Raw genomic sequence first — 72,089 nt, forward strand, 5'->3', positions numbered from 1 at the left:
AGCTGATGAAATATTTCAATAAAAAATGTCATCCTCATGGTCGCAGCAGAGGAAAGGTGAGGGGAGAAGTCAATACAATACATCTTCTGGAACAATGAATGTCTGTACTAAATTTATGGCAATCCATCCCATAATTATTAATTTTACGTGTTACTCTGAGCCAAAAATTTTTACCGCTGGTGGCCCTATAAGAAAAGTCAGGAGATCACCAAAGTTACAGTATGAGGATACATTGTTTGCGATCCGTAAATGTCTTTTCAAAATTTTGTGCCAATCCATCAGGCATCTGTTCAGATATTTCACTAAATAAGTGAACATTTTGATCTGATGGTGGTGCTAGAGAGAAGTCAGGGGCTCAACAAAGTAAATACAATTTTTCCTCTATGAATCTTGAATATCCATAGCAAATTTCATGGCACTCCATCTTGTAGCTGTCAACATATTTAAGTTTGGACCACCACTGTCATTCTTATGGTGGAGCTAGAAGACAAGTCAGATGGTCATTGAGATTAGTAAGATTCATCCTCTGGGGGCCATGAATGTCTGTACAAAATTTCATTCAATCCATCAAAAGGATGTCAAGCTACTTCAGTCTGGACCAAAGTGGTGGCCCGACAGGCAGGACAGGACTGACAGGCAGACTAACACTGCTTTCCCTAGAGCCATGCCGAGGAGTTACATCTTGGAGCTATTTCTTGACAACCGACAGTTAATCCTCCCACCCACTTCCTCTGTAGTCATCTCCAGCCATAGGGCTGATTGCCAGAGATGCCAACAGCACCATAGGTTTTGGTACAGGCATAATGGAATTAAACCTGGCAAACTCACTGGGAACACAAGACTTCAAATTTTGCACATAGTCACTGCATCTGGCGGTTGTTCATCTAGACATAGTTGCACCACATGCCTTCCCCTGAAACCACAAATTGTTGCTTTTACAGTTCTGTTCATGTACCTTATGTTAATTAATCAACTTTAAAGATGTTGGTAGGACTAGCTCTTATTCCATGTTTCGACTCTTTATGCTAAGCTAGGCTAACCATGGCCTGACTGCAGCTCTGTACTTAACATAAAGACATGAGATTGTCATTGTTTTCAGCTGCCTCTATGGCTAATGGATGATGCTGTAAATTTTACTTGTGTTTAAGATGCTTACAAGAGTATAAGGCATGGCTTCTCAGAAAGCCACAAGGGCAGAAGGGCATCTGTGTTGTCAGCAGTTTGTGTGCGTGTGTGTGTGTGTGTGTGGTTGTCATAACAGATACAGCTCATTCCTGTCATTCTGGTGATACAGTCTTTTTTACTTTTCTTCTGTAGAGCAGTAGCACAGTTGAAATAAGTTTCTGGCTCGTCTGTGGGTTTTTTTTGTCCTTGAGGTTGCATATCAGGGGTTTCAACCTGTGCAGCAACTACTTGATATTTTAACTTCCAGATCAATCAAATTTAATAAAATTTAATCTAATCTAACCTAATTTACATGACCACTATCTGTGAGCCCTGTGTCTGTCTCTCAGTGTGCATCAGACAAGGTCATTCAGTCCCTGAACTCTATCTGCCTCCATCATTTACTTTCTACTTCTCTTTCTTTTCCTCTCTATCATTTTAACTTTACTTTCTATTGCTCTTTCTGTTTCTCCCTCAAAAAATATGAATCTTAACATGTTCATTGGTCATTATAGTGATTCTGTATCTAACTAGTTATTCGAACAACTGCTGGATTTGTGAAAATAAAGACAAATCACATTTAAGTAGCAGTGTGGATTAGAGAACACTCTTTTAATGCTTCTTGAATTGTTCAATGCATCCATAAAGGGCTCCTTGTGGGACCATAAAGAGCTCTGCTACAGAAAAGAACCATTATTTCATATTTTATACCAGAGTGCACACACAAACATGCAAACATTTGTGTTACTACACTTTTGAGGACCTGTGTTGACTTTTACCTTTTTAAACCTATTTAAAAAAAAAAAAAAAAAATTCCATAAGCTTCTTACTATGAGCAGCAGGGTCTTACATAAAATAAAACATTCTGCAATTTTGATGGACTAGTTCACATAAGAAAGTGGACGGGATGGGACTTCATGGCATGGCCCTCCATGTACCAACCAGGATTTAGACCACTGTCAATCAGATCTGTTCAAACCACACCCACACAGTCCTGATATAGCAAGTTTTTAGTGTTACACTCCTAATAAATGATAACTAAGGATTTTCCCCAACTTTAGCTCTGATTGTTTTTTATGTAAATACTTTGATTTAAAAACCAAAATTTCAGGAGCTTTAAAAATATCATTGTTAGCTGACCTGACTGAGAGCAAGTGGAATGAGACCACAAACAGAACACAACAAACTCCTGGTAATGTATACTAAGTTAAAATGTACATCTATGATATGTACATTTGAAACAGTATATATTTATCTGTATTCTGTAAGTGCTATGCGAAAGCAACTGGACTTGGTTGAAGTTCTTGAAGACATTTTTCCTTCATATGAAAGGCTTCTTCAGTTCTGAAATATATATATATATATATATATATATATATATATATATATATATATATATATATATATAATAGTATTGAGGGTGGTGTATTTTATTTTCTTATGAGTTTAACTTTTTATTTGTAAGAGGAAGAGTTTTTCTTTTTCAAAAGTTACATAGGTACACTTTAAATCCAGAAAAAGAGTACTGACAAAATGTACTCACATTGTTGTACTTCTATACTTATGAGGACCCACAATGGCGTATTACGGTGCATTTCCTAGGCCTTGGCAAAAATGTCCTCAGTCTTTAACATTCAAATTTGTCCTCCCAAAGGTACAACTTAAAGAGCAAACACACTCACAGAGTAGCCAGGTCTTTCAAGGACAGAAATGTAGAGAGAGGACAGAAGAGACACACAGTTGCACATACTCAAACTCTGGTTGCCATGAGGATCGGCCACGGCCGCAGATTGCTCGGTGGGAAGATCAGGGGTCTGACTGAGATCAGAGAGCCTGACTCTCATCTTTTAGGATCAGACATGCCCACACATGATGAAACAGAAACCCAGGAGAAGTATAATGGATGGTGAACCCACGTTAAGTTTTTGTGTGCAGAAATAAAAGGGTGTCCACCCAATAAAAGCTAACATAAATCTTTCTGTTAGCTGACATCACGGTAAGTAGCTTCAAAGTGATGTTTCTCTAAGAATGTCATTGATTTACATTCGTATTGGTGCTTGCCTTATAATTCCCTCAAATGATTGCTGAGGTAATCACACAGCAGTATGTATTGCTGCAGATGGGTGGATAGATAGATAGACCACCATCTCCAACACCATTGACCAACCTGGTCAAAATGCACAATATGAACTCACAGTTTCAGTATAACTTGAAAGCTAAACAAACATTCCCCAGCTTAAAGCTGTCCACTTACACACATTTACACACAGACCCACACACATTTACACACACACACACACACACACACACACACACAGCAACACACAGACGCACACAAGTATATCAGCACACACAAAGATGTGGAGAAGGAGAATAAAAAGAAAAAAGGAAGACACCAATGAAATAATAAGAAAAGGCTGTGAGAAAAAGAGGGCTGTAATTGCAATTCATTTCAAGCCCGGGCCCCTGGGGTACCATGAGCATGTTTGATCCCAAAGGCAAGTGAGTGTGGAAATGGAGAGATGCAGTCATATGTATGCAGAGGCAGAGAGAGGGAGAGGGGAGCCAGGGAGTTGAAGAGAAGCAGAAAGCCTTTTAATATTCCAGGCCATGGGTTGAGATGAGAGACTGCTCTCATACCTTCAGGTTCATGAGCATAATGAGATTTTTATTTTGCTGAGTGCAGTGTGTGAGCATGTGTGTGCGTCTGTCTGTCACGCACAAAACACTTTCTGATCAGCTGTGTGTGCACTTTAATGTGTATGTGCTGCCCCCCCCATGGTGCTATATGTTTAAATTTCAGCATTTGTGAATATGCATTTTAAATGTTTGTGTGCTGAGACACAGATACACATGCCAATTAGTGAGTCATGGTCATTACTCTCAACACTTCCCCCTCAGCTCAGATGATATTCATTGACTACAATTGACTTAAGTCTCACAATAAATACCCATAACATTAGCACACTTCCATATTTCCCTGTTATCATCCCCAGTGGGTACTTTCCTGAAACACTATCTTCTACTATTCCCAGACTCCTGAAGGCTGAAAAATGATCAGTGGCACAGGACATGTCTCCCACAAACCTGGTCCATGTGTGTGTGATGCATCACTATGGACACACCCAAACATCTCCACCCAGTCTGTGTATGGTGTAGGTCTGTGCACCTACACTCTTGTGTCCTACTGTTTTGAATCACCTGCTACTCTCTTTGTCAACAGGGATAAAAACCAAGACAAGAGAAATATTTCTCTGTGGTGGGGTTTACACAGCACTACAGCGGATCATTTGTTCAGTGTGTGTACAGGTATACATGTATGTCACAACAGGCCTTTGCTCTGTTGTTTCGAAAAATGTGTTAGAAACAAAATGTGCGTGGGCGAAAGAGGCCTTGAAAAATCCTGTTTATGAAAGGATGATTCCGGTTTATTGCTATTTGGGTCTTATTTATGTATTTTTGGCCACCCTTTCATTCAGTAATAATAGCATTGTACTCACCAAGTAAATTGCTGCGATGTGAGAATAGTGTGCCATTGCTAAAAAGATACCTGATGGGTCAAGAAGCACAGTGTTCAGATGATCAGACAGGCTAGCCAAACATAAAAAAAAAAATGAAAGCAAAATGTCTGTTGTAAATACCCATCACAGTTTACCATGGATTCCAAAATGGTAGTCAATTCGAATGAAAGTTGCTCAAAAGGTCTTTCAGGCTTCTATGATGAAGCCCACAGAAGATGTGCATTATGCCACTTTTACACCAAACATGCAAGGATGCATAGCTTGAATGAGGTAGTGAATGAAACTGAATAAAGTGCAGCACATATTCCTACAAAGCATGATACAAACAACATCAGCATGCAAACAATCACATTATTAACATTCTCTTTTGTCTTTCTTTAGATATGGTAAGAAGCTTGAACATCCGGACTTCATACTGAAAGTAGCCAATTGAGGTGCTTTGGGCATATGAAATGGATGCCTCCTAGACACCTCCCTTTGGCGGTTTTCCTGGCATATCCAACTGGTAGGAGATGCTGGGGTAGACCAAGGACTGACTAGAGTAATTATAAACAGTTGTAAGCAAACGTTTGGCCAGCCTTGAGCAAATTCTAAGTTTTGTTGATTTTTCAAATGAGAAGAAGTAAATACAACACCAACAGTAAACATACATAAAAAATGAGCCTTTTTTCAAATGTCAATGCTTTTTAATTCATTAACTTAAAAAAAAAAAAGTAATTGTGGCATGTGCAAAAGTTTTGGCAATCTACGAAGTCAGTAGTTCGTAACCCCTCCTTTCTTTCTATTATTGAGTTACGAATTTTCAGCCACTCTTCCTGCAGATCTCTTCAAGTTCTGAGATATTTTTAGGCTGTCTTGCACGCGCAGCATGTTTTAGATCTACCCATAGATTTTCAGTAATGTTCAGGTCTGCATTGGATCATTGTCCTGTTGTAAAAGCCAGTCTCTTTTCAGTTTCACTTTCTTGACTGACTGCAGGAAATTTTCCTTCAGAATTTGCTGACATTTAGCGGAATCCATTCTTCCCTCTAACTGTGCAGTGTTTCCTGTGCCCCTGGCGACCCCAAGGAATAATATTTCCACCGCATCCCCAAACACACCTTTGGTGATTGTGGCCAAAAAGCTTAGTTTTAACTTAAAACAGCATTTGTTTCCAAAATGTCTCGTGCTAATCCACATGTTGCTTTGCAGACTTCAGATGTTGTCTTATTAATGAGGTTGTAGGTAAGGTTTCCCTGTTTTGACTATTCCATGTAGTCCCTGTGTGTATCAATGCTGCTCAGTGGAACAGTGCACCACCACTCCTGTATCAGTTAAACATTCCTGCAGGTCCTCTGCAGTCATATGGGATGCTTTGCCTTTCTGCCCAGCGGCAAATTTTCTTGGTCTTCCGGATCTTGTTTTCACTTCCACAGTTCCCTTTAAGTTCGAGCCATTTCTTAGTAACGTTTCGGACAAAAGAAATTTCAACCCTAGATCACTATAATAAAACTTTCTATACCCTTCCCTGCTTAATGATCATCAATTAGCTTTTCTAATAGCTAAGTCAGTTGCTTAGAGGAGCCCACAGTTTTTGAGTTTTACCATAAGGTTTGAAGAGTCAGAGAATTTACCAGCTCTGGAACTGTCATCCACTGATAATTCTTAATGACAATCTTTGACCTGCCAACAAGTCCAACGTAGGCCTAACGAGTTAATCTAGTTCTGAGACTTTACAAGTAGAAGGGTGAAATAAAAGAAAAAACGGTGCATTAACAATTGAAGAAAGGCTATTTTTTTAATGTCTGTTTGATGTAGGGGTTGTATTTACTTCTTTTCACTTCATAAATCAAGAAAATATTGAATTTGCACAAGGGTGCCCAAACTTTTACAAACAAGTGCACCTTGTTTGTCGTAGGAATGCCTCGTGGATCCCCCAGTAGGAGCTGGAAAGTGTTTCTGGGGAAAGGGACGTCTGGACTACCTGGCTTTGCCTGCTGCTTGTACCACCTGCCCCAGTTAAGCAGTTAGAAACAGATTGATGGATCTTTCTCCAATATTTTTTGCCATCTCAGCATGCTATCAATCTTCCGTGATGTTGAATATTTAGGCCCTGACTGCAGTATCTGTGTACTTGGAGCCCCTAATCCCCTAGAACTGTGCAAGGTAAACCATCGTCCTCCCCTCAAACCCTGTTTAACCCTCCATTTACAGCCTTTTTAACCACCACAGACACCCATGACAAACCGTATTTCGTCTGTCATCAGCCACCTCCCCTCAACATGCCTACTGACAGTCCAGTGTGAAAGAACCCAATGTCTTTATTGCCATGTACATTTTAAATTCAATTCAAGCAGTGAGAATATCATGTCACATCTCACTGGAGCTCAGAACTTTTGGCCAAAAGACTGGTTATCAAAGCTATGATATGAGAGCTATTCCCATTATCCACAGTTGTAAATCAGCTGAAAACTTTTCCATACTAAAAAGTTGTATAAATTTAAAACTTAAAAGATTCTGGAAGGTTAAGGTTTGGGAAATCAAATTTGTGCCTGCATGGGACTAAGATCAAATCTTGCCACAGTTTGCTCTCCTATATCTCACACAGTCTACTTTCTTTTCTACTTTTCTACCTTTGCTGTAACTAAATAAAAAATGCTAATAAAAATTGTACTTTTAAAAAAAAAAAATCCTTATTTTATTATTGTGTTTGACTCCCACAATCTCTTAGTCTTCTCTGTATAGAAACTTGTGTGTGGATGCAGACTTAAATAATTTTTTAGCATTCATAACTCCATCATTAATTACTTTTCCCTCCTTTTATCTTTAAAATTTCCATTTCACTCAGTTCACTTTCAACAGTCAGCCTAACTCTCCGCTCACTTCATTTTTCTGTTTCTCCCTCTATCATGCTGCCATTTGTCTTCCCCCACATCTCTTCTCTTTCACCACACCCCCCTCTTTTTTGGTTTATTTTCACATCCTGTCACTCCCAACTCCCCTCTTCCATCTCCCACCATCACACAAATGGACAGGAAAGAGGCTGGACTGAGCACGCCTGTCAATCAGAGTGTCCTCCCCAGGGCGGTGCATCAGTGCATAATGGTTACAGTAGGATGAATGTCTGTTGTTATGCGAACAGTGTGATTCCAGTAGTGCTGTGCAGAAGGTGATATGAATGGGGGCCAGAGTGGCTGCCTCTGCACAACTCGATCAATTGATGGGTTACTTGCCGACTGTTAATTCAATCAGTGGTGACAGCAACGGAGATACTCTGGTTTTCCAATCTTGTGTGTGGTTTTTTTGTCTTTTGTGAGCTCATCGAACACATTGCTGCTGAGCTCCTGACTCCTCGGCATTTTCACCAGCAGCCTTCTGTGGTTGAACCAAGCTCCAGATGAAGACTCCTGCTGCAGTGTGTTTACCCCCAAATTAGAGTAAACATGACTCTTTTAAGTCTCAGCCTACAGTGTACAGCTGAGTCACTACAAGCGGATGCTCAGCAGCTGTTTGTGTTTACCCACAGCTCAAAGATACTAGTTCTCTCCTTACATAACATTATCTGAGTAAACAGGAGGGGCACCGCACACTATTGACCTCACATGATATCTCATTAGTCATGTTTATGCAAAGGTTGGACTGCAGTAGAAAATAAGTGTTGAGCAGCCAAAATTATTTTCCACCATTCTCCTTGTAATAATCTGCCTGCAGCAGACATAAATTTAATTTAGATTACTTGCTTCTTCAGAGATCCTGAGTGGAAGAAATTTGTAATTTGTTTGTTCTGATTGCTGTGTTCCTTTGAGTCCCACTGCAATGTAAATTTGCAATCATGTAGCCTACTGTAAGTCCTCCTCTTTACATGCATGCTGTGTTTTCACAATGGCTGCCAGCACATTCCAAATTAACTCAATGCTAGAAACAGTAAAGAGTGACTTTCCATGACTTTTTAAGATGATAACAGTTGCATATCACAGTGGTGTGCAAGTCTTCGGTCTTCACCTGTCTTTGAATGTAGTTTTTCTTTGGCTTCTATGCAGTCTTTTAACATACGCTATTCATATACAGCCAATTTATACTGAACTGGTGTCTGATTAAGTGATTCCTCTACAAACTGTGGGCAGCTGCATTCACACTCTCATTTATTTGGGGACTGGTTATTATGGGTTGAAGAGTAAAGTCACAGCAGGCTGAAAAAGCAGTTTTTCATTACCCTCATAGTTGAAAGTTTCAGGTGTTGCACCTGCGACCACACCCAATGTCATTGATGGGTGTGCTCAAGTGTGCTATGTTGTACCTGCAACTACACTTAATAGTGGTGTCCCAGTGTATTCACACACCCTAGTGTACACTTCTACATCAGTGCAGCAAGGTGAGAAGTTAGGTGAGGTAAAAAAAGTACCCAAACACCTACTTACTATATTGTGCAAACCTTGGATGTTTGTTGTCTTATTGCCTCAAATGGCAATAAGACAACCTCTTAACACTTTCATTCTTTATCAAAGACCTCTTTCAGTCTGTGTTCCCCTAACTTTGTAGCAGCAGTCATGCAGGGGCTGATAATATGAGGGTAATGCAGGAGTTATTTCCATAACTGTGACACAAGATCAACTCCAAACACTGCTCTTGCCAAAGGCATTGTCAGTGGAAATTCCCCTTTTACAACCGAGCCAACTCCTCTTGAACCCTGACATTGGCACGTATCATCCTTTAGTCTCCTGCATTTACCTCTGAGACCTCGTTTCATATGTAAGGTAGCAGATTAAAGGATGATACAACCTGACAGCTTCATAAATGATAATAGATTGGAGTGTAAACAGTGGAGATAAGAAAGCAAAGACGTTCCTCAACAGACAAACACCATTATCTCCAGTGTTGATAAATATATTCATAGACAAGCACTGACGAATCGCAGAGAGGGATGCCAATTACCCATGAACCTCCACGCTTACCCTGTAGTCTTGGGTTTAGTTTAGTTTTACATTTTGCTCGTTATCATGCAAAATCAAACAAGTGCATCAGCCTCTGTCCATTTTGAATTGCTGCCAGATCCAAGTGCTGCTCAGTCTGACCCTGCTGATTTCAGAGTGTGTTCTCTGTACTGTGTGTCTACTGTATTCACACATATCACCTGAGGGGGAGGGGGCTGTTTTTTGGGGGGTTTTTTTGTGTGTGATCTGACCCTGTGCTGAGATTGAGAGCTAATTATGCACTCTGTCTGTCTGTCTGTCTGTGTGTGTGTGTGTGTGTGTGTGTGTGTGTGTGTGTGTGTGTGTGTGTGTGTGTGTGTGTGTGTGTGTGTGTGTGTGTAGGGTGCAGTTTGCTCACGGCTGGTGTTTGGAGTTGCTAATTGTATGTATGGGATCTTTGGAATACGCCTGACCTGGGCAAGCCTGCCAGTGTGAAAGGCACCAACATTTGAATGGCACCGATGCCCACACAAACACACATGTGCACATACAAACACACAGACGCACACACACATACAAAAAAGTTTCACACAGATAGGGGGAATGGAGAGTAGTCAAGGGATGAAAGATGACAGCAAATTTATTGTATAGATACAGTCCACATTATGCATGCGGTTACACAGACACACACAGAAAATACATGTGCATACAGAATCCAGAAACATCCATTTTGCACCTGAAAGAAAAAAATCTTTGGTATTTAGGAGAGTACTTAGACATATCTAAATGCACTTTGTAAATACACAGGCACACACAAAATATAGCCAAGAAAAACATGAAGGCAACTCAGTCACCATGGAAACCCACCACTCCGTATCCAGCCACAACCATTTCCTTTCTGTATTGCTCTTCTCCACTCTCTTATCTCAGCAGTAGCTACCGATTGTGCATATTTCCTGTCATTTTTGCTTTTTCTCCACTTCCCTCCCATCTCTCTTTGCTAGTTGCTATTATTTCTGTTATTCTTTTTTCCAACCATGTCCACTTTTACTATTTTTCTTTATCCCCAGTCAAATGCCAAAACTATTTGATGACTCTGATGTATAGGAATATTCTTGAAATAAGCCACACTGCATTGAAAATAAGTTGAATTACTTCAACCAAATGGTAGATTTTTGTCTTTTATGTTTTGTTTTAGTAATATTTTAAGATGAAATCATAATTTAATGATTTATTAAGATAGATACTTTCTTTACCTGTTGTTATTATTATCCTCTTTCCTGCCTCACCTGCTTCTTTTTGCACTAGAAGCCACCAATCCTCCCTACATAGTTTTTCAGAGGCATGACCAAAAGGGTCACTGAGGGTCATTAAGCTAGAGATGGCCAAATTAAGGGTTGTGAGGACAGGCAGAAAAATGAGGCTCAGCAGCACAATGCATCCCCTTAGGTTTTTGTGTATGATGGCTGCTGAGAAGTATGATAAGTTTTCTAGCCCAAAAATTACAGTGTGAAACAACTACTATACCCCTATTAAATGTATATGGAACATGGTGTTATTTCAGGCACTGCACTAAAGTTGTGCTTGTACTAACTATTTGGCACAACACCAACCCAATCCTTTTAGAATATTAAATGTTGATGTATGACTCTATTAAGGGGGGAAGTTCTCCAAGCAAAATTCTCATTGCTGCTGGGATTCTTTGAGAGCTCAAACAACAGAGCTTTTTCCGCCAAATCTAACTGCAGCCGTTCCTTGACAGAAGTAACTGCACTGAATAAAAATATATCAGTTTTGTTGTTAAAGGTTAATGTTGAAAGTTAAGTTTCAGGCTCAAATTCTCCAAACCGCAAAACTAGCTACGCTACTAAATTTATCATAGAACCACTTATTCAGTTCATTTATAGATTTAAATGTTCAGATTCCCCAAATCTAAGGGTAAGATGGTCCAGAACCTTCTGATCAGGAACAAGCCTCTAATGTTCCTGGAATCCTGCGTAAAAGAGGTGCAAAAAAATATATGCTCACTTTTCTACAGAGCTGTTGTGTATACTGATTTCTAATTGTGATTTTGGCCCTGATCCAGTTATGTTCTGTAGTCCAGATGGCACTACGGTACATACTAATGCTACATAACATATCAGGACAGGAAAGACACCAGCATGTTAGCATGTTTGAAAAAATGGAACACAGTTCTTACAAGTCTATATGAGAATCACTGAAGACTTGTGACTGGTGATTCTAAGATTAACTTTTATTCAGCTTTATCTAAATATGGTTTGAAGGAAAGCATAAAAACGAGAATGGTACAATAGATAAAGATATGTCATGAGGCACACCGCATTTAAAAAAAATGGATTGGAAAAAATGAAATAAAAAACAGTTCAAGGTCTCAAAGTGGGCAAAAGTGGGTCTCAAAGAAAACAATTCCATTGATTCAAAAATGAGACTATAGCTGCCAGCTGCTCAGGCAGGCAACATTTGACTCAATAACAGTCCTGCACAGTCCAGACAGACACATTTGCATACTTAGAAACAATGCAACACTCATTTTATTTATACAGCATATTTGCATCTTTACCCTTTGTTATAACAAACAATGGAAGGCATTCGTCCATGCTGTCAGGTGTGTGAGTAGATACCATGTGCTAGATTTTGTGTGACAATGGCCCTAATTGGTCACTGCTGTACATCTTTTATTGATTATTACCTAAAAATATTTGTAAGTTAAGAGATAGTTTGCATTTTGGGAAATACACTTATTTACATATGTGCCACGCGTTAGATGAGAAGATTCACACCAATCTCATGTCAATATGAAGCTACAGCTAGCAGCAAATTATTTTAGGTTAGTACAACATCTGGAAAAAGGGAGAAACAGCTATGGATTAAACAAAAAATATGATGTATGAATTAGTGAATTAAGGTGCTTGTAGGCCGATTTTGTTACTTGGTTTAAGAGCAAGACTAGCAGTTTCTCCCTGTTTCCAGTCTTTATGCTAAAATAAGCCAACTAGCTGCTGGCTGTAGTTTCATATTTCGCATACCCACATAAGAGTGGTATCAATCTTTTCATCTAACTCTCAGGAAGAAGGAAATAAGTGTATTTCCAAAAATGTTGAATTATTCCTTCAAGTTAAGACACATAAAAACAAAGAACTTTAAGTTAATTTTCTAGATGCAGGGTTATGGTGATTAACTAAACAGAATTTGGTCATAATTTGGAAAAGGTGCTGGTCATCGACTCAGGGTTAGGGTTGTACACCTTTCATACAGGACACACAGATATGAAAAGTCCTAGAAAATGTATATGCATCCATAACCATGAATTTCTTTACAATCACATTCATACATACCAACGCTGTAAACTGTCTGTGTAAAGTCTTACCAGCTTCAATCTTGTGATTCTTGATTTTACTGAGTCCATTGATATTTTCATCCACAAGTCAGTCATGAATCAAAGACCATATGGTGACAACTTATCAAATAATGTTCTTGTAAATTAAAAAAAAAAGACCTTAAAAATAATTTGAATAAAACTGACTGAAAATTGATCAAAGCAATAAAGGTGTTAATGACACAACACACAGTTTTTACATGATAATTATTATTTTGACATTGTATTGCCCATGGGTAATGTTGTATTTTATTTCAACCATTTATGACAGAAGGAAAGGAATAATATTGTGCAAAACACATATCAGACGAGTCAAAATTTGCAATATTATTTTGTTATACGATATCATACTGAAATATGTTTTCTTGCATTTCTGTCAATTTTGAGTTAAGTACAACATGGTTCTATAGTGCTGACATGTTGATGCATGCTTTTTACTGTGTGTGTTTTTACAGTACAGTAACACAGTGTGTTATTTCAGAGGTCCCCTTTACCCCATAATTGTGGTAATCCCATCATGCGGCATTTTGAAATTGTTTTCATAATAGGCTCTATTGACTGTCTTAAAGCATGGCTGACACACACACACACACACACACACACACACACACTCATACCACACACATGCTCTCTCTTACGTGCAAACTGACACACACCTAAACATTCTCTCTTTCTCTCTGTCACACATAAACACCAAAGTAGGGAGAGAGAATGAGATACAAAAAAAGGTTTTCCTATCTTCATCCATCACCTCGATAAAAAATAAGTGGAGAGAAATGGCTCTGCTTCCTGGTCATCACCTCCTACCTACTGTCTCACACTTTCAGTCAAGCTATATCTGTACTTATCTTGTTGCTTTGATGTATGCTTTTCTGCTAGCACGTGTATATGTGGGTGTGAGTGTATTATGAGGCAGCTCCAACTCTGCAAGTCCAGACAGGACATTAGCCCTTAAATCAAAGTGAGAAAAGATGAAAGTAGAGAAAAGCAAGGATAGAGGAGAGATGAAAGGAGAGAGGAAAAGAGAGGCAGGCCACTCGTTTGCTCTTCAGTTCTTATCCCTGGTCGAGTAATATACAACATCCGAACATTTTGTACAAAAGCCTCTCTTCGATTGCTGTTTGTTCGCTGTATTGTACTCATATTAAAGATTCACAGTTTCTTCAAGGTAATTCGTACAGGATTTTTGGAGAATGGCTCATTAATGGGAGACAGCATCACATTAATTTGTCATCATTCAACCATGCTAGTAATTATACCATACAGCACTGGCCTAAACTGAGTGATAGTCAATGCTGACATTTTAGCATATGCCTACAATTTATTATTCGTATATATAGTCGCTTCAGAAAGTATTCAGAATCCTTCAATGTTGTATATTTAACTTTAAAAGGATAAAATTACATTTTTGTCCATCAGTATACACTCAATAACCCAAAATGAAAAAGTGAAAACATTTTTTTAGATATTGTTGCAGGGAACTCTCTGTAGACCTCTGTGACAAAATTGTGGTGAGGCATAGATCAGGACAAGGGTATTAAACCATTGGTAAAGCTTTAAGTGTTCCCAGAAGCACAGTGGTCTCAATAATTTTGAAATGGAAATATGGAACCGCCAGGACTCCTGAGTTGGACGTCTGGCCAAACTGAGAAACTGGGCAAGAAGGTCCTTGGTCACGGAGGTGACCAAGAACCCAATGCTCACTCTAACAGAGCTTCAGTAATCCTCTGCAGAGATGGGAGAACCTGCTGGGAGGACGGTCATCTCAGCAGCACTTCATGAATTAGGCCTTTATGGTAAAGTGGCTAGATGGAAGTCACTTTCAGTAAAAGGCATATGACAGCTTGCTTACAGTTTGTGAAACAGCATTTAAAGGACTGAGAACATGAAGGAAAAGGGCCTCTGGTCTGATGAGACAAAATTTGAACCCTTTGGGCAGAATTCCGAACACTAAGTCTGGTGAACAATGGGCACTGCTCCTCACCTGGCTAATACCCTCCTTACGGTGAAGCATGGTGATGGCAGCGTCGTGCTATGGGGTGCTTCTCAACAGCAGGGACAGGGAGACTGGTTAGAATTGACAGAAGGATGAATGCAGCCAAATACAGAGAGGTCCTTGAAGAAAACCTTCTCCAGAGAGCACTTGACATGAAAATGCTGGAGTGGCTTTTGGACAAGTCTCCGACTGTCCTTGAGTCGCCCAGCCAAAGCCCATACTTAAAGCCCGTAGAAGATTTGGGGAGATACTTGAAGATGAAAGTCCATAGATGTTTTGCATCCCATCTGACGGAGCTTGAGAGGATTTGTGTACTAAGCTTGTAGAGAGTTCCCCAAAAAAACTCAAAGCTGTAATTGCTGCCAAAGGGGCTTCTACAAAGTACTGAATTAAGGGTCTGAATACTTTTGTAAATTAGAGATTTCAATTTTTGATTTTTAAAAAGTTTTCAAAAATTTCTAAAAACATGTTTTCACTTTGTCATTATGAGTTATTGAGAGTGGATTGATGGGCAAAAATGGCAATTTTATCCATTTAAAATTAAATCTAAAACTAAATAATGAGTGCAAAAAGAATACTTTCTGAAATGTATTCTGAAATGACTGTATATGACCTTTTATGTTTGTTTTTAATGATATATATTGTATTATAGTATATGTTCATTTTTGAGGGTAAATTATCAATACTACATGGATTTATAAGCATGTCTGATTAGGATGGATTTTGCTAAATAATATAGGGTCTGTGCTAACACGTTGGCACTGAACTATACTCTGGTGAGTGAGAGTAAACTCCATATCAACACTTCAGCATTGTCTTACACTTTAATTCATAGTAGATTGAATGCTAACACTTAGTGTTTATCATGTTGATTTAAAACAGAACGTTGAAGTGAACCCTAAAATTTTCGGTTCTGTTCCAGAAGTAAGGAAACATCAACATCAAACTGACATTTGTAATGACACAAATTATTAAAAATGCAGCCCTACCAGAAATTGCTCAAAATTATGTTGTATGGTTAACTCTAATTGTCTAGTAAAGGGATGATATATTGAATATCATAGTTTATTTAATATTTTATCATATTTTATTTAATATGTTATACTTACTTTTAACAAACACTGTGCCTAGGGTGTAGGTTTGGTTTCAGAAGTTTACAATGAATTAAAAAAGAAAAAAAGGATATGTATGATAATGTTATATTTGTATCTTTGAATCCTGTGCTTTACTGCCTTTATCCTTGGTTTATGTTCCCTTCTAGCATTTTTTTAGGAGAATATGAACTAACTAAAACTAGAATTTAACTGTAACTAAAAATACAGATTAAATGATTGCTTTTACCAAGGTACATGCAGAGAGATTAGGTACTTTTTTCAGTCCTGAGTAGGGTCTTCGTTTCACTCTCTGTCCAGCCCCAAACAGCCCACAACAAGAAGTTAGGGCATGCTATATGTAAGCTTTGAGGTGAAAGTTGGGGCAAATAAGTGTGCATTGCACTTGCTGCACTACTTGCTACTGCAATTTGACCTTGTTGCACTGAGCACACAGTAATAAATGAAGTTGATTCAATGATGAGAGAGATTTTAGTAAGAAAATCATATGTACAAAAAAACAGTGAGGAGGACAAAAATAGCATTTTGCATCCGCAGTGGAAATTAAGCCAATAGTGGTTTAACATGACTAGCTAAGGGCAGTCAAGTGGATATGAGAATGGACTCCCTAGTCCAGACGGATTATAGCTAAAACATTGGAAAGATGACCGGGATATTGTTGGACAATTTCATTGATAAGGGAGAAACAGTTATGATGACCTATAATATGTGCTCTGTTGTGCTGGTTAAACTTAATCCAGTGTTATGAATGACAATAGGTTAATTTTTGCTTAACTGTGTTAAATAACAAAGGGTTCAAACTTTAAATTCTATAGATACTAACTTATCATAGAATATGAAAAATAAACCCAGAGAACACATTTTAGTTTTTCAGAAAGACCAGTTGAAGACATCCCTGAGTGAGATTACATTGAGTTACAGAAACTAGTGGAACTGGGGTTAATCCGCAGGTTTTCTCAGGAATTAGGCTCTCCATAGGCTTCATGCTAACAATTTAGCAAAAGCTTACACTTTGCTGAGTAACTGTACGCTCCATGTTAACACCTGCATACACTAGGCCTAAAAGTTCAAAAGCTCATATCCAATATTTTTAGTGCTAAAAGGTATGTTAAATCTACGCTAGTTATCACTCAACATAGCTTAATTGTGAATATGTCTAATCTTCCAAAAAACTATCTTAGGTGGGACAGATAAGGAGCGGTACATACACACACTGCATATACAATACACTCACCAAGCACTTTATCAGGAACATAGATTGATGCTGGGTAGGGCCCCCTTTGGTCTCAAAACAGCCTAAATTCTTCGTGGCATCTGTTCCACAAGATGCCTAAAATAGCCTTTAAGATTCTGGTCTATATTGACATGTGATTTCATCTCATCATTTCTGCAGATTTGTCAGCTGCACATTCATACTGCCAATCTCCCATTCTACCACAGCCCAAAGGTGTTCTATTGGATTCAGATCTGGTGACTGAGGAGGACACTGAAGTTCACTGAACACATTGTGATTTTCAGGAAACCAGTTTGAGATGACTTTGTGAGATGGTGCATTATGCTGCTGGAAGTAGCCATGAGTAGCCTTGGTGTAGGTATGCTCTCAACTGAGTTTTATTCGTTACAATTGTTTTTTGCACAGTTGTCACCGAGATCATATTATTTTCCTCATTATGATGTTTGATGTGAACATTAACTGAAGCTCCTGATCTGTATCTGCATGATTTTATGCATTGCACTGCTGCCACGATAGGCTGATTAGTTAATTGTATGAATAAGCAGGTCCACAGGTGTTCCTAATAAAGTGCTTAGTGAATGTTAAAAACCAACAGATTCCTCAAATTTAGAAAAGAACCAGCATTACGGAGAATTTCCTCTAACACACCCATCAACCACCAGCAATGAAGCTCTTTGTTCTCTTCCCTTGCTACTGCCTGGCTGACTGACATGATAAATTCATTGTCATAGAATCTTTTGTCTGCATGTCAAGGGCTCATCATGGTGGTAAGGGGTGAAGTGGTGTAAAGAGGTAAGAGGAGATGGGATCAGGCTCAGCAGGACAAAGCGTTTCGCATGTTAATCCGCTGTGTCTCGATGGAATAGTCCGGCCAAGGCCTTGATTAAGGATTCAGAGAGTATTAGCCTACTATCATTATGGCTGTACATCATCTCTCTGCTTTATCAACGGGTTGTCTCGGTTTAAGCCAGCGAGTTAAATCCTAGGTGCGTAGATGTGTGTGCGTGTGTGTGTGTGTGTGTGTGTGTGTCTGAGAGATTATGTGTGTATGTGTGTGACAGTGTTAGATCACAGTGCATAAGTGATTAGGACAAAGCGCTAGGTATTTTTCTGAATCTGTGCATCTGTGAAATACTAGTTGAGATTCTACCAAGCAGACACATATATTTTAAACTCAAACACAGATGGTACAACTCAGATAACTACACATTTAAAATTTAACCTTTCATTATCTCTACTTTAAACTTGATCCTTAAGTGACACCAACTTTAAAAGTGGTTTTAAACTGACTACTAAACCTTCTCTGATGACCCAGTTATGTGTGTAGTTCACTGACCCTGTGGTCTGCCTCCCCAGAGCTCAGTTAAACAGTCAAAGGTCAACTGATTCGCTGTCATTTTTTTACATGATCTGTCTTTAAAAAAGATGAGGTTTCCCATATATTCCTGTTAATGAGAAGACAGGTGACACTGTTTAGGCCTTTGTTAATGTCACAGTTGTTTGGGATCAGCCCTTTATTCTGGTTCCATACTGTACAAGACAGGTTTAGAGAAAAACTGGTGAGGGATAACATCTTGGTGTTAGGAAGTTAAATTTTAACCTTTTGCATATGAGAATTTGAATTTGGATGAACATGGTTTGTTGACTATTCCCTTGGATTAAAAAACTAAAACAACAGGGAAAACAAAGGTGGTTAGGAGTTAAGGAAAGAATGCCCATCTGTTTCCAACAGGTGTGACAGTCTGGCACTGAGGTCTGTATAATGCCCTTAAATTTCCCTACAGACTGAATAGAAGGCCTTGTCCTTGAGAGGACATCCAGATGATTGAGCCATTTATTCTTGGCTGGAAGTATAATCATTTTCTTGCAAAAACATTGCCACTGTACTTGGCAGCAAAAATGATCTCCTTTTCTGAGAAACATGCCATGCCTGAAATGGTTCAAGCCATCTTTTGATCAGGTCTTATATAAAATGTCAAAAATGTGCAAAATGTTGGATTTACCTGCTCTTTCAATACAATGAACTGGCCAGGGATAAAATCCTTCCATAACTGACAATTGATGCTAAACCCCTAACCCAAACAGTGATTGTCCAATCATAGCTTGGCAACTGTTTTTAGGCAGAGAGGGCCTGTCAGCTTTGGATTTCTCCATATACTAAAGGTGTGTATGAAATTCTAAGAGCGTTACTCAGCATTTATAGAGTTTGGAGGTCTCTTTTTTAATTGCCTTACCAAAACCAAAAATACAAGAGCAAAAGGGAAGGAATGGATTTATTTGCTCAAACATCAACTTCTAAAGTTAGCACGCCTGGTTAACTAGTGTTCTACACTAGCATCCTAGCATTATTTCCAAGGCCAAGATCTAGCATATCATTAGCTGACTAAATTATTATGTGGAGTAACAGCCCCTTTTGTGTGGGAGTCAGTGTAACACAAGTCCCCCATGTGACTACCCAATAGTGGCAATACCCAATACTACATACAATAATTCAGAGTTCAAGGTAACGTTAGTGCTTTTGTCCTGCCCTTTATTGGATTCGGTGAAGTCTATTTGAGATGACTTTGCAAAACCCGTTTTGTGCTCATCCTTAAATTCTCTCGTATGAGTGAAACATACAGTTTAAAAATATGAACAATAAAGCAATAATCTAGCCTTTGTGTTGTTTGTCTAATTGATTTTGATCACTCTATGTATTTAAGCATCTGAATGACATTATGTTAGAAAGAAACAAAAGTCCAAAGGACCCTGGCTACATGGCATGGCACACAATCACAATGTCCACGGATCTGGCCAGGGACCTTTGTTGCATATCATAGCCTTCTGTCTCCCCTTCATTTCCTGTCTGCTTCTTCACTACAACTGTCCAATAAGAGCAAAATATCAAAAAAAAAAAAAAAAAAATCTTATCGTATCTTAAAAATAAATATATATATATATATAATATATATAATAAATAAATAACATTCTGGTATAATTTTTCCTTCTATTTTTTTGCTAAAGTTATATGACAAACTTGTTCTATCCTGCAGTACAAGGACAATACTACTTCCTTACCTCTGTCTTTTCTGCATCACTACATAGCACTGAGTTAACATAATATAATTTATAATTTCAAGTGTATATTTAAGAACCTCCAGCAGCGTTTGCCATTTTCATTCAAGTCAGCCAGAAACTTTAAAAAGTCACCCAAAGACAGAGTTTTTAACCAACTGTTGGAATTAATGTTAGTTACTTGTTAACTGTTGCTTCCATAATATCCGCCACTAAAATCAACATTTACTGGCTAAAAATGAGAAGCCTGCATGTGTCTGCTTCTGGCTGAAGACAGGAACCCGACAATTAAAAAATTAATACTAATTAATCAGCACTAGCATTGTAAACTATAAATGTTCACTGCTAGATTGGAAAGCTTGATAAGTTTAGGAAGAGTCACTAAGGGATCAGGGCTTCGTGAAGGGCAGTGCTGGGCAATAACCCATTATTTAATAACACATTACAGTAAAAATTACTTTTTTCTGTAATGAGTAAGGGATTACAATTTAGAGTTCAGTAATTGCAGTTGCTAATCTCAGCAACCCTCTATTACTTTGACATTTGGGAGGTGGCTTGTTCACTGTCTTACCAGGAGTAAGATGAAGGCTTGATATCAATTTTGTCTCTCTGTATTCAATGGAGAGACTGGCCCAAGGCATGCTAGCTTTGCAGTGGTGCTTGATGTTTGGAAAGCTCGTTAGCCTCTAGCAGTCAAAAGAGCTAAGATGCAAGTCCTGGTGATTCCATATATTCTTAGCTGGCTAATGTTAGCAGTGTGTACGCCTACATTCAGGACTCACCAAGTTTTGTTTAGAGCTAGACTATGTGTGAACCATACAGCTGAGTTCAGGACCTCTGGAGAGCTGTGTCCAATCATCCAGGCTATGCTAACTGCTGGATGGTCGGGATATCTCTCCAAATAATAGACCTGTCTGCTTTTTAAAATACTCAATGTCTTAATAATGAAAGTAACAAATAATTTAACTCATTACTTTTGCTGCTGAGTAATTAGTGAAGTAATGTAAATACTTTTCATTTGACTCAAACATGTACTGTCATTTCCTTACTGCCTGTGGTTCTCTTCAGAGGCCGGATTTTCCTACTGTGTTTGAGCTTTTCAGTAGACATTCTTTAATGTTTTTTCTTTTTGACACTCATACACTCCAGTAAGGTTGCACAGATTTTCGCACTCTCAGCTCACAGAATCAAAAGCTCGAATACCCAATCATCGCAGCACAGCTGGGCTCTATCACTGACATCATCTTCTTTAAGCACTTGTGTTATACTCCTTCCCTCTCTCTGTGTCTGTATGTCTTTCTCTTGATTAATACCTTGCCCCTCACAAATGAATTGAGCAATACTCATAACAAAGAGAACAATTCTCTATTGGGGCTGAATGTCTGGCTGAATGTCTGTAAGGCATTACAGTGCTGCTCAATTGGACCCTCTATAAGTGTGTGTATACTTGTAGAAAGTGGCTCTCTGATTGTATTTAAATTGTACATATGCATATGTTTTTTTATTTGGTGCACAAAATGTACAGCATGCTGTGCGCCGCAGGGTCACTTAACTTGATGTAGAGGCCTACTTTTCTCCTTTAGAGTATGTGTGGCCTGAGTCCAGGTGTATGGTGACTATAAAGGAACAATGAGGATTGTGTGCATATGTGTGCTTCACCAATGGCAAGGACAACCAGTAATCAAGTCCACTCACTATTCTTCGGTGCAAACTATTCCTGTAACTTGAGAGTGACATTAAACTAGGATAGGGGACATGGAGCACACACAAACAAGCAAACATCAAGGTGACAGTGTGTGTTTATGCTCAGGTGGTGTGATGATGTGATTAGTTATTTTTAAATGTATTTAAATGGCTGTACAGGTGAAAGTACACACACATTGAGACCTGTGCACACAAACTCCAACAGGTCTGTGTGTGATGGGACTTAGCGACAGTCTGCACAGTGTTAACTGAGTGCCACACTCAAGACTTGGAGTGTGTGAGAACCTGAGTGAACTGATGGGAGGGTGTGGGAACCTGTCATTCTGCGAGGAAGATTCAGCTCCTGTTACCAGAGAATGAGGCTTCGCTGTAACCCAAGCCACACTCTCCTTTTCTTTTACCTAAACCCACACCTTCTCAAATATACACACACTTTCTCAGACACACAGTCTTACACGGACAGATTTTTTTTTGCAGCAGTCGGTCTAGTAAGGTTAAGCACAATATTGATATGTTACATTTTCACTAAAACCTCTAACTAAGGATATGGATACATCCTATTTTTTTCTTTTTTTATCAGTTGTTGCCACTGCTTTTTCAAAGACCAGATGTCAGCCATATAACCTAACATTAACTTTCAGATGCTGTGGCCTCAATAACCTTTTATACAAGGTTTCAGTGTACAATTCAAAGCTCCACACCTTTAGAAACAAACTGTGGGCTGGGCAAAGTGTGACCACAAAAAGACACGTTTTAACTCATTACCAGTGGGATAAATACAAGGTAAAAACACCATAAACACTACGCAGTCTAAAAGGAGCAGCAGTACACACGTATTATACAGGGTTTTCCTAATATGGATACATTTCAGAAGATACTTTGAACATCTGTGACTATGAATTAGGTGAGTTTGGTTTGTATCACAGGAGTCGAAAAAGGATACATTGAAAATAAATATAAGTACAGTCCCGGTTGAAATTACTGGTACTCCTGAATTTTAAGTACAGAATTTAAAATATCCTCAGAAATTAATGCAAATTAAGTTACTTTGCAGACATTAGTCTTGCCTTTTTTGCCTTTCTCTCAATAGTGGTTTCCTCCTTGGCCTTCGCCCATAGAGCCCTACTTGGTTTACCGTACTGTGTATGGTACAAACTGACAATGGCATTTCTGGTGCTCTCCGGCAGCTCTCTTGTCTTCGAATGATTTCAACCAGGACTGTAGAGGAGAAAAGTAAACCACATTAAATAAAAATTAAAGTAAAGAAAAAACAAAAAAAACATGATTTATTGTCTACAGTAAATTAAACAATGGTAAGTACATTTACACATTTACTCACACACTCCGCTTAAGTATGATTTTATGTGTGCCACTACATTTTTGATAGTCTTACTAGTAATTTCGCAGATTCAAATTTTCAAAAACCCATGATTTATTGTTCTACAGTAAAGAATCTAAAATTTTAAAGCAGTTAAAATGAGCTCCATTTTATCTAATTAGAACATAAATGTGCCATTTTTACAGCAGATATTATATATAGTGCTATATATTATTCCTTTTGAACTTTACATTTATTTTGCTGATCATACTTATGTACTCACTTAAAACTGCAAAAAATCTATATTTTTATAATAACAATGAATCAAATGACTACGTGTAATGTGAAAGGGGTATTTCATAATGGCAAACACACAAAGAATCATAATCAGCTCTGCAGGGTATGCTTGAAACTTTTGCGCACGTAACAGATAACCTTGGTGAGATCTGCACTGACTGTTAAATGTTGCCAGACAGCATGCTTGCAAGGTTTCTGGGCTGGGGGTGCACAACAAGTAGGCTCAGCATGCAGCCTCTGGGGTGGGGGTCGGGGGACACAAATGAGTGGTCAAAAATAGACTTAAGTAGTAGACAACAGAGCTAACAATGGAGCTAACTATAGATCTTGCTACCTGCAAAAAGGACAGTAGCCTAACAGGTTATGCAAATATCTCCTCAAATAATAATAATAATGATAAATAGTAATAATAATAATTATCCAATGTCTTCCTGTTGTGTCAGCAGAGCACTAATACCCACCACACCCACAGGTATGAGGAACACCAGCTATCTGACATGTTTTTTTTTCTTCCTGTATACAAATAATTTTTAAAATATTTGCAAAAAATATATATTTGTAAAAACCCGCTATTTGTGCTTTGTTGGATACTATATCACCACCTCTACAATCCCTGTACTGAAGCCTGTCTTATGTTATGCCCATATGAACCCTGAAACAGGTTTGCAAAATCCCCTCTTTTTGTTACTTTTGTTACAGCTCAATAGGGAAACACTGTCCAAGGGAACAAAATGAGGGAATTTTACATTGAAAGATTACCTTTGGATAATCCACTTCATTTATTTAACTCAGACTGCTGAAGACACATACTGTATAAGGTTAAAATGAACTTTGGAATGCATTTTTGAACAAAACGAGGACTGTACATTTTTTCCCCCATCACTTCAAATTTAAGTTCATCAGGAAAGGGTCTTTTAATGGCTAGATTGAACAGGAGGCGTGATTACAGCAAGAAAAAGCTGTTTAAATCTACATATGAGCACCTGCCTATTGTTTTTTGACATACTTGAGAAAATGTGAACCTATCCTTTATAACTGCCTTTTCTCTTTGAAATTACATACTCATTACTAAATGCAGAACAATGTTATTATTGATGACAATGACCAACATCTCACCAACTGTCATCAGATTCTGTTTCAAATGTCACTAAATCCTGATTGGTGCACAGAAATGCATGACATCACTTAGATTCCACCACATTTCAAACTAGTGAGAAGAGAAGAGAAGTGAAGAGGCAAAACAAAAAGCACAGAAATCTGTCATGTCAAATAATATATGGACACTGTTCTAAGTTTGCCAGAAAATTGTGTTCACATAGAGCCCAGTCATTGATGGTAAGAAAGTGATTGAGAAAATCAGTTTTTTTGGGCCTTTAAGTAAGATTTTGAATGCAGCAATTTTTACACTATTTTTTACACTGTGGAATTACTACTTTTACTTATATAAGGGATGTAAAAACTTCAACCACTGGGCTTGTGGAAATTCATTATTGTATGGATCAGAAAAAGAGATTAAACTTAAAAAAAAAAAAAGTTTGCTTAAATAGTGTAGTCAACAATAAAATCAAGTATCCTTGAAGACCATTGATTCCACCCTCTAGGATCCTGCAAATACGTTTTTACAGATAACTCTTTTTTACTCCGATTTAAGCTGCAAAACCAGGCCCCCCAGTATCTGGATTCCAACCTGCCTGTACCACCATTTACAGAAACCAGAAGTTATAATCTGAAAAAGGTGCACTCAACTGTGCATAAAAAGAAACAATTTTTTATTGCAAAAAAAGCAACTTATTGAGTAGAATAACAAAAGGGATTTTGTTGTTTTGTTATTTGAAGACAAAAATGTGTCATCTGGTAGGCTAAAACACATTAGGTGTGATCTTGTTGATGTGATCTTGATCTCAGTCCATTTATCACATTGATGGATAGATTTGCATGGGCCTGGAATCAGTAATGCAAACACTGTCACTGTGACCGTAAAAGTATGACAATATGGACTCCTCAACACCTCATCAAGCTTTGAAATTAAAGACAGTTCAATCAGTTTCAGAGCAAAACATTGACTTGCAGTTATCAAAATTACTGCCCAACCATGAAAATGAAGTTATTCCCAAAAGTTGAATGAAAATATCTAAGTTGATGGATGACAGCTTTGAACTGACACGGATATCAGTCAACATGATGCCTGATGCCTAACTTTTCAAACTGAATTGGAGTGTAATGGAGCAGTAAAAGGTCATGTGTCTTTGCAATGTATATTTCATTAGAAGCTTTGTTTAAAACAGTCCAGATGAATCAGTGCAGACACAATAGAGATCAACCAGAAGGAAACAAATCAACAGCATCTGTGCTTTTGTGTAATGCTGTTTACTGTCTTGTCAGTCTCTGGGGGCATGTTATTATGCTAGTTGTGTGAGTGTAAATGAAACAGGCCTCAGATCAGTGTGAGCTTGTGTATGAGACAAAACTTTATAATGCACCTGTGTGTGGGACATTTCTCTTTCTTTGAAAGTCTACTTTTATCAGCTGTCAGCTACTTCATAGTGCAAGAAATTGAACTACAGCAAAGTTACCCTTAAAAGAAAATTGAGTTTTTTACCTTTATTTATTCAGGGAAATTTCACTGACAGCCAAGTTCTCTTTTGCAAAAACACCCTGTTCACACACACACATTTACACGCATGCACTTTTGGAGGCTGCCCATTACAACTGAAGTCTGACCTGCAAGCCACTTGGCAGTTCCTATTGAGAAGGAAAGGGTTAGGGGCTTTTGAGGGGGTTCAAAAGAAACAAACAATTCTTGTCTCATAACTGTCAGCAAACCTCTCTTTTGTAGAAAAGTTATGCTGTGACAGAGAAGTTAATCCTACAGTAACTGATTCTCTGTGGTCTCTTAGCATACAGCTTCATAACAAATGGCAAATGTAAGTCCAGAATTCACTCTCTTTCGATCTGAATTTGGTCTCTACCAACTCTGGCTCTTTGGCTACAAAATACTCCACTATGTTTATCGGCTAACTGCTAATTGTCTGTTTGATGTATGATGTATGATATATTTATATATGAGAGAGAGAGAGAGATATATAGATATGTATGTATATACCGTATATTTATAAACTATATATACACCAGTAACTGGTTTTATTGTTTCGGCTGATCGGTGTATGTAGATAAGTGCGTACAAATTACTTGCAAGCATTTATGTATTTATGTGTCTCCTTCATTTCCACAATGGATATATGGATGCAATTAGTGATTATTTTGGTTATTGATATGTCAATAATTAACTTTTCATAAATCAATTAATACTTTAGTCTCAGAAAACAGGTAAAATCCAAAGTTCCCAAAACCTAAATTGATGTCTAGAAATTGCAGTCTAAAATGCAAAAATCTGTTTAAAATTATTTTAAGACAGTGAAGCAGCAAATCATCACATTTGAAAAGGTAGAATCAGCAAATAATATTTAGCATATTTGCTTGATAAAATTACTTAAACTCAATCAATAATCAAAATGTCGATTAATTCTCTGTTGATCAGGCTGAATTACCAATCAGGCAAAAGGGGTGCCTATAGGCAGAGCTAAACTCAGGGGCCCCAAAAGCACTAGGTTTTTTTGTGTATCAAGTAGCTACTTTAACTGAATTATTTCTGGAAATACAGGATATACCACTTAAGCACAATATCTACTGACATGTTAGGACTAGTCCATGCTTATGTTACTTCTAGGCTGGATTACTGTAATTCCTTATTATCATGCTATCCCAACAAATCTTTAAATTCTCTTCAGCTGATCCAGAATGATGTTAGCTTCTCTGCATTGGCTCCCTGTAAAATTCAGAATAGAATTTAAAATCCTCATCCTCACCCTACAAAGCCCTTAATGGTCAGGCACCATCATATCTTAATGAACTCATAGTACCCTATTACCCGACTAGAACACAGCGCTCCCAGAACGCAGGCTTACTTGTGGGTCCTAGAGTCTCCGAAAGTAGAATGGGAGGCAGAGCCTTCAGTTATAAGGCTAAATATAACTATAACGATTAATGTCTAGACCTGCTCTATATAAAAAGTGCCCTGAGATAACCCCTGTCATGATTTGGCACTATATGAATAAAATAAAATTGATATTGAATTTATCATTTATACCAAATTTTACTGATTAAATATTTAATATAAAATGGATCCATACTACTTGTAGTGTGGCAAGTTGTTAACCTGAATGGGTCAAATTGTTTCATTGGATTCTTTGCAGATCTGCATAGATGTTTTAGTTTCCTGTAATGGTGTAAAGATAGTTCTGGTTTATGACAATGTGAATCTTATCTTCATAGATTTTGCAGTTGTTTCTATCAATCATGTTAACATTGTATTTGCCAAAGTAATTGTTGAGATCTGGGAACATGGCACCAGCATTCCAAAGAATTCAGATGAGGCAAAATATATAACAGTCAGAACCAGATAGGTCGTAAACACTTTAGCCAGGTTATCTAAACCAATTTATTAGTAAAACTGAAAGTGAGTGCACCTGAAAAGACGCTAATAATTCTTTCAGTGCACAGAAAACTGTACAACTACACCAGGTATGGTAGATAAAAGTTGAAGCAAGGTGAGTCTATAAACTTTGACTGATGTCAACAACAAACATTTTGATTAATGATTTTATGTTTGCTATTGTTTTCTCTTCCAAATAAGTTTAGCCTACTTGTTTACAATATGTCCGACTGTCTGACTGCTCATGTCATTTTAAAATTGTCACGTTCCCAGATTTAAGTAAATAGCGCAATGTTAATATTACCAATAGAAAGTAGTTGTTGTACAAAGTGGTATTATTCTTCAAATCATGTTAAACTAAAGATTATTTAATCCTATGAAGAATACAGCAGCACTCCAATAATATCAGCAGCGGCATGGATAGCCATAATGTTGACCCACATACCTGTCTGATACTTCTACTCATGTCTTATCTCTGCACATTTATTTATGTCCCTGAGTTGGTGTATTGCTGTATGTGACAGTCTTGCTGTGTGGGCAGATACATCTTTCATGGCATTCCCTCTGACTGAGGTTACATGTATGACTGCAGCCTGCACATACCACCTGCATGCTCACAGCTCGTAAGCAGCTCCAACCTGCTTACGAGCTCTGCCATCGTCTATCCATACTAATGCTGCTGCAAAATCATTATCCTGTAGTGCGGGGAACTCTTCCTGTAATGCCTCACTCCTCTATCTAAACAATCCATATTCATGCAGCATCTTGGATGAAAGGGAGTGAGCAGGCGAAGAAGCTAAGGCCAGCTCCATCAGCTCCGTTGGCTTTGATATTTCGAGAGATTCCATTGTAATTGATCTGTAGAAGGGGGCGGTTCCTGCATGGCATCTTTAATCCACCAGAGCAGGGCCTAATTATTCGGTTACATCTATCAATGCCTCCGGTTGTTCTGTATCATGTTGCACGACTCAGAATTGCAGTAATGAATAATTTTTTTACAGTTTTGAATGAGATAATGGGATTGGCTAGAAATAAGATTTCCTTATTGAGACTGAAATTAAGATAGTAATTGAGGTCATATGTATGACAATTGTTAATTATAGTGGTCCAGTGAACTATATAGCCAAAAGTATGTGGAGATCCTTTTCATGTAATTTGGTCTGGTGCTACTTTCTAGGTGTGAGCAAGCCTCTTTTGTTTCAATTAATGATGATCTTAACGCCTTAAGATTTGCAGAAATTCCAATAACAGTGTTCTTCCAACTTTCTGGCAACAGTGTGGGGAAGACCCATTATTTTTATATTGTATATGTGTAAATGAGTGTATTAAATTGCACCTGAATTTTATCCTGATACGAGAATTGAAATGACAAGCGCAAATGGATACGTAGTCTTCATCTGCTGTGGATAAATATCTGTGAAGAAGTTTCTGGAATCCCTGTTGTATCTCCCTTGCCTTCAAGATCACATGTACAAATAAAAATAAAGTGCAGCATGGCATAAAGACATAAACTGTTGGATAAAGTCATAGGTTTCATAGTTTTATAATGTTTGGTAACATAACACTCTTACAGTGATGACCACAAAGTGGTGAAGGTGGGTTCTTGTGAGTTGTCACTTTGAATTCCTTAAGTCTTGTGGAAAGCTTTACAAGAAGAATGGAAGAGTCCTATATACCAGCATATAAATACCCATAAATTTTGGAAGGACATCCAAACAATCACATATGGGTGTAATGGTGGTTATCCACATACTTTTGGCCATGTATTTTTATAGGGTATGCCATTACACAGACAGTGATCCTCGTTGTTGCCAAGTGCTTGCTCATGTGGGAAATGTTGGGTCTCTGTAAATATAACTATAAAGAGTACGGTCTAGACCTGCTCTACATGAAAAGTGCCCTGAGATAACCTCTGTTATGATTTGGTGCTATATAAATAAAATTGAATTGAATTGAATTGAATTTAGTACCAGGTAGAATAGAGACACCATCTACTGTATTCACTTAGTATGAGTACATTCACAGCATTAAATCTCAAACTTGACCACATTCCAAAGCTTAACATTGTTCTTCTTCCAAGTGCTAATAGCCTCCTCCTCAACTCATACTCATGCTAATCCGATGGCACAAGTCAGCACTTTTCATGCGGTCACACATCACTTACTTAACTCCGCGGAGATGCTCAGTATCTCTTGAGCACTCAGATCTCTGCCTAATGTAAAGCGTGACCAAAACATTTTGCAAAGGAGTCAACTGAGCTCTCTGCAAATAATCTCTGGCTCATATTAACCGGATTTTATAGGGAGTGATTTGCAGTAAAAACCTCTATTACTTTTCCCATTCTCCAGATACTTATCTTTGACACCATAGTGATTTTGGTAATACAGTATCTGTCAGCCTCTCTTCTCTGCTCTATGCATCTCTCACCTGATCCATCTCTTTCCCCCCTCTTCCCTTTCCAAACATCCTGCATAGGACCTTGAAGTGCTTGCAATTAGTGGTAGTCAAGCGAGCCACTGTGTGAATTACTGAGTGGCTCTTAATTATACAAGGATTTTAAAGCTGCCAGACACTCAGCTCCTTCCTAACAAGCATTTTTTCAGCTAAAAGTTTTGATAAGTTTCTCTGCTTTAAAATATAGATGGAGCTGCTGTGTTTTCTCCATCAGGGCGCGAGCAGAGAGAGATATAATCTGCTTCTTTTTGATGTATGGAGAAGGAGTCAAAGAAGATGCTTTGTTGGTGTGCCAGTATGTGTGGATGCTGTGAAGTCTGATACATTTCATAATTCTTTAGCAGAGTTTGGAGAAAATCACCATATCGCCCTCTGTATCTACTGTAAATCCACTTCTGACAATTTTATGTTGTGCTTTTGTTGAATTTAAAGAAAAAGAAACAACTTCAGCTATGGATGTTTCACTGCAGAAGGGAGGGAATCATGAGGCAATGAGCCGTTTAAATATGAATGACTGTTGTGTGAATGCCTCTGCTGTGATATTTAGACAAGAACAGATCCCTGTGTGCTGTTAGTGTGTCTGTAGCAGTAGCTCAAGGGAATGTTGCTGCTGTAAGGGTTTTTTACAGGGCGGAAATTCTCTAAAATGTCCAAGCAAGATTGCAGGGAATACTGCAGAAACGCTGTGCCGTCCTCTTTTTTTAAATTTTAGTTAGTCAGGACTTTTATCCAACATACATGGTGAACCACTGTTTCATTTTGCTGCACATTACCCTAAACGAATAGTTTGGATTAACAAAACTTGTTTAAATTTTTAGCTGTTAAAGGCTCAGCATGGTTTCCAGCCCAATCCCTGCACTTCCACCATCAATAGGTTGATCATTGTGTTTCCAAACTCTCACTCTCATCCAGGTGGGAGTTGCCATTGCATTTGAATGAAAGAGCACCAGGAATGCAATGTAAAACCAGGTATACTCTCAAATTATGCATCAAAATTCATTTCATAAATGGTCCACTTATTTAAAGACCAGGCAAAATCTTTGAAAGTTCCAGAAAGAGCTACTAAATAAACCATGAGTATGGATTGTTTGTCAAACTGCAATTTCCAAGGTCAAGTATAAATCTTCAAGCTGGTTTGGACTATTTAGGGTTTATAAGACTGGGAATCAGTGAGCACAGACGTCCAGGCCCACCCTAGATTCCAGTATTTACCGTATTGCTTCAATTGCGTATGCAGTGGCTTCAAACAGGAAGGATGCAACAGACTGCTAAGAGCATCGTCTGAAAAAGCAAACACACATGCATACACCCAACAAGAGTATGCGCAAAAAAGCAAAAAAAGACAAACATTAAATTACATGCAGACACTATTTCCATCACACAGACTCTGATGCCCATTCAGTGAACACCAGTGATTGGAGACTAAACACAAATCCTTTCATTTCTCTCTTGATGTTAGGGGAATGAGGAAATCAGAAGGAGAGACAGAGAGAGAGAAAGAGGGATGTGGGTGAAGGCCGTTAGGTTTAGTGGGGCACAAATGGGGGCACAGAAGCAGACAATTAGACTTGAATGAGGAGGGGATCCAGTGAGTGGGTGAACGGGTCAGTGAATTAGAAATCAGAGCCCGAAAAACGGATGCATGAAAGAGTGATCACTGAACTGAAGTGAAAAAAGAAAGGGACTGGAGGATTTGACAGTTACACTGAAAGAGCAAGAGAGAGTGATAGATAATGCTGGAACTGAAACTCAAAGTGGGTGCTAGAGCGAAGGAGACATCAATAAGGGCTGGGGGAGAGGAAGCGAATGAAGGGATGAGAATAAAACAGAATTATAGGCTGCTATTTACATACATTTTAATGGTTTGAATTAGATATGGAAATGACAATTTCCCTAAGTTTTAGATTAATGTTGCTAAAAAAAATGTTTAAAATACAATTTTGAATAAGTTATGTTGAAAGATGGTTTCAAGCTCATAACCCAAATTAAAAGTAAGGCTGGGTATCATTTAAAAGTTAAGGTACAAATACCAAAACAGAGCCAGCTAAGATATATAATCTCTGCAGCATGTTTTGGGTCTATCCCGGGGTGTCCTCCCAGTTGGATGTGCCTGGAAATCTCCAAAGGAACGTGCCAAGGAGGCATCCTGATCAGATGCCCAAAGCACCTCAACTGGCTCCTTACAATACAAAGGAGCAGTAGCTCTACGTTCGAGCTACCTCTTACCCTATCTCCAAGGGTGAGCCCAGCCACCCAATGAAGGACACTCATTTCAGCCACCTGTATCCGCTATCTCATTCTTTCAGTCACTACCTAAACTACCTACCTCAACATCATAGGTGAGGGTTGACATGTAGATGGACTGCAGAGAGCTTTGCCTTCTGGCTCAGCTCCCTCTGCAACAGTCCAGAACAACACCTGCATTACTGCCGATGTTGCACCAATCAACCTGTTAATCTAATGCTTTATTTTACCCTTACTCATTAACAAGACCCTGAGATACTCGAACTCCTTCACTTGGGGCAGCAGCTCACTCCCAACTCAAAGGGAGAAAATCCACAGTTTTCTGACAGAGAACCAAGGCCACAGACTCGGTGATGCTCACTCTCATGCTGACCTCTTCAAATTCGATGTGTGTGCTGAAGGTCTGATGAAGCCAACAGATCCATATCATCTACAAAGAGCAGAGAAGAATAATGCGATTAGCTTAGCATAAGCTTAGCAGGGGGAAACATCTAGCCTGGCTCTGTCCAAAGCACCCAAAGCACCTGCCAGCACCTCTAAAGTTCAATTAACACTGTCTATTTTCCTTTTTTAATCCATACATGAATAGCAAATTGAAAATTACAATTTGTGATTTTAGAGCGAGTTGTGTAGTGTAAGTATTTCTTGACCAAACAAAAGTTTGGCTATCTATTCCCTCAGCACTCCTCTTCTGTGCATTGTCTCTGTTGGTTGCCTCGCAACCCCCCAGTGATGACATGTCTCTGGGAAGTCACTGCACTGGGCTGTTTTTCTTCGACAAGTAATAGTTTCAACTAAACAAATAAGATACAATGTGTTGATTAGTGAGAATTAGATGTGTTGGACATTAGATGGACAGAGCTAGGCTAGCTGTTTCCCACTGCTTCTAATATTTATGCTAAACTAGACTGGTCATCTCCTGGATATAGCTCTGTACTTAACAAACAGACATTAGAGTGGTATCAATCTTCTCACCTCACTCTCATAAAGAAACAAAATAACCATATTTCCCAAAATGTTCAACCATTCCTTTAAATGTTTTCCATTAAAATTTTTGTCTGCTAAGTCCTATAGTATGAGGGATGTCATGAGATGTTGTCCTTGCTCCTCCTCCCAGTGCACAAAATGATCACGATTCCTTAACCTCAACCAAGTAGTTTGAGTTGCCTAAACTTAACAATCTTAACCATAGATGGGCAAATCAGAAAACAAATATATGAATCCTTTTTGCAACAGCTTTTAGAAGGCACTGACGGAAAAAGTTATCCTGCTGAAAGATGCACCAGGTCAAAAAATGCTCAAATGGGGCATTTGGTTTTTGTTGTTTGGGAACAAGTGCATTTATTTATGCTCCTCTTTACATATTATAAAGCATGGTCAGTATTACACACCAGGACAAAAGGTTGCTTAATATTAGTTAACTCTTGAAAGACTCTCAAAAACACATGTTCTGTCTCATGAAACTGTGATCTGTGTTCAGGAAGCTGAATATTTCTCTAGCCTGGATCATGTAAATGCACCTACCTCAAAAATTTATCGTCTACAACATTTCAGAAGTCTGCTAAAAAGCCCATGAGCACTGGACAGTGACAAAATTTTCATCATTTTGCCTCTTTACACCACAACAGTGGTTTTTGAAACAAAGCCATCAAGATGTGATTGAATTTTACACTTTAAGATTTAATTTGAGGGGTTTGACAAAAATATCACATTAACAGTTTAGTTACAGCCATTTTTATACATAGTCCCTCATTTTCAGAGGCTCTCAGAAAAAAAAGATTGTACATGAATGGTGAATACACAGTCAACCAAGACACACTTATTTAGTGTTTTTGGATAGCTTTTCTACACTCATGACACGCATTTTCAACAGAACACAACTCTGAGCTTTGACTGGACCACACAAGAACTTGGACACTTTTGTTTTAAGGCAATACCAGTGATCATTTCACTGAAAGCTTTGGGTCTATGGACCGTCACAACATAAATTTTCCACCAACGTAAAGGCTTGATACTTATCGTCAACAGCTAACAACTAACAGCTTATTGAAAATAAGATATTTGTAGTTCTCAATTCATTGTTCCCTCTAATCTTCAAGAGTCTTGTTTAATCTAATAATGTCTTGCCTCATAATCTCAGAGCCTTTCAAACGCCTTTTTGCAGAATCAAGGCGTGTTGTCATGTGTCTCTTTTTCAGGAATAGATTCCATCTGGTGGCTCTGCCACACAGTCCAGATCACAAATCCAACCACAGCTCTGCAGCCCTGTCAGAGTCCTTTGATTTTTGCTTGCTGACCAAGGCTCTTTTTGCCAGATTTGCACATGATGGAATCCAGTGAACTGACTTTTACTTTATATGATGTCAAACATCTGAGAAACTGAATTGAAACTGCAGATTAATCGACATCTTTGGCTTGGAATCAGTCACACATATTATTCTGCCCATGAACCTTTTACAAGAGAGGCCATAGGGACTTGCAGAAGAGCCTGAAAATGAATTAGTCCAATAACTGAGTGAAACATAGCCATCTCTCTTTTCAAATTGCCTGAAACATCCTGTTTCTCCTGAACTGACAGAGGAGGGAAGGGGAAGGTCTGATCTGAAAACACAAGCTCTCACAGACAGAACCATGGTTGTCTTACAGATTCTCAAACAAAACACACGCAAGCTCAGTTTGAAGCTGTGTGTGTGTGAGTGTATGTTGATGCCCAGTAGCTGACTCCGATCTAGAGCTAGTGGTAAGATCACATGCTCCGCTTTGACAGGCATATTTTGAAAGACTCACACGCATATATACTCACACATTTTTGCTCGCTATAACTCACAAGCACATTCCAAAAGAAATACGAGAATTTTTAAGATGAATACCAGCCATATTTTTTTACCAACCCTCTCCACCACTCACAACTCAAGATACCTTCACAGATAACAGTGAGAAAAATAAGTACAGATACCAACGTGATGCTCAACTTCACTGTCTCTGCAGTTTAATGAAATCAAAGCGGGTGCAACATTCCACTGCTGTCAACTACACCAGACAAAATTTGAAAAACATCTGCAGTTTTCAGCCTTTCATGATCTAATGCAGTGTGTTCTCTGAGAAGAATGAGGATAACAAAGCAAACAGTAATTTATAACTTCTGTCGTGAAACATACTTTCAAAGCATACTAATGATGCTTTCACCTGTTCACTTGTTGCTATTTTCTATAATATATCAACTTCCACAAGTCTGTAGATATACATATTTATCTTCTTTGCTATAGAGTTATTTGAAGGCTGACTGACACCAGGGGATGGAATTGCATTGATGGGTCAGTGGGTCAGTCCACCACTTTGGTCAAAATTGAAATATCTTAAAACTTTGGATGGATAATCATGAAATTTTGTACAGCCATTTGTGTAGGGATGAATGACTTTTATGATCCCCTTATTTTTCAATTTAGTGCCACCAGCAATTCAAGCCAAAGATCTCAACATGGTCTAAATGGACTGGCACAAGATTCAGTACAGACATTCGTGGTTTCCAGGGGATGAATACTAATAAAATTGATGATCTCCTGACATTTCCTCTTGTGCCACCATGAAGTTGATTTTGGTTCAGAGAAAACTAATAACTATTAAGGGACTGCCATTTAAAAGGTACTCCAGCAATTTAGTATTGCCCTTCCAAAAAGCTGGTGGACTTGCAAGAGACAGATTAAAAATGGTGAAGAAGAAGCAGAAGCTGAGACGTTCTAACTACTGTTCCCATAATACAGCACAATAACATTTTAGACCTTCTCTGACTGGTATGAACCTGCATCTGGTTTGAACCTGCATCTGTCTCTAGCTCACAGTGCTAGGTTTCTCATATAAATCTGTTATCTCCTAGCCCAACCTGAAATGACCCAAGTGATGTCATTTGAGTCATTTTCTCAGACTAGACAAAACAGAGCCACAGTAGAAATACAACTGTTGTCACAGGCTTAGTAGTACAAACCATCACTAGTAAATTAATGTCTAAAATTAAAGGAGTGCCCCAGGTTGTAGAGACATTAATCTTCACCACAAGTTGAACTGTAATATCTTCTGATAACTATCTGTCTGACATTTCATCCACTCTCATCATCAGGTCGAAATTTCTTGGCTGATGATTGGTTTATGACTAAATATCTGCAAAACTAATGACATTCCCATCACGTTCAGCTGTACTTTGTGTTTAGTGCTAATTAGCAAATATTAGAATGCTAAAACGTTAAAGAAAAGGTAAGGTAAGATGCTGACAATGGTAAACTTTATATCTGCTACACAGAAGCATGTCAATAGTATCATAGTGAGCATGTTAGCATGCTAACATGCTCAACTAAGATGTTTAACATGGTAAACATTATACCTGCTAAACATCAGCATGTTAACACTGTCATTGTGAGCATGTTAGCATGCTTTCATTAACATTTAGCTCAAACCTTGGCTGTGCCTTAGTGTAGCCTCACAACCTTGCCGTAGACTCTAATTGAGATTAAAAGTGAGACGTGAGCGGCGCACAAGTGCTTCTGAAACATTCAATGCATTCAGTTCACACCTACTCTGACCTCCGTTCAGCCGCTTTGTTGTCAGAACCTGCTGTCTGGCTCGTAATCAGAGCACATCACAATAATTCACAATAATTTTCCAGTAGACTGAATGAGGGTGATACAGAAAGAAAGCAACACTGTTTTTATTGATTCATTGATTTTATTTCCCCATCCACCACAGCAGACAGGGTGAATCTGTCTACAGTGAATCCAGGAAACTAAGAGTGACACTGGGAGCCTTGATCAGTCCTTAGAGGTACCATCAATAACTTTGAAACATATAAACAGCAGGCGTTTTGTGTTATTTAAACATCTGTCTGTTGAGATTATGCTTCCCTCAGCACGTAAGAGGACGTAAAATAGACTTGGAGCTTAAAAAAAAGGCATGGAGCCCTGTGGTGATGTTTGTCACTGTCACAGGTTTTCCAGTTCTGTAGGAGTCTGGTTTTTAACAGAGTTAATACATATACAAGAACTCAATTGAAGAACATTGAAATACCAATAAAACTAGAAGTATTGCAAAACCAAATTCATATTTTGTGTTTACTGAACTGGAAGTTTCCAGTCTGCGGAGGTAGAGTTGTTTGTAAAAAAGTGAAAGCCAGCAGAAAAAAGCAAATGACCATCTTTGTATAATCCGTCTTGTGCTAATTCTTGCATCTTTTCATGGCTTTATTTTGGTTCCAAGTTTACACTGATGTGTGTCTTCTTTTTTTACACTGTATGTTTGCGAAAATGTTTTAGAAAATTTCCCATGTCAATGCTGAGTTCAATTTTAGATTTGTTAACAGACTCTTCTGCTGCTGGAGTCCACATATCTTGCAATTTCTCACACACCGCCTCCACCATTTGTTTCTCATGTCTTCTCCCTTGAAAACTATCCTCCTTTTCAAGGCTTCTCTTTGGCAGTGCCACTTCACAGACCCGGTGCTGTGGCTGAGAGGAAAGCAGTGCTTTCAGGACCCCTCACACAAGTGTTGATTCAGCAGGCTGGCTTTTTGATATCTTGGTGCTAACAGCCTGCCTGGGCTCTGTGGCACTTCTTTGTTTAGTCAGGTAGTTAGCTAGAGAAGGCATATGGTGTGTGCACAACTGGACAGCCACTCAGTGCAGAGGAAAAGGAGTCTGTGGAAAAAGAGAATCTTTTTTTTCTTTTGCTGTCTCTCACCCTGTCATTTCCCTACTTCTGCTTTGTGTTTCTCGACATCTCCTCCTCTCTACCTACTTCCCATTTTATGACTCTCCTTTATATCTGCTTTTTCTCTTTTTCTGACTGGCTTCTCTTTGGACGCCCTCACATTGCCAGACATTCTTGTTTTCCTTCTCCTTTTTCTTTCTTTTGCTTTAAAGGTCCTCTCTCCTTTGCCACGGTTTAATGGTGCTAGTCATTTGCCTCATGCAGGGACCTCAGTGGCAGAGACAATAGGCTCTGCCGCTAGGGAAGTAGAAGTAGCACGCCTTAATGTAATACCATTTGATGCCACATTGTAATGTGCTCTGACTATGGACATAAAAGCAGAGTTCATTCAGTCCCAGTAAAATGAGTCAACGGTAAAATGAGTTGCAATGAAGAAAAGCTTTGTGTGTTATTAATTGTGAAGGTACAGCTTTTCCCTTCTTTTTTTCCCCCAGAAATGTCATTTACTCATATTTATGTCTTCTTGATACGATCATCATTGTCATTATTGACCATAAATGGGTCACATGACATGCCATGTAGTACTGAGATAGAGAGTAAATAACAACACATTGAAGACATAGAAAGGGGAATAGTGACACTTGCGAAAAGTTATAAAATCTCAAAAAAGGCAGATTCTGTAATTAGGGCTGAACAATTAAAATCAAGAATCTAACTGAACAATTTCTGAATAATATTTTGATTTAAATTGCAGTCATTTCAATAAATTAAACTCCAAGCCTGTATCTGTGGTCACGATACAGGAATTATCACAAGCTTATCTTGTTTCTGCATAAATACCTAAATAATCCAGTTGCTATTTGTTGAGAACCTTCCAGGGTTTAAAGCAGTTAATGAAAACTCAAATTCTAAATAAACTTGATGACTAGTGACTAGTTTAGTCCACATTTATTAAGATCATACATAAGTGGTAGCCTACGTCACATCCATCAATAATATTTAAATATATAGTGGGCCTAATCATTATGTATTGTATGACATTTCTATTGACAACATTGATACCATTTACAGTAAAAATGACAAACCACTGTTTTTGGATCAGTGTGTACTGTGTACAGTCAGCAGATCAACACTAGCTGCTTAAGTAAACCTTAGCGTAAGGCAAGACAGACTATTTCACAGCATGAAACTCTAATAACTAATAAGAATAAAATAATGATGTAATGTGTCTATAATGTGAAGATTTCAACAAGCTTTCACTGTCTGTCCCCTATGCTTGACAACTACCGAACTACCTGCTAGCTACTGGTGTGAAATTCACGTGAGGCAGCCATTTAAATCATCTATCAGGACCCCCCATCTAAACAACTACTATTTCCAAACATCAAAGTCACACAGTGTCATGTCTTATCTTACGCAAAACCATTTTTAACTTCGGGCAAATATGGACAATGCACTGCTTGCAGGGAGCATATTAACCAGACAACAGTTGAGTTTCTTTTTGTTGTTTGGCAAAGTCATTGATATAGTGTAAATTTACTGACCAAAGTTGATATACGTTGCAGAATTGAAGGTTGTGACTAAACCTTTCACCTGTTATAGCTTGTTAAGACACATTTAATTATGTAAGTTTTTAATTAAGTCGCAACTTTGTGATTTAATAAAACTGCAGTCTTTCATATGTGATCTATTTAAAAATTATTCATCTTTCAGCACTTTCAGTAATGATACACTGGAATAAGATGGAACATGCTGCTAATTCTGTTTGATTATTTATCTTGGCCAACTCTTAACATCTACATCTCTATCTGATTCTGCTATAGGTCAGTTCTGCTGCTTTTCTCTCTTTTGTTTGTTACTCCAGTATGTTATTACATTATGCCCCAGTTAAGGCATGTTTTTACCTTTACCTTTATATGACCTGAACAAGGTACAAGAAACCTATTATAGATGTATAATTTGATTTTTTTAAAATCACACTAGAGGAAAAATCAGCAAAATCAGAAGTACTTTCGCAACAGTTAACTTTATGGAGATGTGATGTTTTTATTGGTTGATGTGGTTATATTTTCCACTCTGTGGGCTGCCTGGTGGGCCTCCTGGGTTTGCCTTAAAGGCATTATGACTAGTGGATCATTAGCATCTTGGCTGGGACACTGGAAAGCGCACATGGGGATATACACATTACCACACACGCACACACCAACACACACATATCTTAATTTTATGCCCATTAAAAATATTCTCCTAAAATCGTGAGAGTCACCTTCATCGGTAGAACTGGAAGTTTTCTGCTCCCTTTTTTGTAACATATCATCATATCAACACATCATGAAAAATTGTACAAATGACATAACAAAAACACCACACATGCTCACACACATGCTTTAACTCTATTTTCATGAGATTAACATTATTCTGGGATTACAGTGTTTAAGGAATTATTCCCTAGTGTCCATTTTACATGCACACAGGATAAGGAAATTCCCTGAAACCAATACCTGATGATTTTATTGTGTACAATTGTCCATCCATCCATCCATCCATTAGCTATACCCTCTTATCCTTCAGGGTCAAAGGGGGGGCTGGAGTCGATCCAGTCTTACATTGGGCGAGACTTGGGGTACACCTTGGACAGGGCACCAGTCAAAGGGTAGACATATAGAGACAGACAATCATTCACACTCACATTCACACCTAACCTATAAAGTCACTAATTAATCTAACTTGCATGTGTTTGGACTGTGGGAGGAAACTGGAGCACCTGGCATGGGGAGAACATACAAACTCCACATAGAGAGGCCCTGATCGGTGTGTCTGTGTGTATAGTTGTACACGATTGAAATGTCACAGTGCCCTAGAAATGTATTTAAATGTTATGTTGTCTTTACCAAGAGGACTAAAAGTGTGCTTTAGCATAACAAAATTCAGAGGCGGTGCATACACTCCTTGGCCACTTTATTAGGTGAGCTTGTTAAATGCAATGCAATCCAGTACAACGCATCTAACCCATATTCTTCCTTTACGTTGCTTATAAGTTTAGTTTAGTTTAGTGAAGGTGCCAGGTTTAGTTTATAATACATTTTTATTACGGAAGTTGGAGTTAGCGGTGGTGTTGCACTGGACTGCATTATACTGAAATACATTTCTTATAGTCTTCCTCTTTCATGCATTAAGATGCAGTCCAGTTAACACCAATGCAAACTGCAACCTCAATAATAAACATATGCCAATAAGCCAAAACATTATGATCACTCACAGATGAAGTGAATAATATTGATTATCTCGCAGTCTATTCACTTCTCATAATCAGTTTGTTGGATGCAGGAGAAATTGGCAGGTATAAAGACCTGAGCAACTTTGGCAAGGGCCAAATTACTTGGTCTCAGCATCTCTGAAAAGGCAAGCCCCGTGGGGTGCTCCCTGTCAGCAGTGGTGAGTACCTCCTAACAGTCGTCTGAGGAGGGACAAACTACAAACTGGCGACATTGTGTTGGGGGATGTGCTGGAACAAGTCGGATCTGTGACAGCTCCGCAACTTACAATACTCTAAAGATTTGCTACTGATTTATTGGTGCCAGATACCATAGGACACCTGCAGAGGTCTTGTAGAGTCCACGGCGTGGCAGGTCGGAGCTGTTTTGGCAGCATGCGGAGGACCAATAGCATATTAGGCAGGGGTGGTCATAATGTTTTTGCTCATCCATGTACAGTTAAATTAATACCTCTCTGACAGTCTCAGTCAAAACTAAACATTATTGTCTTTGTAAAGGTAGAATTCGACAGAGTTGTTGTATGGGATTGCATTAGATTTTACAGGTGTACCTAATAATTTACACTGAGTGTAAAAAGCTTACCAAGCTAAAGTAAAACTAATGCATCCTAATACAACAGTCCTGCAAATATTACATCTTGGATGAAGATTATAATGTTCAGTTTTTTGTTGAAACTGTTTTAGAGAGGTTTTGATTCAACTGTATGATTATTTTGGAGGCTGAAGTTTGTAGTGCTGTTCAGTTTGTGTTGTACTTCTGTTTGCACTCTCTGCAAAGAGAAGAGATTTCCTGAATGCAAATAGTGAATTTAAGTAAATGTATTATTTGTAAAATTAGTAATACTTACATTAATTAAATCTACATGTCTTTTTATTATGATTTGGGGCAGTTTTATTTTATCTATTGATTTATCTTTTTTTTCTTTTTCATATTTTTTGCCTTCGAAGTCCTGGTCTGATGTTAAATTGAATCTGATTCTTGTTCTTCTCTTTTTCTGTTTTGTGAATATTAAAAAAAATGTGTATGTTGTTGAAAGAGTAAATTCAAATAAAACCAAATACTGAGAGGTGTTTGTATTATTTGGTCTTCCCTAATTGATATAAATAGGGTGGACAAAATATTAGAAGCACCTCTCAGTAAAATGCAGTAAAATTAAACTACAACACAAACCTTAATGTAACTAGGATTTATTGTAGAGTTGCATTAGATTGCATTAATTTTAGCTGAACTGTCCTAATACCATATCTTCATGCACACTTGACACTTTAACAAAAATAATGTATTTCAACTGCCTGTCCTGTAGCTCCCTACTGAGATAAAAAACAATCAGGTCAGATGTGCTCATATAGAGGTCCATCACATACATGCAGAGAAACTGCAGCACACTCACTAGCCGTACCAGTTCCTCCACAACTATGGATATTTGTCCACTGCAGGCCAGCAGCTGTTACATTGTTCATCTGCTCAACAGACCAAAAAGATTATAGAAAGATTATATTTATAATGTCTGATCCACCAAACAATAGGTGGTCGCTTTGGTTACCACCCTTGAATTTCTAACAATTACTTCATGCACTACATTGGTGATCAGTCAAGTAATATCTTATTCTACAGCTGCACTCATTGTAAAACTGCCCAGTTGCATTAAAATGTGTAAAAGTGTTTATGCCTACTTTTGCTGCTGTGCTCTTATATTTGGTAATGTGTGTGTGAGATGAGAGACAGGTGAGGACACTCCTATAAAATGTACTCCAGAAGCTAGTAGCAGAGTAGAATCCTGGGAAAGGTCAAGGGTCAGGCTTCCGTTGCCCTTTGGGGGGACAATAACCAAGAGGTTTGTGTGTGCGTGTGTGTGTGTGTGTGTGTGTGTGTGTGTGTGCGTGTGTGTGTGTGTGTGTGTGTGTGTGTGTGTGTGTATTATTGACAAAACACAAATGGCTGGACTCCTGTCATGCACATGGTGTTGAGCTGGGCAGAGAACAACAGACAGTGTGTAGTGGCTGTGAAACGTCTGTCAACACATCTGTCATCAGGTGAATTAGCTTTAGTTTGCAGGAAGAGTGTGTGTATTACAGAGAGCAGATGGAACCAACTAACGGAACCAAACAATGTTAAGTGCACCTATTCCTCTTTTTTCTTTTCTCTGTCTTTGTACATACACACTCATCCTGAAAGATCTCAGAAGGGTATGTCCACTGGCGGTCTTCACAGGTCCATTCTGTTCCCAGTAACAGTGACCCAATTGGGATCCAAGTCGGGCTATGGAGAAATTATATCCAGTCCAGTTGGTTTGGGTAGTGCCCCTGGGTTGGGTCATTATTTGTGTTGACTGCATTTTGGTTTGCGTTTTAGACCGGTCTGTAGTGTCTAAATTTTGCTCTTAATGAGTCTAATGCAGTTAGAAAGTTTCAAAAATTAAGACTAAAAAGTAAAGACTGAATACTTTCTAATCCTAAAAAGTTAGCCATCCTACCCCCAGGCTAATTCTGAACTAAGAGCTATGTTTCAATCACAGGCTTGCTTACCAATGCCACCCTATGACTAAAAAGAGGAAAACATGGTTTGGCTGTTATGGAGCAAGCAATAAGAACAGAAAGAGGTTTAGAGAGCACAGTAATCCCTTGGAAACATCCAGCAGTGAGGACATCATCCTTCTCTTTTCCCAGTCAATTTTCTTTGTAACTATTGAATGATTCCTGAACAGAGGTTTAGCCAGCTGAAACTCAGCAGAGTAACCACACTGTCTGTACCACTGCAGCCTGAAATAGGGCAAAAAAACAGATTTAGCAGTTTTCCTCTGATTCAGGTGTTTTAGAGTGGACAGAGATCTTTATGAAAACATCCTGAAAGTACTAGAGTGGAGTTACTTTCACAAGCCCATAGCATTTTCTAATGATTAAGGTTGTAATGTTCAATGAATAATGCTCAAAATATTCAAAAACATTTTTATGGCCAAGGTTGTAATCCAGCCTTTACATGAAATTTGTTGACCCTACCATGTCTTTAATGAAGAAGTTGGACCACTTCCATTACCTAGACTCTTTGCTCTATTCTGATTTATGTTATTTTTAAGGTTGGAGACATTCTTAAGATTGTAAACAGTCTGGTTTGCACTGCAGTTGAGCTTGTTTTGGAGACCCACAGATGAAAACCACAGTCTTGTGCAATAAAAATGTAAAACAAGTTATAATTACTTTCTGGCATATCTGTACTGAGTTATGCATTTAGAAAAATTCCCTTATATCCCCTTCCTTCCCTTGATAACTGATAATTCCCCTTCTTTCACTCTGGAACACAAGTCTTAAATTTCTAAAGCTGTGGGACCTGTCAGATCCCTTTAATAACTGCCCTTTTTTTTAACGTGACCTCTCTCTACCATGTAGTTTTCCAATATGGTTAAAACATGCACAGAAAAAGGTATTTGCAAACATTAAGTGAACTACGGCTGATATGAACAACACCAGAAGGCTAAACATTGTTATTATTAACGGAAAAGATGCTGTAGGTCATTCACAATGCAGCGAAACGCACATTCTGCAAGTTTCACACATTCCAAAGCCCTTGGTTAACACTGCATGAGTTCATGGCTGTGAAAACCATCAGAGCTTACTATTATCCACTGACAGTGGAACCTTTCTTTGGGATCACAATAGCAGACCTGTGTTGAACAGCTGTCACCAGTTTCCCAAAATTTGTTTTAACCTGCTTAGATGGCCAAGTGTGGAATGATTCATATCGAGGTTTTAATAACATGGACTCAAATCAGACCACTTGATGCGTCCATTCCAAAGTGAGTGAACAACAGTCACTTGATATACAGATCTTTCCCCTGGCCAATTAAAATCGACACGCTGGAACAACAAGAAAATTGAGGTCCTCCTAGATACAATTGTTGGCCAGTATCAGTACCGTATCAGTACTGTTAGTTCATACTGTATGTGTGGAAACAAACATCCACAGTTATGAGTTTACCAGTGTTTCTAAAGCCACTAATCAGGCCAGAGCTCATCAGCAGAACTATGTATTCATGTTACCCACAGTGATATATGGCCTAATGATCATTTCTCAGAGCTGCCTGAACTTTGTTCCTGTATTACACAAAGGCCTCTTGTTTAAAAGGTGTGGTAAAAGGGTATTTCTTGGTGGATAGAGCAGCAACAGTTTGCACAAAGCCAGTGTTAAAAAGACATAAAGATGGGTGTACTTACCAAAAATGAGCTGTGTCTGTTAAAATCAACCTGATACTACTGCTATTTTTGTTTTTGAGTTTACACTGGTATGAACTGCCTCCAGGAACTAGCCATATGCTAATACTCTTAAATTAGAAACTGACAAAAGCTTTTGATTTCTCCCACCTACTCAGCTTTTATATTTTACCAAACTATCAGCCATATAAATGAAATTATATTATTAACCTAAATAATGTGGCAAATTCACTTGACTTGAAATTCACTAACTGTGTGACAAAGTTTAGATTGCTTTAACAGTGCAGTAGGTGACGAACTAATACGTTCTCCTCTCGGGTGAACAGCTCGATACAGAAACTCTTTAGTACCACAAACCTGTACAAACCTTTATACTCGGCTAAGCTTAGCTTGACTCAGCTGCTAGTGATACCAGGTCTCGTACAGACTCACTGCCCCCAACGCTTCCCATACATGCCGAACTGCAGTCTGTATGTCAAAAAATCCCGAAGAGGCTACTTAGAAGCTTTGGGGCTCACCAGATTCTTTAATGTACCAGAGTCAGACAGTAGATTCACCGCTTGTTAGCCTGTTAGCATATTAGCTTGTTAGTCAGTGGATATAACTCCTGATTCCTGCTGCCTGTGGACTATTGAGAGATTCGCTGCTACATTTTGGTTTAGTTACAAAACTTCTAGTGACTGTTAGTGTTAATAATTGTTTTACATTTAAATATATTTATCACTTCCAGGTTATTTCTTATGTCTGCTACTGTCATAATACAACATACATAGAAGTTGGTAGATTTTTTGATTATTTAATGTAAAAATAATAGTGTTGTATCAGCCCAATTATGACAGTACACTTATTGATTACATAAGTTATCAGCTTGATATAGCCAACAGCTTAATATTTTGTGAAGATAAGGAAGTGTTTAATTTCCACTCAATACTGGCATATCATTTTTACTGTTAATTTATAGCTTGTGTTGCTGCCCTTTTAGATCTGTAAATTGTTTGTCAAACACTTAGATCCATCATTCTCCAGACAAATAAATCTTATTCACCTACTGCTCTTGACAGAAATCTGAGAAGAAAGAAGTTCCGTCTTGTTAGAAATAAGGAAATGTGTCCCCTCATGGTTGTATCAATTTATTGTATTTAACCAATTCCATTTTGGCCTGCAAAAAACTATTAGTAAAATGTGTCACTGATTATGCCTACTTTATTTCTTGTCATAAAGGCAACAGGATATAGGCACACAGCAAGACGGCATGACAAATTAAAGAGGTATGCAGTAAACAGTGAGCTTAAAAGAATACTTCATCAATTTGGCATTTCCCACACATCCTTCTTCCTTGTAAAAACCTGGCACCTTCATTACCCATAAGACAAGATGACCGCAGGTAGTTTGGTTGGCGATTCCGGTGTGTTATGCTAGTAACTGCTAATGTAGCATTGAGCTTCTAGCCTCAAGCAGCGATGAGGAGCAGGTTAAAAAGGTCTGGTAAGCTCACTTCTTTCTAACTCCACACCCCCAGATTTTTTCAAACAAACGTATTCTTTGAGGTCATTTATCAGACTTCACACAGCTCCTTCTTGAGCCACAAATGGCATTATACAACTTTTTTCACAAATGCAGTAGTTCTACCCGAGGCTTTTAAACAGACTCCGATGTGTGGAGAAATTGGTGAGGTTCCCCTTAACATACTACATTCATTTATGTAAAATCTTAAAATCTTCTCCAGCAACGTATTATATCTTTCTGTCATCAGTATATCATTTTTACCTTGCAACATACACTCAGTGAGCACTTTTATTAGGAACACCTTTACACCTACTTGTTCATGCAATTATCCATTCAGCCAATCATGTGGCAGCAATGTAATGAATAGAATCATGCAGATAGAGGTTAGGAGCTTCTGTTTATGCTCAAATCAAACATCAGAATGGGGAAAAAATTAATCTCAGTGACTTTGACTGTGGCATGATTGTTGGTGCCAGATGGGCTGGTTTGAGTATTTCTGAAACTGCTGATCTCCTGGGATTTTCGCACAAAACAGTCTTTTAAAGTTTACTCAGAATGGTGCAAAAAAACAATCATAACAAAATCAATTCAGTGAGCAACAGTTCTGAGAACTGAAGCGCCTTGTTGATGAGAGTGGTGAGAGGAGGATGGCCAGATTGGTTGGAGCTGACAGAAAGGCTATGGTAACTCAGATAAACACACACAACACATCAACACATCTTATGCAGAGCTTCTCCAGGCATGGATGAAATCAGGCAAAATATTCCAAACACACCAACATTAAGATCACCACACCCAGCTCGTGGTGTGGAAGAGCTCACATTGCCATGGTGTTAACAGTAATGTCCACCTGTGAAACCAAAGGCCGAAATATAGTTCTATTTGGAATATTTGATTTATTGTAAAAGCAGATATTACATTAGCAGCCCACAGGGTCAAGTCAGGAGAAATAAATGTTCAGGTCAAAATCTGTGACAACTTGGAAAACAGAGCAAAAGGAGGAGACAGTAATGCTGTGGGAAAAGCAACAAAATACATCTTACTGCTAATTTTTGCATGATTAGCTGTGGCATTTTGGGCATCTAACCCAATACAGTGATCTGACACTGTATGTCAAAGGGTGTTTGTCTCTCCCTAGGTAAGATAACTGGTTGAGTTTAAATTGGGACTGCCTGTTTCTGTATACACTAGTTTTTTTTCCTGCAATAACTGCAATCTTCAAAGATTGTTTCACAGCATGGGGAAGCTCTGATGAAGACCCTCTAACTTGCAGCAGGAATTGCTGGCACACTGCTGAAAACATTCAAAAAATTTCTTCTGTGGATAATTTCTCGGATGATTTACTGCCACCAAGAGAGGGTGCGGGAGTGGATTCAAAATTTAGTTAATAGGGAGGCATTAAAAATACATCGGGAGAGGAAGAGCAATTAGACAGGTCGGCAAAAATGTTACATACAGTAACCTGACGGTGCCTGAGGTGAGTTTGTTCAGAGTGAAAATATACTAATTGTAGGACTGCAATGAAAAGGAACATCCCCGCTAATTTTGATTCTATAGATCCTTCCTACTTGCTAGTATTATTTTCTGGCAATGGTTTGGAAAGATCTCCTGCAGGAAGAGATGAATCAATATGTCAGTTAGGTTAAATCACCATCAGACCTAATCATTGTATATGATATGGATGTAACATTTCCTGAGAATTTTGTTTAACATTAAATTACATTGTGTTTAACTGAATTCCATTTACTGTAATATCAAAATGATGTGCAGGAAAATAGAAGTTTTTGGTTGGGGGAATCTTGTTGGAACGGCCAGTTCCTCTCTGTATTGCTGTCATCCTATGAACCAATAAACCAATAAACTTTGAAAATGTTATTGACAAAACCGTTAATGAAACAGAAGTAAAGCAGGGTTATATAAAATTGAATGGTGCATCATCGCTAATATAATAGCTTCCCTCAAAGGTCAGCTCTGTGAAGATGGTTTGCAGTTGGTCAAAAGAGAAACTTCACATCAGAGTTTGCCAAACTTGAAGTCAATGCAAAGGCAAGATGCGAATTGATTTTGCTCTTTGAGCAATTGTGTTAATTCTATCAAAATGAATTGATTTTGTTGTTTGACCTGCCTGTTAAAAATGCTGGTGACCTGACCCTAAAGGTATACACATTTGAAGCTAAAACACTGTTTGGTGTAAATTGGTTCAGTAGTTTAGTACTTTTTGTGTAGTCCTACTGACAAACAAACAAAAAAACAAACAGACACAGGTGAACACATAACCTCCTTGGCAGAGGTATAAAAGGCTAAAATGCTATGTAAAGCTGAGGGGAACCTCTACTAGAGTGATAATACAAAGTGGTTTTTCAATATTAACAACACCGTTCAAGTTACACATGGTCATTTGAAAAACACAATAATGTATCAAATAGATATTATATTTAAAGCGAAAAGCATGCTAATGTTATGGAACCAGTCTTATTTCACAGTCTGTGTATTGCCTCCAGTCAGAAAACATTGATCTCGGGCTCAGTGATGATGAAGTCACATCACAAACTCTGTAGTCACCTTTAGCTGCCAGCAAGTGACATTAAGCCCTCTCTGACAGCAAACTCACAATCTGACGAAGCACATCTGTCAGCAATACCTGCAGTGATGCTAATACTCGCTGGCTCACTTCAAACAGAGCTCCAGCTTTCAGAAATCACAAACATTTACACACAAACTCAATTGCTACAATTTTCATTGTGAAGGAAGATGTAGCAAGTAACGCTTTCAGCCTGAGCACCTGGGAGGTACTCTGACAGGGACAGCTTTTATCAGTTTGTGATGGAGTGTCAGTTTATGGAGTTGAGCAGGAGTGAAGCACAGCTTTACTAGGACACATAAACAGAGGTTCCAGGGAGAGGAGAGCAAGGACAGGCAGTTGAGCTAGATTCGTGTGATATCACAGGAATGGCTCTGGTGCTGGAGTTGTGTTTGTGAGATTGCTGTGAGGCAGCGGAAACCAATATATAGCCTTTTTTCTTCAAAGAATTGTGATCATAGGGCTTCTCTCTCTCTCTCTCTCTCTCTCTCACACACACACACACACACACACACACACACACACACACACACACACACACACACACACACACACACACACACACACACAAACACACGCACTCACAAATATAAAAAATAAAGCCACAAGTGTGAACATACATTTTTTAATGCCCTTTTCTTTCTTTTCTCCTCACCTTTCTTGGTCTGTCCAACGAATGCATGTTTGTCAGAAGCCCTGGGGGACATGGCTTTTATCATGGCATGTACTCACTGGTTTGTCGGTCCATGAAAAATTAGGTGAAAAGACTCACAAGAACAGTTGTATAATATCTTTGGTGGTTCAGGAAGAGCATTGTTAAATCTTTGAAAATAACGTATATGATGTTATAGTAAAGTCATCAGGGTTATCTTGGCTTGGGTTTGGAGGCTACAAATGTAAGGCAGGAAGCCTTCATTAAGAACTCGAGGTGTGGAATTTGAAAGATAAGGGCGTTTACCGGGCAAAGGTTCAAATGAAAGATACTATGCTGATCTTAATGATCCATAGAGGCGTGCCCGAGGCCCATGTAAGATCCACTGCGTTTCTCGCAATACATATCTATTCTTCTGTACAACATTATATCATTCATATCACAATATGATTTTTATGCAATGATACATTTGTGTATTGTATCTTTTGTGTCCTTCTTTGGATATAATACTAAAACTCTGTAGTACCCCTTTAATTTTGAGCTACTGAAAAAGACATACAGTATGTACCATACAGTTTGTCCACCAGAGGCATCCATAGTCTCCATGTTTAATTTCTTCTAAACTCCAGAGGCATAAAATATTCAATATGTATATGTGTTGCAGTGCAATGTGATTCTTTTTGATTATTTTTGAGAAAACAAGTTGCTTATGAAGCAGTATACAGATGTTTATTGAGACACTTTTAGACTGAAGCTTCCATTTAACTAAAGTTTTTTTAAATAACCAGCATGGGACACTTTATTTTGGCCTGCAGTTTGCCATATTTAGCATTATCATTTTGATCAATGGCTATCCATGTCAAAACAGTATCACAGAAATTTAAATTTACAAATACTGTATACACACACAGCTATTAGTAACATAAACTTTTGTATGAGTGTTGTAGCTTGGTGGTGTATTTTTCTTTCTTTCTTTTTTTTCAGGTTAGTAGATGAACAATGCCACATCAAGATTATTTCCAGCAGGAGATATAACAGCTACAGGGATTTCCAGGGGACTACTTTATGTGTTTACTTTCAGTTGGACTCAAGAAAAAGTGTAAAGTAAACTGTAAGTGTAAAGTTGTTGGAAGCTTGTGCCACTTGCCCTGATGGACATCATTCTTGCCAGAATATATACAAGAGTCTTACTGTTTCCTTAATCTTTACAACTGAGTTTGCAAGTAAAACGTTATCATGAACACTAATGGACAAAATTATGAGAATGACACCCAGGGTTGAAAGATATGCCTTTGTCATAGATGGGTATTATTATTCTGACATCAGCTAAAAAGATATCCTCATTTCCAGCAGCTTTACCGAAGTGAACAGAGTCTGGTGCTTGTTGACAAACACTTATGAATGGGGATCTTCCCGTTAAAGGAAAATTATTATGTGACTATGTGATGTGTCAAACACCTTCATCACTACAGTTTTTTTTTTTTGTAAAACAAAGCATGAATATCAAGTACCATCTTTGGTTGAATCCACATTCAAGTTAGTTCTCATAATTGGTCGCTGGTCAGGACAAATTACTCTAAATAAAAAGATTGCCATTTTTTTCAGATGTTGAACAATTACACTTAAACACAGGAGGCTTAAATTCAAATTTGTGCATATATTTAATTTGGGCTTGCATCTTGTGTTGTCTCTTAAAGTTTACAATGATAGCCTTTCTAAGCACATAGCAAAAACTAAAATGTCCTTATTTTCAACAGTTCTCACACTACCCTGCCATAAAATGAACGAACTTGCATAGCCCTTATTCCCACATGCCAATCTTCTAACTGTGCCCTGTGTACCTTATGAACTTTCTTCCTTGACATTTTTTTTGATAAAACAAATGAATCCTGGGAGGTTCCCCGGTGTTTCAAGCCCTGTTTCCAGTTTCCTCATCTGTCTCAAGCACATCCACAGTGTAATCCTCGCCAAAGACAGAGCAAATTGTTCTAAGTCTGTCACTCCTGAAAGGGAGATGTAATTTTTGAACATAATTACCCACAGACACCGCAAAAACAGTAGCCGTTCTGTGCCTTTGGAAAAAGGTGATTTGGAAATGAAAGACGGAGAAATGGGTAAAAGGAAGGTGGAAGTAGAGAAGAGGGAAGAACATGTATCACACTTGGGGGAAATCAGATATGGATTTGTCCATCTCTTAGGGACTGTTGGTTTAATCTACTTGTCTGTGTGTGTGTGTGTGTGTGTGTGTGTGTGTGTGTGTGTGTGTGTGTGTGTGTGTGTGTGTGTGTGTATGCATTTGTGTGTAATGGTGTGAGACAATGTGGGACAATGTCACATCTCCCGCAAAGCCAAGCGTATTATGGCTGCAGAGGAAATGTGGTGTGTAGCAATTTAGTGTGTTTAATGGCTGATGTATGGGCAGAGATAGGAAATGAATCAGATACAAAAAAAAAAACAGCCTAAACTTGCTGTTGATGGAGCAGCAAAACAGTTAAATGAGGGAGTCTAAAAAATAATGAAGAGCGTATGAATGAGACCTGAAGAAAGCCTCGGTTAACAGCACCCACAGAGCTGAACATCTTATCTTTACCATAATGAGCTTGTATAGCATCTCCCTAAAGCACATAGAGTGAGCTCAAGCAAGGGTAAAGCTTTCTCACAAAGGTCTCAGGAGATATAATATCATATACAAACCCACATAACTGCTCTAAAGTTCCTATTTAATTGATAGGAACAGTGGCATTCGCCTCTACGAACCTGCCTTCTTGTTTGTACACTACTTTGGACGGAAAATACATACCCCGTGTTTTGTTTCTATAAATCCATTTCACCTTTGACTTTAATTTTTTTTTATGTCTGAAGAATTCAGGTTAAGAGTAGCTCAAGGAGTTTGAATTTAGTCAACTTTTCTTGCTAACGAAACAGTGATACAACATGTCTATTGCAAAAGAGCTACTTAACACAGCCTACTTCTCACGCTAGACAAAGGCAATGCTAATAAATTGGCTGGCATTTCAGTTTTTACTATTAGCTGTGGTTCATAATGACTGTTTGGCATGAGAGTGATATAGATGATTTCACAATCAGCACTTCAGCTATGTCTTTTTAATTGAATATTGTTAGCTTGAGACACGCCGCAGGGGCACTTGCCAAAAATATATACACATTATGAGGTGATGAAATGTCACAATCAGTTTGTGCAATGGCTTATTCTGTTGATAAAATTACCAACCCGCTTCCTCAATTGCCCAATAGCTCAATGCTGAGCAAGAACCTCTGACAGCTGGGGTGGCAAGAGCCTGAACAAACACCCAGACAAATTAATAAGTTATTTAAGACAGTTAAAAGATCTATCTTGTCCGTATGCAGGAATGTTGCTACCATTGAAGAGTAGGGATGTTCCCTGTCGATTAAACGGGAATTTAAAATTTAGACTATTTGACTGGTTGGGGGGTGGGGGAAAGAGAGCGTGGGGCAAGGAGGGGCTGAGCGAATCAATGCGCTGTGCACAGCTCTACAATGAAGCAATGGCACAAAACATTACGTACGATTTTTTATGGTATTATGAGAAGTGTGAAAATATTTTCGATTCACTATGAAACTGTGGCGGGCTGCCGTAGTCTAGGTAATTAATAGAAAACACTGCATATCATATTGGTTTGTGTGGGTGAGGCTAGCAGTGCTAACACCAGCAGCCTTCTTTCCTTGCAGATAAAGTCCACATGCCTGTGCTGAATGTGGTTATGCATTGCTCTGGCCGAGTGATTATATGGCAGTTTATTCTAACACAGCCAACATACAACCTTATTTCCATTTTCTACATCAAAATACTGCCAAACCACGCTGGTTTTACGAGATGTCTTCTTTCCCACTTCCACCCTTGCTTGTTTACAACATCTGGGAACAAGTGTTAGGAGAGGGGGGCTGCCATCTGCCAGAGCTAAATACTTTAAAATAAATGGGATTTAGAATTTTCTGATGGAATTACATACATGTTTGGTTTAAAGGGGAATTGAAAACACATTTAGACCATAATGTGGGGAAATAAAATTGCCTTTTTTTTCCACAAAAGCACCTGGCAAGAAATCTAGCCACTTTTTGGACAAACCAAAGCTACTTTCTGTAGAATACAGCCACCAGTATTGCCCTGCGAGCGTGAGGTTGGGCTTTCCTTCCACAGGCAAATCTCTCTATGCTTCTTATTCACTTGACTGCACGGCAGCGGACATAGACGTGAATGACATTCTAACTTTCTCTCTGAGTCATCATTTTAAGAGTAAATATTGTTGAAATTAAAGAACAACAGACGCTCGGAAATGGCTTGGAAGTTACTGCGGCTTAACATGTAAGTCTTAATGAGCTGCGTTTCAGTCACTGTTTCATACTGGTTCCGTTGTCTGACAATGGAAACAGAAAAACGAGTAAATAAGAACAGCTTTATTCGGAATTCGGCTGTATTAAATTAATGTATATGTGAGAACAGAGAGTAGGAGTGAAGCAAATAGATCAAGGGTGGTGCAGCCATATACTAGGTTTTGACCTAGTCTTGTTTTAGGTGGCTGGTATTCTGCTGGGGAAATACCATCGCACGATTTGGACTCATGAGCTCAGTTTCTTTTTTGAATTCTGGGTACAGCCCTGTCTACATCTAGGGCAAAGTGGACTGAATGCAATGTTAAAAGAATGTACACAGTTAGTCAATGTCAGCTCAACATTATTCAAAGTAAATAAATAAATAATGTAACACACATTTCCTGTGAAGTTTAAATGACATTTTAGGTAGAATGGTCTGGATTCAGCCTCAAGCTATGTGTATGTTGTCATAAACATCAACTAACATAATCCGATCAAAAAGTTTGGTTTCATGATCATCCAACTTGGAAAGAAACAAATAAGTTGTTAGTCATTAGCATAGAATAATACATTGTTCACTTTATAACCTCCAAATAGACATTAGCCAAATATTATCTGATTGTGCACATTAAAGCTTCATCCTCCATTACAGAGTTTATAGAGCTACTAGTTTTCATGGCAGAAATGGACCTCAGCCTTAACTGGTTAGTTAAAACTTAACACCAGCCAGCAGCTGAGGAGTCAGTTTATATTGATATCATGCTCTGTCTGTACCCCATTATAGTGTCTCTCTCGCTCTCTTTTTTGTTAAGGACTCGACTTGCCTTAGATAACTTTTTCTCTCAATTTTGCAGATGGGATTTTTTCATCTTGACGAAAACCTATAACTGCTTACTGAGGTCCTTGATGTTGGCGTTTGTAGGATATGACACTCACTAATGACTATGAAACTATGGTGACACCTCATAAAAGTGTGTGGACACCCCACTGTTAAACTCATATCTGATAGCTAAACATATAATGCCAAATCCACGTACTGCTATAACAGCGTCCACTCTTTTGGTTTCAGATTTTCCACTAGTCCACTAGTTTCATGTTGAAACCTGGTTGCAGAGATTTGCTCCCTTTCATCCACAAGAGCTTTAGTGAGGTCCAGCACTGCTTTTTGGCCATAAGGCCTCACTCAGGACTCTGTGCAGGCCCGTGAAGGTGAAGTTCTTTCACATCAAACAACTGCAGGGAAGGGTCTTCCCCAAACTGTTGTCATAAAGTTGGAAGCACACAATTATTTAAATAATCACTGTATATTGTAGTTTTATGATTTCTTTTAACTGAAATGAAGGGGCCATACCCAAACCAGGAAAAACAACCCCAGTCCAAAAGTACACAAAAGTATATGGATCGGAGGCATCCACATACTTATACATAGTTCTTCAGCTTACTTTAGCTGTAACTTCCCTTTATCGCTTCCTTTTATAGTTGACATTTATGCCAAACTATGAGACCATGTGACTCTTTTAAAAAGTTTTTTTTTCTTTGAAAGCCTTTGCAACCTCGTAATTGTCCCTGAGTGCTACTCATCAACAAAGTTTGTGTGTTTGTGTGTACACAGCTCCCATTGACTTTCTCTCCCATTTGTATACACAAACACACACTCACTCACCGTACTGCAGTGACACCGAGGCTGGTTGCACACAAAAGCCTGCTGGCCATGACCTATGTGGGCTGAATGCTAACAGAGGCTAAGGAATGTGCGCCACTGGGGCAAATTCAACGGACACACACATACAGACACACACCCTTATTATTTGGAGAAGCACTTAAAAACACAGTCAGAGTTGTTGACTTGTAGCTGCTTTTGGGAAAAGAGACAGAGCTAGAGAGATGGGGGTGGAAATGTAGCACTCTGCTGCTGACAGGCAGGATCAATGAAGAGCACTTACAAAAAGAATGCTCACTGCTTGTAAGATTTACAATGAATGCCCAGCCATTATCTTTTCCATTCTGCTTGTTTTTCCTGTGGCTTCTTCTAAGAGGATTCTTAGCAGAATGTCCCTCAGTTTGATACTGTACAAGTACAAGCTGCCCAAACTGAGTTATTGAAATCATTTAGAAACACATATGTTCAGACGCCTATAGACAAAAATCTCAATTAAGCAATTATTCTGCTGTTAAGGACTCAGAGTACACGGTAATAAAAACAAACAAACAAAAGAAACCCAACAAAAAACAGTGATGTACTAATTCAAACATCTTGACAAGGAAGATGGAGCCTTTGTCTAAGTCTCTTTGATTATTACTTAATTACTACTTAACAGCTGTTGGCTTCACTTGTATCAATAAAGTGCGTGAGTGCGTGTCTTGGCCTTTTTGATTATTAAGCCCCACTTTCAGGAGTTGCCATCCTAAAATATTTTGACCACCAGCAAACAGCCACAAACCTGCCCACTGGATTTCCAGATAGTTTGGTAGCATTTAGCTCTCATCCTTGACTTCAGGGATAGTTTGTGTACAGTGTGGGAACATAGAGAGCTGGTGACTTTAGGGTCTACCCTTTCATCTACCATAACAAGCTCACAGTGGGGGGGTGGTAGGGTGGCTGTTGGGGGGCAGAGGAAGGAGAATGGAGATTTTACATGTTTTTTTACAAGGCTGTCTTTTTTACCACTGAGTTTTAGATGCTTCCTCATAAACTGTCTTCCTCCTGCCAATCAACATCTTTGTAATGACCACGTACTTGCTTCTATCTACTACCTTCACCTTGGTCTTTCCCTTTCCTTTTTCTCTCCTCCCCCTGATCCAGCAAAAGGCTCTTTTTTTATAAACCTTTGTATGTCCAATAATTGTTTAGGGGGCCACATTATCCAAAAAGTACCCTTTTTTTGCCCAATTTTGTCTAAACTTTCATTTTTAGTCAACATATAAATGGAAGCTGTTGCTAGCAGCTATTAACATTTTCTGCAAAGTTTTGTTGGTTTAACAGTTGTTTCTGAAACTTGACTTAAAAAGGCGTTAACTACACAGACCCAAATTAAAGGTCTGGGTCATCACAGTACAGACTACCGTGGAAATTGTAAGCATTAAAATACCACATCATTTTAAAGGGCACTTCCAGAATTTGAGACTAAAATTTAGGATATCTCAGCCTCTGCTGCTTCAGTTAATCATTTTAAGTTGAATAACCCTATGAAACTGCAATACTAAATAACTGGAAAAGGTTATTTCTTTGCCCTTCCGCCTTACTATAATCTAGCTGTCTTTCATCAGAAATTCACCCCCTCCCACCTAACCCACCTACAACACCCCATACTATGACCCCCCACCATCTGTCTGGTGACAAGTGAACGATAAGGGAGACAGATGAAAACGGACAGTGACAGCAGTGATGCTGCTGTGTCTGTTTACACCAGGAGTGTTTGTGTTCCCGCCAGGAGTGTGTGCATTCATGTGCTTCACGTTGACCTCCTGTGGCGTTTCCCACACCAAATACCACCTGAAAAAACAAATAAACAAACAGCCTTGGCCTGTTAAAACACTTTGCAAATTACCACAAATAGAACTTCTATTGCTTCTACTGCCTTAAATCAACAACCCATACACATGCACACACAGATGGTAGTTTAAAAAGCCATGGGTGACATCTTTTCCGTTTTTTTTCCCCCTTGTGTTCCCCCTCTCCTTTTCACTCTTTTTACTCTCTCTTCTCTCTTCCTCTCTCTCTTTCTCTTTCACACACACACACACACACACACACACACACACACACACACACACACACACACACACACACAACCAACTAAACAAACATAAGGTTGCAAACAAAGAAATGACACCTGCTAAACTTTGATGCATACCATAACAAAAACATACACAAACACACACAGACACACACACGCACACACACACACACACACACACACACACACACATACACACACACACACACACAATGTTGACACAACTGAACTTTTGACTTGCTAGTTGAAAAGTCAGAGAATCACAAAGTCATTAGGATTCATCCTGTCTGTCCAAGATTTTATTGCATTCCATCCAATAGTTTTTGAGACATTTTAGTCTCCATAAAAGTGGTGGATGTAATGACCTATATTGGAAGCTCTAGAGCCAACCCACTAGCTTGGCCAAGAACAGTTAAAAAAAAAAAATAACTTTTACATTTATTTGGGGTAAAATATTAATTGCACTACATACTAGAGTAGAATGCTATAGAGCTTCTTTTATCAAAGTTGGGCTTTCAATGTTTGGATATAAAGTAAATTTTTGACCTGTGACGGTTCAGACCACAAAACTTGAAAGTAACTCCAGTTTTTTTATTTTATTTTACTCTGTCTCTGGGGTCATAAAACTCAGGATAACCAGAATTTCAACTCAAGCAGACATTAATTTGCAGAATCCAGAAAAAAACTTGCTTTAGTCTTCCACACCTACACTTTCATCTCATAGAATTCATTGACCAAGAGATGCAGTTGCAAGCTCAGATATTAGTGAGGTAAGGTAACCTTAGGTTATTTTGTTCTAATTCTGCTTCTGTTGTCTCTTTTCACATCTTTCCATTGACTCTTTGAATTTATGCTTCTTTGTACTGTTTGCATGCAACCAGATGTCAGCTTTCACCACTTTTGCTTTGAAAAGTTTCATTTGTGGCCAACTAAAGTGCTTGGACAATGCTGATACACTTGTTCTTTGTCTTCACAAGGGCATAACCTTGTATAACATTCTTCTGTTCTTGACTTGCAGCAGGCCTTTTTCACAGCAAACATTTAGACTTGTCATGGTAGGAAAAGCACACGTGCTACTAACAAGAGTCACGCTGGCTTTGTTATATCCAGGTGTTCTAGTAAGCAATGACAGTGTGACAGTAGGTAGTTTTCCATCCAGCATTTTTTTTCCCAACAAAGTAGAAATACCATATAAACAGAAAAAAAAACCTGACCAAATTTTTTTTATGCTCTGCTCAGGTGGAAAGTTGGTGTATTGATAAAAACAAAGCTTTAGACTGTAACGTTCCTCAAAAGAATACAAGAAATAAACATTTAGATGTCATATTTCCATTACATTTTCCACATGTTTTTTTTTCCTTTGAGGTTTGACTGGTGCTCAGTTAATTATGTCTTATACAGATGTCAACACTATTGTTTACAGCTTGTGAAACATGACAGCACCTGCCAGCAGGGACTCTCATCGTTTTTTATAAAATTAGCATGTGTGTGTTGGTTTTGTGTATTCCAAGGTATCTCTGAGTGCATTAAAGTTTGTGTCAACACACACTCAGATGGAGTAAGGGGATAAACTTTCAGGAACATTGGTGTGGTAAATATTATGGAGATCAAGTACACATCTGTACTATACAATTTATGCTGTTATGTATGTTTATGTTTTTATATGCATTTACATCTTCACTTTTAAGATCTCACTCATTATTATTGCACAGCTGCCTTTGTCTAGTTGATAGATTCAACTGTTGCACATATAAAGATATAGAAAATGATGAAGATATAAACATAAACGTACTGCATATTTCTTCTTCCTATGAACTGGAGCACAACTGCAGATCTTTTGGCTCTTTTATCCATCTCCCAGGAGAAACTGTATTTTCCGTCCAATTCACTGAAATCCAATTGTCAAGTAAATTACTAGACTTTTTGCGTCATGTTGATGAATGTGCTGGCAACTTGGTAGCTGGTGCATGGGCAAAAATGCAGATTTGCACTACAGAGGTGACAAAAAACACGTCATCAAAATAAGTTCTGTTTTGATAATATGTGAATTCAAAATAGTTTTGTATGGCATATTTTAAATTCCAAAATGAAAACAAATCAGACAGAAATAAAGTGAAATACTAAACACATTGTGATTTGTATTTACTTTTTATGTATGCATTTACTGTCATAATTAAATTAAAAAAAAACATGTTAAAGACAAATATTCAGCAGTTTGTTTTCAATAAGTGAATGAATTTTTTTAATGCAACATGAATTTTCCATGCCATATTAAACTCAAATCACAACACTGAAAACAAAGTGAAGAGGTAAGTTTCATTTCAGTGTTGTCTGGCGGAGAGCAGCATAGACCTACCAAAACTAAATACAGAGCTCGGTCGCTAGTTTTCATAAGAAGGTGAGAGGGAGCTGTTTCTTTTTGAGAGGAAAAAGCATCATCGATACCAAAATGAAAAACATCAATTGTTCAATCACAGCTATGTGGCGGGACCATGGACAATTCTTATCTGTGGTGGCGCGAGCTGATGGAAGCAAAGACAGCCAGCCTTTCAAGTTAAAACTGTTTCCTGTGGGCCACCTGACTGGAGGGACACTACTATTGACTCTACATTCAGTTATACTTCTTATTGACTGTAGTTTTAAGAGATGGATTGTTCTTCAGGAGGCTGTACAGACAGACACTTACAGGGATCTTCTTGGCTGAACTCTCGGTTTTTACAGCTAAGCTAATTAGTTTTATCTAGCTAGTGTTAGCTGTCATTAAACAGCTGATTTTTGGAGATTGATAAGCTAATGCTAACAGATGTCCACATGGTAGATAGCTATAATTGCCTTAAGGGCTGAATGTGAGACTACACGTTGGATGATTGTTGCTGTGCATAATGTTACTACTGACAACAGCAGAAAGTGTAGAAAGCTAACATTTAGTCGGTTAAATAAACAAATTACAGGAATAAAAGGACACTCACAGTTGTTCTTTCCATACAGTAATTTTCTGAGATTTAGCACTTTGTTTGGTTGTCAAAACGATGGTGACACTGAAAGTCACCAAAAGTCTTTTCTCAAGCAAACATTCCGATAGTTACCAGTTTTTGGCAATAAAACAGGAATCAAATAGTCCATATAAACTTCTCAAGGAAACTGTGTAGTAAGTGATATTCTGGTAAAAAAGTATACTGAGTCTACGGATCGAGAGTCAGCTTGGGGGATATTTTTGTATTTTTTCATTTCTTTTTTACAAAATACATATTTATTAAATAAAATCAGATATGCTGGGGTGACTTTCTGTAACATTAAACACTACTTTAGAAACTACACTACACCACTACCGCTACATCAGAATCACTGAATGTAACAGAACTCAGTGATTACAGTGTTGGGAGAACATGTTTATAGGGAATCTGACCTTGCTTCACACTAGACAATTTACATCAGTAACAATTTACTGATTATAAAGTAATGCTGTGTCCACATCAATGAAAAATGTAATACTAATCCATTATGATAAGTCCACTGGACTTGCATTACATTAGCCTTAATGTTGTCAAAGAGGACATCATACATTCAAACACTTAATATTCATAATATGGGGTTAACTTTTCATGCTGACAAGTAGGAACCAACTATTAACTCCTTTGTTCTGTAGAATTAGACCTAGAGTCTCCTTTTATACATTTACGCACAGTATCACCAAGCAATAGCTTGCAATATCCAAGAGGATTTGTCATTTTCCTCATGGTTTGGATTCTTACTTTGAACTATGTGAATATTCATGGTACAGGAATTTCCGCATGTTTACACTGATTAAATCTGAAGCATGTTATCTGATAATATATGAGCACTTCATGAAGAAGCAAATCATAAACTCTTTACAGCCACCTTTAATTCTACAAGGGGAACTGAAACTAAAAAGATTTAGTGTAACTGTCACTTTTGTTCTGACAGCACAAAAAAGAGAAAAAAATTACTGTAAGGAGAGAACAGCTGTCATCATTCTTTTGTTGTCAGTAGCAACATTATGCACTGCAACATTCATCAATCCTGTAGTCTGACATTCAGCCCTTATAGCTATCTATCTTGTGGACACCTGTTAGCAATAGCTTATCCTCCTCTATAAAGCAGCTGTTTACTATAAGCTAACACTAGCTAGCTAACACAAATGTGGCATGGGAAGCTCATGTCACAACGAAAAATGTATTTGCAGTGTATTTAGTAGTCTAAAACAAAGGCTAAATAATTGTCATTTAATAAATGTTTTCACTTAATTGTGACACAGTAAATGCATACATAAAAAGAAAATACAAATAACAATGTGTATTGTATTTCACTTTATTTCTGTGTTTAATTCAGTGTTTTCATTTAGGCATTAAACATCTCTTATGGTTTAGTGGCTTTGTAGCTTAGTTACTGTCACTGTAGATGGTTGAGGACATTTAGACATATTGGCCACAGTCAGAAACACTGACAAGTACTTTGACATGAGTCTTTGTACTGTCAAAATTTGTGACAGTTGGTCCAATAAAAATGAGGAAAATTCTATTGCGGAGGCTCTGTGGACCCAAAAACCAGCCAGAGGAAGCCTAAAATGTTTTTGGCACATTTACACGGTGAGCAACTTACACTGGAAAAAATGAGACGCCCTCTGAGAACACAGTATTCAGTTCTCTTAATACCACTACTTCAGCTTCATATCTGTTGTACAGGCAACCCCTTTCTGGCACAGTTCTGCAACTGGCATTGCTCACTTGCCACATAGACAAATAATCTTTCTAAACGGCTTTGTTAGAGCAATATCTGTGCTCCATTTATTATAGCTGTGAATTTCTAAAGGCTCTTGTTTTGTGTAAGTAAATTTCCAAATGATAAAAAAAAAAAAAATCCTTTTTAAAATCACTTTAGTGCCAACCAAGCTAGCCATTTCAGGCTAATGCTTCCTGAAATGGTAATAGAAATTCATAATGATAAATTTACACTATGTTATGTTAAATAATGCTGGACAATCAATGTATTTGCACTTTATGTATGTTTTCCTGTGTGTACTTTAATGCTTTTGTTAGATTTACCTAACAAGATGATTTATACTTAGTGTTTTTTTCTTCTGATGGCATAATTTTCTTTCATAGATATCAGAAGAGCAAAAGTTAGTAGAGATTTAATCTCCAGTTACTTCCTTGCTCTTTTAAGTAATTCATCATTAATGTATATTTAGTCTACCTTTAGTTTACTCTTTTGTATATCTCTACCTGATGTAACAAGAAACTTGTGCTTTATTAAATACTGTTTTTACAGTTATACATTTCCTCGAGTAAAAACTTTGTCATGAAGTCTTACTGGAATTGGGAATAGTTCACTGGACAGTGCAGTGGACGTACATTCATAGTTAGGGCATAAAGGTCACGAATATAGCAAAGCATACAGTATTTATGTTTCATGTAAGGAAGTACATGGCATAGTTTCAAACTTTCTCACCTGATGCTACCTCATTTGCATGGGACTCTGAAATATTTGCACCTCTGCTACCACCCACGCACACTGCGCAGGCATTAATTAACTAAACTGTCTTGTATACCAAACATCTCCTCTGTTGATCTGATCTAATCATACCAAAGGTACCCCGCAGAGTTTAATTTTTCGGTGGAAGAGTACAAAACATTTGGCACGCAATGGTTTCACATAGTCTGCGTGCTTGTTCATGCTTCATGCACGTGCAAGCTTGTAAAAACACTGCTGTATAGTGCCACCAGTGCATACATGGTATGTCTTTAAAGACCATACCAGTGTTTCTGCATGTCAACGCCAAATAAATTAAGCTTTTAGTGTAAGTTGAAGCATGAAGACAACTGTCAGCCAGCCTTATCTCGTCATCACACTGAAGCTCTACCTCTCCACTATTACCTTTTGCGTTCAGTGGGTTCGGTGTGCAGGGTTTCCTATCATCCAATGATCATCTTAGCTGAAGAACATTTAAACCACCTTATCTATGTTGTCTCTGCTGTCATTTAGCCTATGCCACTCACAACTTCACCCGTCCACTGCTCTACCGCCGCCAGTGTGACAACCCCATCTAAGGCTCCCTCAGTGACCTAAGATCAGATCCTAAATGTTTCTTTTATTGACAGAGTGAAAGCCAAAGTCTTTATTGAATAAAGTTTTTGCATTCATGTTCATTTGTATCTTTCCTGGTTGAAATACTATCGTTAGTACCATTCATTTCCCATAGCTTGCAGCCATACTTTAGCTTTTGGAATGTTTTGCAGAGTTTTTTTTTAATTTTTAAATTTAGGTTTTTTTTATAAGTTATTTATCTGCATTTATAACTCATAGCAATTATGATTTCGCTCATATAATAACCTTTTCACCTCTGACTAATTTTCAATTTCCTCATATAGATTTCTTCTGTATTTCCATATTGGATTGATTAGCAGGACACATGTCCCACCTACGACTAGCTCTGATTGGACATGCTGTGCTCTGTGAAGCACACCACGTTTCTGACCAAAACATTATAGCTATGAGGGATAAACAAGTTGACTGCTGAAATCAGGATGGCTTTTCACCATTTTCTTGACCAGTTATCTCTTGCAGTGGTGAGAGTAATTACATCTTCTCTAAGTAGCAGAAGTAGTGTGACATTGTTGTACTGATGCAACTTGAAGTTAGGTAGGAGGGCTGGTTGTGTCGGGCATACAAATCTTGTGACTTTGATATTGGAGACTTCAGTATGCATTCCATGTACTGAAAACTTCCCGTTGTATAGGTCTTTCCCCAACTTAATCCATGACTATGTTCTTTCTAACCTGTAAAAAGTACATAGACTGCCTGCTTGATTTCCTCCAGCAACTGTCCAATAGAGGCAAAAAATGCCAAAAAAAAATCAGAAAATCTATTGTAAAACATACAGGCAACCAATGTAGAAATGCTAAGATTGGGCTTGGAACCAATTCCATTCTCACACCACAAAACTATTATCCCTCTTAACCTGTGGTGGCTACGTAATTGCCAGCTGGATCATGTTCAGAGGCAACATTTCTTTTTTTTTTTTTAAATGAATGATTAAAGCACAACATTTATTAAAGGCAGTAGGTGGTTGGGGTGGATGGCAGGCATACAAAGCTAATGACTGTCACACCAGAGACTGGAGTTTGCATCCACAGTACTGTCTTTGCTTAGGTTTAGGCAATAGATGCACTTTGGTTAAGATTAGGAGAAGATCATGATTTTGGTTAAATGTAAATAAACACTTTGTCTGAACTTTCACTGTGAACTTTTTATGTTTTCTAGACCATGATCTTTCAGTGCTTAACCAAGAGCTTTTGTTGCTTAAACATAACCATAATAAAGTTTAATAAAAAGTTTAATAAAGTGGATATTGTAATGCAAGATGAGATAATTTGGCAGAAAACAAATAGGATGTCTGTGAACATTTCACTGATACGTTCAGTATCAACATATTTGCGACTTGCCGAATACATAAATTAACAACATATCCTCATTACGTTAATAGGAAACGTATTCCTGTTTCAATTACATTTCCTTCAAAACGTATCTGCTGTTGCAAATTAGATGTATCAATGTAATTTGTAGGAGACAGGTTTGTCATACATGTAGGTTCATCCAACAAAATGTTTCATTCGGTTTCTGAATTACATAGTTTGGCACGTGTTAAAACTCCACCAACAGCTGCTGTCTGTTGGTTCCAGAGGATGGTGTTCAGATTGATCCAGTGATGCAGGAGCAGTATCTCCTCTTCTTGTCCTTTCCCTGTCTTGCTCTGATCACCTCAGCACCAGTTCCTCCTCTGTATAAAGTGCAGTCGTCTTCTCATCAGAACTGTCCATCGTGGTAGCTGAATGGCAAAGCTCTGCTGTAGACATACAGGAATGCACCCCCAGGAAGGATTCACAAATTACTCATTTTAACACTATTGAAACTACTAAAAACAAAACAGAAAACAAAAATAATAATAAAAAAACAAACAATAATAAAAACAAACCAAAGAAGTTGTAATCATATACTGTAGGTTTTACTGGGCTGGTTTGGTCCTTTAAGTACAGTACATGCCGAGTTGAGACAAAATTCAGTTGCCCTACTCCATCATATCACTGCCTCATATCAACTGTGGCCTCATTTGTGGTAACTAAAGCCATGGTGGATAATGATATGCTCATGTTAACATCACACAAATCCATATGAATATTAACCATGTTTAACACGAGTATATCTACATGCTATTTTAATGCAGCCACATTCTGAGAAAGAAAAAACTTCTGTCCCTCTCTTTCCATTTGCTTTTTGATTCCTCTCTCTCTCTCCCTCTCCTTCTCTCTCTCACTTCCACCTCAGAGTAAAGTAATCTGGGAAGCAGATATCTCCCACACTCCCCTGAATAATGAATGGGGCGTGTGAGTTCTCCCACACAGTAGTTCAAGCTCCTGATCAGTAAGTCAAATACAAGAACACACATCACTGCTGTTGCATTAAACCCCCCTAACTCCTTAGGTTTTGGACATTCTCTTGTTATGGTTGAAGCTGAAGTGTAGCCCCCCCTTGTTTTTCTTGGTTCTTTGGAACTTGATAGAAGATACAACTTTTTCTTGCAGCAAATATATGCTGTAGCCCCCTTCATTACCAGCACCACCATAAGAAGCACTTTGAAGGCTCTCACCCAGTGCATTCCTCCCCTCAGCTGATTTTTTGTGGGCTCCAGTCTAGTGGAATTATTGATCAAGCTCTTTAGGGGGGAGTGAGGAGGTGCAGGGTGAGAGGAGGTTGTGGGGCTTTGTTAAGAAGGAGGAGAGGGAGAGCTGGGAAGTAGACATGCATTCTCATTACAAGAGGATGCCCACCCAGCTTCTCATGGAGCCTCAACCATCAAATTAAAATATGTTGTTCATCAGCACCTTTCAGAAGAAGGCATATAACCTTCATTAAAAACTTTTTCCAAAAGTAGTGAGCTGCCATCTCAATAGGTTAAGACCTGGGTAAAGTTATTATCATCAAAATTTCAGTCCTGTTTATTTTAACAATATCTGTGGTTACTAGTGGTAATTACAAGTGTATATTTAATAATACAGGTCTTAGAATTCATAAGTCATAAACCCATGTTTATGAGTCACGAACACGTACAATTCATAAAAATAACTGAGCTGTAAAAAATGGAATCTCTTATAATGGAAATCTAAGTATATTTAGCTTTTAGGCTACCTGTTGGCAATGTTTCGGAAACTAAAACTACTTGAAATGGATCTCTATCTGGACAACAGCTGTATAATGTCTTCTGTGGCTCAGGAGGCACTTTAAAAAGCCTGAGAAAATAACCCTGATGATGTCATCTGTCCTGAGCCGGTGCTAAAAGATGTTGGCATTCACCAGATAGAGAAAGTTTAACAAAAAGTTGCATTATGGGAAATGTAAGATGTAAAACCTTTTTTACATCTGTGTCTCATGAGTCACCCAACTTTATTGTAGTGCAATAAGAAATTACATCACAATCAAACCAAGCAAACTACAGTCCCGCCATATAGACATTAATAACTGGTTATCACAAAACTGTCCTCAGTTAAATCAAACATTATTATCATGGTCCAGACGCGTACATTTATAACATTTTCCCCCACTTAGGATCTCTGTCCTCTTGCATTAAATCCCCTTTTATGTAGAAATATAGAAGTTCTATTTGATCACAAGCTTAATTTTGACTGTCATTTGAAATCTCTTGTCCAATCTTGTTTCCTGTATCCTTGCAACATTTGAAAAACTTATTTTATCTGCAAAGAACATGGAAACTGTCAGCCATGTTTTTATTTCATCCCAGTGTGACTAATGCAACTTACTATATTACTTGCTGAGTCAATACAACTATCCAAGCTTCATCTGATCCAGAATGCCGTAGCAGGACGAGATCCAACAACTTGCCCCCCAGCCCAATCTTAGCATTTCTACATTGGTTGCCTGTATGTTTTACAATAGATTTTCTGATTTTTTTTGGCATTTTTTGCCTCTATTGGACAGTTGCTGGAGGAAATCAAGCAGGCAGGCTATGTACTTTTTACAGGTTAGAAAGAACATAGTCATGGATTAAGTTGGGGAAAGACCTATACAACGGGAAGTTTTCAGGAGATGGCATGCATACTGAAGTCTCCAATATCAAAGTCACAAGATTTGTATGCCCAACACAACCAGCCCTCCTACCCAACTTCATGTTGCATCAGTACAACAATGTCAGACTACTTCTGCTACTTAGAGAAGATGTAATTACTCTCACCACTGCAAGAGATCACTTGTCAAGAAAATGTCAGCTTGGGCTGTTTTAAGCATTTGAACAAAATAGAGATGCTCACATTTTTTCTGTTTAAGATGGTCTCTTTCATTAACACAGCTGTGTGTTTTCTGAGACTAATTCTAAAATACTGCTGACATACACTCACTGAATACTTTATTAGAAGCATCATACCAATACTGGGTAGGGCCTCCCTTTGCTCTAAAAACAGCCTAAATTCGTTGTGGTATTGATTCCACAAGATGTTGGAGATTCTGGTCCATGTTGATGTGTTTGCATCTCATAATTTATGCAGATGTGTCAGTTGCACATTCATGCTGCCAATCTCCCATTCTATCACATCTCAAAGGTGTTCTACTTTTGCCTCGTGACATGGTGCATTATTATGCTGGAATTAGCCATTAGAAGAGGGTAAATTGTGGTCATAAAAGGGATTAACATGGTCAGGAACAATAGTCAGATAGGCTGTGGCATTCAAACCATGATTGATCAACACAGTGTTTGTGACACCACTGGGTGTTCATGAGATCCTAAGAGATTCCTAAACTTATTTTTTACTCTCACAGTACCTTAGCTTTTATGTAAATATTAACACAAATTATTCCAAAACAACACAAAATAGTTGAACATTGAATCTTTTTCTTTTCCTTTTTTTTAAGTGTCCGAAAATTCATAGGTTTTAAGTTGCAATAATCACAAAACCTCTGTAACATGTTAGAGGAAATGTTGGTTTTACTATGTGTGTGTGTATGTTTATGTATGTGTGTGTGTGTGTGTGTGTGTGTGTGTGTGTGTGTGTGTGTGTGTGTGTGTGTGTGTGTGTGTGTGTGTGTGTGTGTGATATGAACAGGCCACTGAGTGACACTAAACCAAACAGGGTTACAATAAGACAACCAATAAGGAAGGCAGGAGAAACAAGCGACAGTAAAGCGCAGAAAAGGAATAGAGCAGAAAAGCAAATCCCCTGAAATCAGCCCATCGGACACTTGTTTGCCTGAGCTGGACACAAATGGCAGACCTGAGGGAGGAACCACAACAGTGGAAAAGGCCAGTTGGCCTCTATGACCCTCTAAGTGAGATATGGATAATGTGAAAGTACAAGACACACACAATGCTCACATAACATGTGCACTCCCAGGTGTGTACATACAGACATGAAAGCACATCCACACATGCAGCATCATATACACAGTCATACACAACCACATAATGTATGTAAGCACACTTTCACTGCCACACTCCTCATAGTAAAGGGGTCGAGACAGTATTTGTTAGTCTTTCTAATGAGGAAAAAGAAAAATACCCCCCCCCCCAATTTTAAAAACTGCTCCAGAAAGGAGGTTTTCTCCTCATTGGTACTGAATATGTAAGGGGAGCCTGTGAAGAAGTGAGGAATATCAGGCAACTGAGCTGTTCCATTTTCACTAAAGACCTGCAACGATGTTTGTTGATATTAGAGGAGAGTTGTTGGGAGTGTTTCGCTTGGGTCAACTGCTATTTATTATGAGCTGCTTTGGACTTGAAATAATAAGAATGACTCCAACTTTTTTGGAGTGGGCAGGCCACCATTTTGCTGCTGGTTTTTCTGCAGTGTCTTGATTTCCACATCCTGGAACAGTTTTCTGCCCTTTTACCCCAATTATCAGTCCAGTGTATCTTAAAAAAGGCGCCAGGATTCATAAACCCTGTTAATGTTTGATCCCCACAAGAATTAGAAGTAAACATGATGTGTGCTTTAATGAGCCCAAGCGTCTGGGTAGACACATACAGCATGTTAGGTAAATGAGAACAAAAGAGCAACTTTATGGACAGAAGTAGGCATTTTCAGGATATGAAGTCATTCTGAGCTATTTAGTTGAACACACCATTTCCTCCCTTACTCTGCATAACACATACAATAATCAGCCTCGCACCTGTTATGCCGACTCATTACTTTGGGTCATTTCAAGTTTGTCCCATAAAATAATCGGGGCAGGAAAGCTTACTTAATAGGTTAGTTACATATTAGGCTAATCATTATTGGTATTTTTTACAACTGTTGTCAGTATTGTGGAAGTTGTGGACTTAACTGTCCAATTTGAAAATGTTGCCTAACCAGAAATTTATCCAAACGCAGCACATGACCTCACTTAAAATTGCATCAGACATTGTAATAGAATTTTAAGTGAAATGTATTTTGGTCTGCAAGTAATAATACAAAGAATTTAGCAACAAACCGCAATTTCACAGGAAACAACATCACATGTATGCTAAAACTGGAGCTTACGCCTGCTCTTCTTACAATGCACTAACTATTTGTGTCAAAAATCTGACAAAAACTTATATTATAACCAAATATTTATACCATTCTAATGCCAACATGTCATTCTGATAATACATCATTTTGCTAGGAAACAATTTTTTGAGACTTAAAAACAGTTACCGGATTTAATGTTGTGGCTGAATGTATATATATATATATATGTGTGTGTGTGTGTGTGTATGTATAGTTGGCAGCGTTGCCAACTTAGCGCCCTTAATGCTAGATTTACCGTCTTGTCAGAGTCTTTTAGCGACTGTTTTTCAAAAAAGCAACTAGCAACAAATGTAGCAACTGCTTGGACAAACCTCAGCTACTTTCCATACAAGAGAGTTGCCAGTATTGCCCTGCGAGCCTGAGGTTGGGCTTTCCTTCCACAGGCACACCTCTCTATGCGTCTCATTCAATTGACCGTACGGCAGCTGATATAGAGTGAATGACATTCTAACTTTCTCTCTGGGTGATCATTTTACACGTACATATAGCTGAAATCACAGCAAAGCCGTTGTTTTTAACTTATGTGTATGGTGATTTTGTCAGACGACATCATGGTTATAAAATTTGGATTTTAGCAGTGCAGAACAGCAGTTTGAAATTAGCTTGGTGATTAATACAATAATATAATCATCTTA

Source organism: Xiphias gladius, chromosome 16 (genome assembly GCF_016859285.1).
Source record: "Xiphias gladius isolate SHS-SW01 ecotype Sanya breed wild chromosome 16, ASM1685928v1, whole genome shotgun sequence".
Classification (NCBI taxonomy): domain Eukaryota; kingdom Metazoa; phylum Chordata; class Actinopteri; order Istiophoriformes; family Xiphiidae; genus Xiphias; species Xiphias gladius.